At 41.9% G+C, this 71,508-nt stretch overlaps 3 protein-coding genes across 7 annotated transcripts in view; 1 reads left to right on the top strand and 2 right to left on the bottom strand.

The window, feature by feature from the left end:
- Positions 1-8,159: 8,159 nt before the first annotated feature.
- On the top strand, positions 8,160-21,087 carry GCSAM (germinal center-associated, signaling and motility). 4 transcript variants are annotated; one of them, XM_011932775.1, is made up of 7 exons: positions 8,195-8,373; positions 8,556-8,829; positions 11,387-11,455; positions 13,836-13,880; positions 14,885-14,931; positions 16,684-16,712; positions 18,172-19,814. In XM_011932775.1, the coding sequence occupies exons 3-7, from the start codon at positions 11,409-11,411 to the stop codon at positions 18,484-18,486; spliced, it is 483 nt and encodes a 160-aa protein (XP_011788165.1). In that variant the 5' UTR covers positions 8,195-8,373; positions 8,556-8,829; positions 11,387-11,408; the 3' UTR covers positions 18,487-19,814. The 4 variants fall into 4 exon arrangements, with proteins under 4 accessions (XP_011788163.1, XP_011788161.1, XP_011788164.1 ...); XM_011932773.1 differs by lacking the exon at positions 8,556-8,829 and having other exon boundaries at positions 8,160-8,373; positions 18,172-21,087; XM_011932771.1 differs by lacking the exon at positions 8,556-8,829 and having other exon boundaries at positions 8,160-8,373; positions 11,381-11,455; positions 18,172-21,087.
- A 2,611-nt stretch (positions 21,088-23,698) lies between these two features.
- Positions 23,699-56,384, bottom strand: LOC105505082 (chromosome unknown open reading frame, human C3orf52). Its single transcript, XM_011932776.1, has 6 exons — positions 56,160-56,384; positions 49,434-49,563; positions 40,082-40,209; positions 32,329-32,399; positions 28,788-28,969; positions 23,699-25,277 (listed from the first exon to the last, which is right to left on the bottom strand). Exons 1-6 carry the CDS (start codon positions 56,295-56,297, stop codon positions 25,273-25,275), a joined length of 654 nt encoding a protein of 217 aa, XP_011788166.1. The 5' UTR covers positions 56,298-56,384; the 3' UTR covers positions 23,699-25,272.
- A 5,348-nt stretch (positions 56,385-61,732) lies between these two features.
- The window catches only part of TMPRSS7 (transmembrane protease, serine 7), a 41,629-nt gene continuing 31,853 nt past the window's right edge, over positions 61,733-71,508 (bottom strand). For both annotated transcript variants that reach the window (XM_011932769.1, XM_011932770.1), the window contains exons 12-16: positions 68,647-68,763; positions 67,559-67,730; positions 65,833-66,101; positions 64,114-64,250; positions 61,733-62,084 (exon numbers count right to left, since the gene is read on the bottom strand). In XM_011932769.1, coding sequence (XP_011788159.1) covers positions 61,914-62,084; positions 64,114-64,250; positions 65,833-66,101; positions 67,559-67,730; positions 68,647-68,763 — 866 coding nt within the window. In that variant the 3' untranslated portion in view covers positions 61,733-61,913. The remainder of the gene's footprint in view (positions 62,085-64,113; positions 64,251-65,832; positions 66,102-67,558; positions 67,731-68,646; positions 68,764-71,508) is intronic.

The following is a 71,508-nucleotide window of genomic DNA, read 5'->3' as shown; positions in this document are numbered from 1 at the left end:
TCCTTAATTTAAAATATTTCTTATTTTAAATATACAAAACATTTTAGAAAACCTTAGAGTAAATTTTAGTCTTAGAGCCAGAAGATAAGCTTATAGCCATCTAGATATTTTGCATATTGCTCTTACAGCAATAATGGTTTGGTTCACTTTATAAAAAATAAAATGTGTTAAAATGTAGTTTAAATGTTGTTCTTGATCCAAGTATTGATTTGTTTCACTCATTGCACTTCACTCATCTCGGTAGCTCTCAGAGAATTATAATAGTGAGGAATGAAAACTGATTCAGACTAAATCAGGCAACTTAGGCCTAAGTGAAACTTTCAGTAATCATTTTATTCACCATTATACTCACAGCAATGAGCACAATGCCTGGCGTGTAATTTTAGAAAATAGTCTTACCAGTGAAGAGTTAGTCCATGCTTTCTCTATTTTAGGCATCCAACACATGCCATATAGTTATGATGAACTCATTTTGTAACAATCATATGAGGTAAGTACAATTATTCCCAATTTATGAATGAGTAAACTGAAAATCTTACAACTAGGTAGAGGCAGAGCAGAGATTTGAAGACAAGTTATAAAACATATCCCTCTAATATGGTAAGCCCTAAATACATATCTGAAGAATTACTAAACATTTAAAGCTATGTCTTCAGAGTCAGACTTCCACCTGGGGGTTTGGAAATCTGAATGCTATGCCAAATAACCGGTGGTGGGCACAGTTTTAGAAGCCAAGTATGGCGACTCCTGTCACAAAAGTGTCCTTGTAGAAAAGACAGCTTGGTTTGTTTCTGCTGACAAATTCAAATCAAACTGCTGCCACTTCTCTCCAGAGCTAACCATAACCAGTTTTTTTCCCAATGATAATTACCTGACAGCTGTTAAGTGTTTAAGGAATCCCATTAATGAGTACCCCTCCTCTCCTGAGCTCTGAACCAACTGAAAATTGTGATAAAGGGTTAAAGCAGATGGAGATTGAAACATTCACAAGCTCACCATTGTTACTCATGGAGCTGACATTAGATGATGTGATTGCCTTCTTTACCCTAGAATTGGAAAGACTGGCTACTGTAGGCATTTGTCATTAAGCTTAATGCATAGCTGAGAACAGTAGAAAATGCAGGATTTCTAAGACTAAATTTACTCCAAAAAATATCAGGAAGAAGGAGATTAACAAAGAATGTCCAGGTTCTACTTCCAAATTCATCAACCAAATAAACCACCTCTCTTCAGTAGAACAAATGAGAAAATGAAGATGGGCAGCAATATAAAGGCAATGGAGAGTTCAGCCCTTGATCTAGAGCAGGCACCAGGAGAGGGAAGAAGTGTTTTCCACCAACAGTAGCTGTTACTTAAGGAGAGCGTAATGTATCTTCTGATACGCTATTCTGAGTGCTTTTCCCTCATTAGCTTATGCAGTCATCATATGAATTTTGGGAGGTACGTACCATCATTAGTTCCATTTTGCCAAGGAAGTAATGGAGCTTAGAGCATGCAAATGAATTGCTCAAAGTCACATATCTAGGCATGATGACATGGATTTAAATCCTCCAAGCACAATCAGTATAATGCTTTTTAAGTTATTTAAATTTTATTATGGAAATTTAAGCCATTGAAGAAGTATTGCATACACTCCATTACATTAGTCACTGTCAATGTCATGGACTAGGTTTGTGTACTGGATTGTAAACCTTTTCCCTGTGGGAAAAGGCCACTACACAAGACACTGGAATATAAAATCCTTATACCATGCATGATGTATATAACCAGCCTTATCTTCAGGGCATGGTGGGTTATGTGCCTAGGGCTCTGCTTTTACCTGAAAGAATGTAATGTACAGACTTTGGCTGAGGAGGGTGCTTAGACTTTGGCTGAGGAGGGTGCTTCGAGCTCACTTTCATTTGGCTCTTCAGAGGAAACCTGCTTATTTGCTTACAATGCCCAGAACATTGTCTGCTTTTAAAATTTGTATATAAAAGGCTTGCCTTGGTCCATTGACCCTTGAATATTTTTGTAATTTAGCTTTATTCTTTAACTTTTATAATGCTTAAACCTGGTTTGTACTTTTTCTGCAGATACTTAACTTATCTTCCCTATTCTGTATTAGTTTTACTAATGAAAAACAGGAAACTTTGCAAATGAAGAAACATTCTCCCCAAGGGTCATTCATTCTCAGAGAAGTTCTGTGCCACCCTCCTGGTGGTTGCAGCTATGAGAGCACTCCCAGTGAACTGAAAAAGTTCCCATTCTGTTTCTAGATGATCATCTCTGGATTACCATGGCTCCTGCAAAGTCAATAGAGCTATGTGCTGAAATCTCTTCACCAGAAAGCAAAAGTCCAACCCCAACGTCCACCTAGAGAGTTACTGAAACTCTGTCATCTCCTCTTTAAACAAAAGAGGTTTTTGCATGGAATAGCAGCAATGAATAGTTACAGTTTTCAAACACATAACTATCTGACATTAGCTAGGATCACTAATCAGCTCATATTCTGTATCACAAAGTATATAGGTAGAAAGTTCTATTCAGGAAGATTCCTCAGTACGCTGTCACCACGCAGGCTTTATCCTCTTTTAAAGGGAAGAAGAATAGGGAAGTCTTAACTAAACTATTTGACTCCTGGTTCTGTAAGAAGTCTTAAATAAACCACTTATTTTCCCATAATAACATGCCCCAAAAGAATATTCTTTCTGCATAAATAGTTCTCCCAATTCCCTTTCCTCTTTTCACCATTGCCAGAAAGTGACTGGACTAGGGCTAGAATTATCCCATCTAGGCCTTTGAAACTTCAGGAGTGTCTAGAATCACTCTTATCACTCATTCTTATCCTAAAGGTCTCTAACGTGCCTTGTGCTGAGGCCAGCTCAGATTGTGAAAACCGCGTAAGAACTGGGAAGCCTTGACACACTAAACATGCAAATTACTACTCCTTATTGACACATTGGAGCGATGTAGACCAGGTTTCAAAGTCAAGCTTATCTTTCAACAAGTACTTATTAAGTAGGACAACAAATGGATAAATCCATACCCTGTTTGATATATCCTAGCTCTGTCACTTCCTATTGGGATATCCTTGAGCAAGTCCCTTGAGCCTGGTGTTCTCATCTACCACAAAGAGGAAATAGTATTTATTCCACAGAATTCTTTTTTGTTTTTGTTTTTGTTTTTGAGATGGAGTCTCGCTCTGTCACCCAGGCTGGAGTGCAGTGGTCGGATCTCGGCTCACTGCAAGCTCTGCCTTCCGGGTTTACGCCATTCTCCTGCCTCAGCCTCCAGAGTAGCTGGGACTACAGGTGCCCGCCACCTCGCCCGGCTAGTTTTTTTGTATTTTTTTAGTAGAGACAGGGTTTCACTGTGTTAGCCAGGATGGTCTTGATCTCCTGACCTTGTGATCCGCCCGTCTCGGCCTCCCAAAGTGCTGGGATTACAGGCTTGAGCCACCGCGCCCAGCCTATTCCACAGAATTCTTACATGAATAAATTAGATATTGTATCTAAAGCATTTAACAGAGTTCCTGGATTATTAGCAAGCTCTCAACAAATACTTATTGTGATTATATTTTTCTATGATCTTCAAAGGAGAGAGCAAAACAGTCATTGGTCATTAATTCTTTACAGCATTGCCAAAGGATAGGAAAGTAAATTTAAAAATCTCAACCCAAATGTTCTCTGATTTCCCTATCATCTGCTAACAAATATCCAGACTTTTATTTCCAATTCAACACGTACAGTTTCTTACATATGTTAGAAATATAGTTTCTTACATGTGTTAGGCACTGGGGTTAACACTGAGAAGAATAAAGAGTGAATCTGTGATTCAAAGATTTGTTATCTGGGCTTCTTTGTGTGGGGGTGTGTTGCTCTACTCATTTATGGAGAGGAGATGTATTATTTATAGTCCAGTGAGTTTCACAGCAGTAAATCTGTATATTAGAAATATCCTGCTCTTTCATGCTACTTTACACAAGTGATGGATAGCTAACACTTCCACAGCTCAGCTTCTCCATCTAGTGGCCTAAGTAAAACAGACGCTGGAAAGCAATTCCTAACCTTCCCCTAAATTACAATGGGCAGATTGATTTCCAGAACTCACCCTGCCATGGCTCTCTGGACTGAAAGACTCCTTTAGACAATATTGGAACTAAGCCACCCATGGAGCAGCATCCAGGCTGTGTCTGCTCAGGCTGCTCCAACCAGGGTCTGGGATCTGTTCATTCATACTGGTGAGAAGCCAACAATAGCCTTACTCACTGGCTAAGCACCCTGTCCATGTTGTCTCTCTTTCACAATGCTAAGACGTTCTGGTCTCCTCCTGCTAGCCTCTAGGTAGTGCAAAAGGTGCTGAGGCCACTGAGGAGGTGGCACTTTTAAGTTAGATTGATTATTTTTCTTTTTTTCTGAAGGCAATAGGGAAGAGAGAAGTTAGTTATAATGATATATGAAGAATCCTTCAGACTCTCACATATACATACCTCTTTTTTTCACACATAAAATGGCAGACCACTGGTTGTCATCCCAGATTCTCCATACACAAGGAAGAAGCATTTGATAACTTGGAACATATACTCTATTTTTTATCGTAATTATCCAGCCTGGGTAAGGGAATGCTTTTGAAAGAGGAGAGTAGGAGAAACAGACTAGGGTACCCCTAGGTTTCTTAGATCTATATGCAGTAGAAACCTCTAATTTTTAATATAAGCTTTGTTAAGAATATTCTTTTTTACTTCAATGCTTCATTTAATTTACTGATGGGAGGATTTTCCTGACTTTCAAATATTTACAAAATAAGAAAATTCACCACCCTAACATCTTTCCCAGAGTCAATTACCTGAGGGATTCATGAAAAAAAATTAATGGGGCTACTACTGGGGAAACAGAATTAAAAGCAAAATCTCCTGCCATTTCAGAAAACCTGTCCACAAAAATAGAAGAGAAAGAAAACACTTTTATTGCTGAATAAATATTCAACCAGAATGTAATGTGCACCACAGGCAATCCCCTAAACAGATTACAAAAACAGAAAGAAATCTTCCCTTTTATATGCCAAGAAGATATCCTACATTGCACACAGTTTCTCAAGACAATAACTAGTATTCAAATAAGAGGACTTGACAGCACCATTTGTCACATAGAGTTTATCTGAAATTATTTTTGTAATATATTTGCTAATTGCCCTTAAAAATTAATTTTCCCTTTCTTTTTGATTGGAGGGAGATTTGCAATTGGGAGTCAGGGGTCAACTGAAGTTAGGCTCTAGAGAATTGTATTCTGCAATACTTGAGCATGGAGACTGCACATGGATGTTAGGGTATGTGCTGAGATAAACGAAAGCTACAGTGAGAGAACATAACCAATCTCAAAGATAATTTCAAAGAACAATGACAGCAAAGATTAGGTGGGAGTAGTATTTGACAGTGCTTATTTGATATTGTCTCTTAGAGCAGCAAACTAGATTGTACAAGTCATTAGCGTCAGATAGCTTTAAAGTTGTGACCTTCTTGTACATGAATTTTCTAGCCAGTTTCCTTTCCTTTGCAAGAGGTAACAAAATATGAAACCCTAGAACGTGTGAGAAGTTTAGACATTAGGTAGGTATAAGCAGGCTCTCTGGCCAGGGCTGCTTTCTGTCCTGCGGGGGCTAGTGAGTCTTGGGTATTTTTTTTTTTTTTTGTATTCTTTAGTAGAGACGGGGTTTCACCGTATTAGCCAGGATGGTCTCGATCTCCTGACCTTGTGATCCGCCCGTCTCGGCCTCCCAAAGTGCTGGGATTACAGGCTTGAGCCACCGCGCCCGGCCGAGTCTTGGGTATTTTTATTTCATTCTCACATTTGTGTTTTTTTAGAAAAGTGAATGGTCAATAATGGCTTATCTTTTATAATAAAATCTTCTGTTTTTAATAAGCTGCTCCTGGAAATCCCTCACAGAGCCAAAAGGAAGTTTGGAGAGCAGCTATATGGAGAAGAATGATGTGGGGTGAATCTAGGGTTGCACAGCTAGTACCCTAGTTTCTGGGAAATTGTTTCTTCTAAACCCACTCCCCATGCTTCTCTGCCTGTTTTAGATAGGACCTTTACATTACTCAAGGACAAGCAATAAAATATTTTGCACTTTGTTTTATTTCTTTCAAGGAACTTCATAAGAGCAGTCCTGTATCTGCTTTTCTTGCCATTGAACCCACAGTGCCCAGCACATAGTAGGCACTCGACACATACTTCTTAAAGGAATGAACAAACGGATGAGTGACCAAACTAGAAACAACCATCAAATACAAGGATAATACAAAAACCGATGATTCCGGTCCCCAGATTTCTTTCTTTTTTAACCTTTTCTCTATTGAGATTCATTTATATGCAGTAAAATGCACCCTTATTAGTATACAGTTCTATGAATTATGAGAAATGCATACAGTCATGTGGCCACTAACACAATCAAGATAAAGAATAACAACAAAAAATTTCCTCCTGTCCTTTGAAAGTCAACATCTCCCCCATCTTTTGCTCCTGGCAACACTAGTATGTTTTCTGTTCCTATGGTTTCACCTTATCTTGAATGTCGCAGAACGTAGGCTTTAAGTCTGATCTCTTTCACTTAGTATAATGCATTTGAGATTGATCCTAGTTATTGCATGTATTAATAGTCCACTCCTTTTCAATGATGGCCAGGATTCTGTTGTGTGGATGTAATACAACACAGAGATTATTTAGCAATTCACTCATTGGAGATCAGTTGGGCTATTTCCAGGGTTTTTCGGCTATTATGAGTAAAACATATATAAAAATTTATACACACATTCTTAGAGGATGTAAGTTTCACTTGGCTAAATGCCTAGGAGTGAAATTGCTAGGTTGTACAGTAAGTCTATGTTCAATTTTGTAAGAAATTGTCATACTTCTGAGATGGGAGAGTTCCCTTGACCCCTTCTCGGGACTTTCGACAGGGGTGTGGCTTACTTACTTGGCCACCACCATACTCAAACTCTCTGTGGGAGCAGGAGCACACAGGCAAGCGGGTGCCAGGGCTGGGGTGAGCACTTTTGAGCTCCAGCCCAACAGCAGCGTCTAGGGATGTGTTACAATTAATGCTCTTTTAGCAGTTGCCATCCGTGGACAGCTCAGTGTTGACCCACTCAGTGGAGAGTCAGGGTGACGGCCTTTTACACCCTGCCCTCTTGGTACCTGGGTTCTTGTTTGGCATCCAGGAGTAATCAGGTTGCATGAATGGTTTGAAAGGTGTTGAATATGGAGGATTTTATTAAATGGTGGAAGTGGCTTTCGGTGGAAGGGGAGCTGGAAAGGGGATGGTACAGGAAAAAGGTGATCTTTCCCTGAAGCCAGCTGTCTCTGGCCAGGCTGCTCTCTGAAGTCATGCCACCTGAAGTTAAGCTGCATCTCTGACACTCAGTTGCTTCTCCTCTCGATGTTCAGCTGCTTGTCTCTGCCAGCTGAGGTCTGGGGTTTATATGGGTTTATATGGGCACAGAATAGGGGGGCTGGACAGGCCAAACAGTAACATTTGGGCAGGATAACAGGGATAACCGTTCTCATTTAGGGCTGCAGTTTCAAGGCTTGAGGGTGGGACCTTTGCCAGTGAGCCACCCTCTTCTACCCAGTAAAGCCATCTGCCTTCTGTCCTTATCGCTTCTTTACAAAAAGGCTGTCATTTTGCATTCTCATCAGCAAAGAATGAGACTTCCAGTTGCTCTGCATACCTTGTCATGACTTGATATTGTCAGATTTTACAGCCGTTGTAATAAGTGTGTGAAAGTGTTCCATTGTGGATTTGATTTACACTTCCCTAATGACTACAATGTTTATCATCTTTTAATGGTCATCTGTATAGTTCCTTTGGTGAAGTGTCTGTTCAAATATTTTGCCTATCTTGTTATTGGGTGTTTGTTTTCAGATTTGAGAGTTGTTGATACTATATTTTTTACAGGTCTGTGGCTTGACTGTTTTAACCTCCTTCTGACTTTTTTAAGAAGACAACATAATTTATAAATGTAAATACCTGCAGTGGAAAAACTCCCATGACCCATCTGTAATTTCAGACCTGGGATTCCCCAGAGGTTTGAAGCTCTCACTGATGGGTAGTTGCTGGTTATGGCCAACAGCCAAGTTGATTCAGGCACTGACATGTTAGAACATTCTGCACGTGCGCACCTGTAACACTCCTCCCCCAGCCTCTTCCTCCCCTCTGCAGAGACACCCTTCTCCTTTCTGCTGTTTCTGCATGGGTGGCCAGAGCCACACAGCCCTTTCTTTAAGTCAGGAGTTGCCCTGTCAAAGCACAAGTCAAGAAGGAAGTGATAAAGGGACTGAGGGGAAGCCCTGAGAGGACTGAGAGGATGGGAAACTCTCTGCTGAGAGAAAACAGGTAAGTAAGAGGCTCCCTATGGGAGAGCAGAGGAGATGGGACAGGGCAATACAGCAAGGAAGAAAAACAGAAAGCTAGTATACAGTTAGCACACTAAGTTGGGGTAGAAAGTAGTTGGGTAAGGAAACTGCCAAGCCTTCAGTGCCTACTCTGTGCCAGATACCACATTAAATTTCCCATAGGTTTTGCCTTCTCTGAAGAATCATAGTGAGCAGCTGATGGAGAATAGCTGAAAGGTAGAAAGACTTTACCAAGGAAGGTCTATATCATAGGTTACCACCTAAGAAATGAAACAACTTTCTGAAAGCCCAGGAAGGAGATGCTCTCCTGAGCTCCTCATGCTCCACAAGGCGGTCAAAATCACCACCCCCTTTCAGCCAGAATTTTAAGTTTGAAATAAACAGCAAGCTTCCTGCCACCTTGAGGCTTCCTTTGATGTACACTCCCTGCAAGCAGGTAAGCAGAGGTCATCTAAATTAAGTAGGCAGAGAACTCGGATTTACTTTTCTGGACCTCAGTTTCTTTATACAATATCTACCTTAGAGGGTTCTAGTGTGTATTGTGCTAGCATAGTGCCTGACACAAAATAGGGTTCAAAATTAGAAGATATTTTCTGCTTTCTTTTTTTTTGACCATCATCTTCCTTAATATCAAAGCCGTCATTGTAAAAATCTAGTGCCACTAAAGACAAGGTAATCTCTAGGGTATAAAGTGGGGCGATCTAGAGAGAGTAAGCCAGCTGGAGGGGTCTTCACAGGGTTATGTTTGGAATCCCAGGTCTCAGTTCATGCTACTGGAGAGTGGAACACAGGAAAAAATTTTAGCCCACTTTTGACCACTTGCTGAAAAGAAGATTGATGGTCCTGTGGAATATCTCATGTCCCTTCCTAAAAATCATGTTGTCTGAGACTTCTCTACCCTGGGTCCTCGCAGCCCCTTGTCAATCTTCTACTCTAGCATTGTTCTAACAATTATATAAATTACTATTTTTATTACTAGATATGAGCTGCTCAAATGTAGTGATTGTTTCTTATTTATCTTTGAATTCCTGGTTCCTGGCATCATTTCTGGCACATGACAGGCACTTAATAAGTGGTAGATGATTGACTGGAAACATAAAGAAATCACCGTTCTGATAAATCAAATCAAACAAAATACAGAAATGATATGAGTTATTAAGTCCTGACTGAAGTCACATATGGGATTTGTTTCTTAGAACTTTGATGTGGGGGTAAAAAATTATGACCTTACTATATATTTGTAATAACAAAATTGGGAAATACAGAAAGTATAAACAAAAAAAATGGTAATTGCATTTATAACTACTGATGACATTGGATACATTCTGCTTATTTAAATTTCTGTATTCATTAGTCATTTGTGTTTCTTCATCTGTGAAGAGCCAGTAATGTCTTTTGCCCATTATTATTTTGATATATTTTGTTTTATTGATAGTAAAAGCTATTTGTGCTTTGAAGAAATTAGTCCATTGTCATAAACATTGCAAAAAAAAAAACTTAAAAACATTTTTTACTTTAAAATTTTGTTTTATGTAAGAAAAATTACTTTTTCCAAGGTACACACATTGTATGCTGTTTGGACTTCTTATGGTTTTGTGTTTATTGTATTTTAAAGAAAATTCTATTTTAAATCTAGAAAGCTTTTTGGTTTCTGCCTTTGCATTCATGCTTAAAATTCTTTGGTCTTCCCAAGATAAGACAAATCAACCCAAATAAGTTTTGATTTTATTATTTTACATTTGGCAACATATATTCAGTATATGGTGTCAGATATAATTCTTTTTCCAAATAGTTGATCAGTTTGCCCAACATCTTTATTTCTATGATGATTTAAAAGGTCTCCCTCGAGCCAAGTGCAGCGGCATGCACCTGTGGTCCCAGCTACTCAGGAGGATGAGGCAGGAGGGTTGCTTGAGCTACTCAGGAGGATGAGGCAGGAGGGTTGCTTGAGCCCAGGAGTTTGAGGCCAGCCTGAGTAACATAGCAAGACCCAGTTTTAAAAATAAATTCATTAAAATGATTAAATAAAATGTTTCCCTTAATGTATTCAAAAGTCTTGTATATACTGGTATCTAATTTTCATTGTTACCCCAACACCTAGTTATCATCCAATCAGCATACTCCCCAACCATGTCTCTCCAGATCAAATAAGCCAAGAAACTGGGGAAATTTTGCACAGGATAGAATGGCACCCATCCCTTCTTGAGAGGAGCTCAGTCTCAGAGGAAGGGACCTGCCAGCAGCAAACCCAGCTTTTCCTCCTTAGTGGTTGTGGATCCTCAGGCCAATTGCCTGGCATTCTGGGCCTCAGTTTCCTCATTAGTATAAAAAGTATAATGATAATATCTATGTTATGGATTTATTCTGGGATTAAATGAAATATAACACACAAAATGATTGGCATATATTAAGTAGTGTTTAAGTGTTAGTTTCTTTATCCTCATACCCCCAGTTCCCAACAAATGGAAAGATGGGTATACAGAAATCTAACCCAAACAATGAACCAATTTATTTTCTTTATTCAATCCTTTTCTTCTCCTTCTATCCCTTGTTCTGGGCCTCCATGTTTTCTGTGAAAGATGGTGTGATTTACACAAGACAAAGCCAGTACCTTTCCCCATTACTTGTGTATAGCTCCTGGAACTGCACCAAAGAGATGGTAGCTGAGGACCTCAGGCCTCTCTCTGGACACTGATACTCTCAGGGTCATGATGAGGATCCCTGGATATTTGGGAACGGATGATTTACGATCACTCATTCATGGCAGTTGGAGAATATCAGTGGGCTGTTGCTGTGGCAATGGAGAGCATGTCAGATCAAAGGTAGCTTGTGGCATGTGCTTGAGGAAAGAGTATTAACATATGTAAGGGCAACGAGTCAATTTCAGAGTCACACACAAATAGCAGAAATGAGGAAAGTTGGAAAAATTGTGAAAAGAAGTGGTAGGCCTGGTTAGGAAATGCTTAGCTTGTTTCTGATACGTTGAGTTTCAGGTGGCAGCAGAACTCTCAAGAGATGCCTTGGAATCTGAGAATGCAAAGCCCCAAACAGAGAACATCCAGGTGAGAGCAAAATCAACCAAATTCTCCCCAGCCTTTGCCCAAGGAGAATGAAGTGTGGCAAGCCCTGGACTTCACATCCCAGTGAGAGAGGGCCCTGTTTAGACCAGCAGCAGTTGCAATACTAGCAAATGTGAAGACAGGACAAAAGACAAAATGCTTGAAAACTTTGGATAGGAGATGTGCTACTTTGCTAGAAGCCTAATGTAACTCCTAGCAACAGGAACTAAGACCCTGTTAGTCCTTGTCATGCCCCGTTATAAAATAAGGGGTCTTATTTCCTGTTGTCCTTTTGTTTGTCTATCTCAGGTACCTTTGTGCTCAACCTCCATCCTAGACATTTTATTTTAAGCTATAGGTGTCTATTTCTGAGGTGAACACATGCCAGATGTTACGACAATTTTTAGAAAGTTTGTGGAGACACCATTGTGATTGCCCTGATGCTGCTAAACAAAGACCACCTCATTAATTCTTTTTGAACCGACCTTCCAAACATCCAGCCCTAAAGAATTCTCTCTAAGGAAAGGAATAATTAAAATATGGAACTAATGTTCCAGGGTCCAAGAATCCCAAGGGGTGACAAGGTCAGTTTTTCTGTGGCCTGTAAAGTTATCTGTGCTTTTCACATGGTTTCAGGAGGAGATTTTGAAAGAGGAACAATTAAAAAACAAGCACTGTTGTTATTTTTTAACACCAATGCCCACGTTAGGGGCTGGAAACCCAGAGATTTCTTTCAACAGGGTGCATTTTTTCAGTGCAAGGTGAGAATTACGTATTTTCAGGGGTATCACTGGGCACATGCTAAGACATACAGTTCAAAGGATGAAATAAATCAGAAGGGCCATGGCATTATAACAAGGAAGGGATTGGGTAGACGAGAGAGCCAGAGAAGGCTTTGTGAAAAAGACAGACAACTCAAATTGCTGACATGTAACCTGAAGTTAAAGATATTTGTCTGGTTTTCTTCTTGGAGGCTGTCTGAACCTATCCCAAACCAAAACAACCATGTTGAAATGCAAGAATAAATTGCTGAAAAGTTGAGTAGAAGAAACAGCCAGCTTACAAATAGTTTTTGCCCATATTTAACCTCAGCTTATTCTTATAACTCCATGTATAAGCAGTATATACACCCTCTTTTACAGATTTAAAAACTATGGCCTCAGGAGTTCAGAGAATATCTCTCAAAATCATCCCCCTCCTCTTATCTCACTCATTTCTCCTCAGTGAACCTGGTTTGTTAGCTTGGTGTGATTCAGTAGTTTGCTTATGATGTTTCCTTAGCAACAAAGCAGAGATGTAAGCAAACGGCCTGAAGCACATTGAAGGTAACCTAAAGAAGAGGAAGAGTTGCAGCTGTGCCTCTGGGCCCCAGAGGCTTTGATGGTGCATAGATCTTACAGGTTGTCAGAATGCTCAGCCAAGCAGGTGACCACAGCCAAGGTCACGATGCAGTCAGCCTTTCCTCCACTGCTCCTCCTGATGGAACTTCATGGGAAAGCTCACTGGGGAGACATTTTGGGATGGTGTTTTTCAAAGGTTTTTACATACTGTAACTGATACACGTACTACTTCATAAAGGGCTTTCACATTCAACCATGTAGGTAGTTGACTATGCCTCAATTTCAGAAAGATGTACAGAATGATACTTAGACATTAATGTAGATGTGGGACTGCATAGAGATTCTAAGCCTTTGTGCTACGAGAGAGAAGTCCTGTTATTTAACTATATCGTTGGAGTCATGATGGTAGATTTGCTGACCTCCTATAGCAGGGTTGTTCTGTCCTTGGCTATTCATTCTGTATTCATATCTTCATCAAATATTTATTGAAAACCCATTTACTGTGCCAGATGTGTCATACACTGGAAATACACACCACAATGAACAAGATCAATATGGTCCCCAGCTTTGCAAAGCTCACATTCTAGTGTAGAATATAGACAAGTGAGCAAACAATTGCAATATACTGTAAATTGGAGAAATTCAAAGTATAGTAAAATACTGTACAGATATTACCTAACCCATACCTGAAAAAAATGATTTGTAAAAGTTCCACACATCTGTACCTTCATTCCCTGGAGATAACTCTTGTGTGTTCTTCATTACAAGGGAACCAAGGAAATTACCAGAATTGAGAATGAGAAAACTTTTTTTTTTTTTTTGCTGGGAACACAGCAGAAAGCTTTTTCCCTGAATTTGATAGTATCATCTTCATTCTAGGAGGACAAAGGCATTCTACCGTGAGAGATGTGCCCAAGTTATCTAGAATGAAACAAGCTTGCGGGGAGAAAAGGTTTTCCACAGAAATGGCAAAAGGAAGGAGTCACCTTAACAAAGCTGCAGAAATCAGTTTTATGATTTGCCATCTCTCTTAGGTATTTTAGATGCTGGGATCACCATGTCGCTAAAGGGTGTTTCTGCCTTCCCTGGTGAGTGGACAGTTGTTTTTAGGAGTTACTTCCCTAAGTGTGGTTTCAATGTGGTATTTGCTGTAAGTTACCTGTGACTGTCTGTGGCCACAGCGGAAGCCTGTTACTAGCCCAGATACAATCACCTAAGAGTTAATCAGGGAAGCAATCCTTCCAATTTGATGAGAAACAGGAACAACAGTCTCATGGGTGGCGTGCTGTCCTCAAACAGGAAAGCCTCAGAAGCAAAGATGAAACTAGCTACTAACGTAGAAAAAAGACACCTTTTTGTCACACTGCAAATCTGAGTCTGCAACTTCCAAAGCACATGTTTCTATCGCTTGCACGTAGAACTTACAATTGGGGTGATCGTGTAATTTATCATTCAAACTAAGATACCTTTGAGAGTGAAAAGGATGCTAAAAATAATTAAAGCTTGCTAAGTGATTGATAATGACCTTAACCAGACTGAGGCAAACCAGGACATATGGTCACCCTCACAGCAGATGTTCTTGTCTACTGAAACGATGGTGGGCTTCCATTATACTTATATTGCATTTTTTCAGGGGGTCTTTTATACAGTGTTCCCTTATGGGAAGAGTGTGTTTGTTCGTTTGTTTTGGAGATCATAGATTAGAATTGAGATTGAAAATAATCCTGGCTCCTTCACTCACGTAATAGAAAAGAAATTGATACTTTGTCAGAAAAAAAAGTCTCCAAAAAGTAACCTATATCATCATATTTCCCCATCTATAAATCAATTCCCTATCATATTTAGAAAAGAGAGAAAGGAGGAGAGAGAGAGAAAGAGAGAGAGAGAGAGAGAGAGAGGCACAAATGAATATATTTCTACTTGGCCTTATCTTTTACTTTTTTCTTTTTTATTTAACTCATCTATGCTGAAGGAGGTATTATAAAAGGCATGTAACTTTAACAAAGAGTTAAAAGTAAGTTTTGTAGGTTTGTGTCATTTCCTTTGAGAGTTTCTGAATATTAAAACAATTTGCTTTGCTTTGCTTTTACAGGAAAAAAATACTCATTTTTGAAAAGAGGCAAGATTCCCAAAATGAAAGTAAGTCATCGATTTCCTATAATTTTCACTTTTGATAAGACTTACATTTCCAAACTGCTTCTTCTCTATGTTCCCAAAGCAGCTTAGGCTTATTTCAATTACAATATCTACACATTTTGCTGCAATGTATCCAATTGCTTGTCTTTTGTCCTCACTAGATGGTGAGCTCATTGAAGCAGGAAGGAATTGGCTCATTAATCTCCAAATTCCTCAGTTAGTGCCTGAGGCCTGGAGGCTGAAGGCAGTAACTGGAGGCAAGGATACAAAAGGTGGAGGAGAAAGGCGCTTACAAGAAACTGCAAGAAAGCCAGCCTGGGATTGGGGAGCGGTGGGGCCTCCTGGTCAGGTTAAAGATTTTCATCTTTGTCTTGAGAGCTACAGGAGATACTGGCTTTACACAGGGAATGGGGAGTAGGGGGCAAGTATGATTAGATTTGTATTAAAGATATCGCCCAGGTTCCTGTGCAGAAGACAAATTGCAGCAAGGAGTGGGGAGAGCAGATACCAGAAGATCACTTAGGAGGCTGGTGCAATGGTCTCTGGTGATAGAACAGCGTTGAAGTTAAGGAGAAAGAAGAATTCTAGAAGTAGAGTGTGATGAATTGTATCACACCTAAAAATAAAAATAAGAAAGTGTAAGCCTGAGGACAAGCCATTGTGTTTCTGAAGAAGAAAAATGGAAGAGTTTTGACTTTGCCTTCGTTAGTTTAAAGAGGAGAACCTAGTTCATTTATGTAGAATCTTAAAATCTAGCCCTGCAAGATGTGTAAATGAATAATATAGCCTCCCTCCCTAGCCACTTCACTCCAGGAACGGTGGGTCCCAGGGAACCTCAATTTCCATCAGAGCAAAATATAATAGAAATAAGACCGGATGCTAAAACTCTGTGCTGAAGATGTTCTTCTTGTAATGATAATCAGGGGAGTCTTAGATGCCTATAGGAGCTTATGGAGATGTGGAAATCCAGAATGTGAGGACCGAGAGAACGTCAATCCATATACCATACGGTAGCCTTCTCTGTAGACTTTCATGTGAGGGCACATGTTTGTTTACGGAGCTGGTATGTTTGCAAGAGGGCGGCAAGGGTGTCAAAGTGCCTCTTTGCTGAATGACCAGAGCCATTTGGTTTTAATTAGGCTTTGAAAAATTGCCATGCTCGTTTGTTATCTGCCAGCAGGTACAGGAATGAGAATGTTTAGCTTAAGAGTTTCCTGTTCTGCCTAACTCCTTGAACACCAATTATCACACCACCACCATCCTGTCACCTAGAGTAGAAACGACGGCCCTCCACTCCACAGTATGGATCTCTCACAGCCCCTTGTCTGTCTCCTGTGCTAGCTTGTGGGCCTTTTGAGGACAGGGACTGTTTCTGATTCTTCTTTGTCTCCCCAGTGCCGGCTGCAGAGGCACTGAATGTGTGTAAGGAACAAAAATCAATTTTGTGTAAGGAAGGAGAGGGGAGTAGGTAAGGAGGGAAAGAGAGCTGGAGGGAGAAATTGTGATTTCCTATCCAAAGACTAACCAAATGTGTCTTCCTTCTCTCACCTCTCAGACTGAGAACAGCTCCAGCAGCTGTGACTTGTTTAGATGTCCTGTCACTCCCCAGGGATACGCTGTAGCTCAGAACAGCCTGAGAAGAGCTACCCCAGCTGTTTCTTGGCTTTTTAGTTATTTATATTCTAGCCCTCCCCTGCTCCTCCCCTCAAATATCCCTAAAACCTGAAATTCATTGAGTGTATTTTCTTTCTCCAGATGAAGGATTGTCATCTACTCCCATCCAGGTAATACGAACATCTCTAAGTTATTTTTTGAGATGATGATAGAAGTGCCCACACTCTAAATGGCAGGAGAAGTTGGCCTCCGAGATCCCTTCTGACTCTTACATGGAGAAAGACTTTAGATGTCAGTGCTTGTGAACCCGGGAGGCATGTTCAGGGCCTGGTGGCAGAAGCAGCAGCTACTTCTGCTGTATAACTTATGGAAAGGAACTTAAATTTACTGACCACTTCATTTATGACAGACAACATGCTGAGTGCTTTACACACATCAACTCATGTAGCTAAAACAACAACGCTTGAATGTTGCTGCTATAATCCATCCCATCTCCCCATTTTACAGATGAGAAAACTTAGTGATTAAGTGATAATTCCCCCAAACCAGATAGCTAACAAGGGGGTAGAACCAGGATTCAAAACCAGGTTTCATTTCAAAATCCATGCTTTTCCCCCTGTACTTTGCTGCTTTGCTTTTTACCTCCTGATACCCCATCGTAAGTGAAACCTTCCCTTGAGTTGTTTCCCTATTTAATAACATAAATATCTCTAGAGGGTATTTAAATATCATAACAAAAACACATTAAGGTATTATAAGATTATTCTTTTTTAATTTTTTGGTTTTGTTTTGAGACAGAGTTTTGCTCTTGTCACCCAGGCTAGAGTGCAATGGCACAATCTCAGCTCACTGCAACCTCTGCCTCCTGGGTTCAAGCAATTCTCAGCCTCAGCCTCCCTAATAGCTGGGATTACAAGCACCTGCCACCACACCCAGTTAATTTTTGTATTTCCAGTAGAAATGGGGTTTCACCATGTTGGCCAGGCTGGTCTGGAACTCCCAACCTCAGGTGATCCACCCACCTTGGCCTCCCAAAGTGCTGGGATTACAGGCATGAGCCACTGTGCCCAGCCAGATTATTCTTTTTTATTAGAATTGGCTATCCTCAGAGCCCTGAGACTGGAAACTGTATGGGTAGTGTCTTAGTCCACTTGCGTTGCTATAAAGGAATATGCAAAGCTGGGTAATTTATAAAGAAAAGAAGTTTATTTGGCTCATGGTTCTTCAGGCTGTACACTCATAACTGCGACGATGGCACCAGGCCATTCATGAGAAATCTGCTCCCATAATGAAAACACCTCTCACTAGGTACCACCTCCAACAATGGGAACCAAAGTTCAACATTAGATTTGCAGGGGACGAATATCCAAACCATATCAGGTGGTCAGAGGTCACTCTGGAACAAGGGGCAGAGAGGATGCACCTGAGTAAGCTCTAGACCTTAAGCACTCTTGCTGCTGGCCTAGTGGTTGGGGTAGAAGCAGTCATTTAGAAAAAAATGGCCAAGAGATGGGGAGGAGGTGGTCATAGAAGACAGACTTGACCCAGGGTCAAGCCTGTGTTGAGACTGAAGTATAAAGGTCATGGCAAGAGGCCAAATCTTGATGATGGCTCTCCTTTGACAAGCAGGACAATATTGACCAGACCTACTCAGAGGAGCTGTGCTATACCCTCATCAATCATCAGGTTCTCTGTAGAAGGCCATCAGGGAACTCTGCTGAAGAGCACTATGAGAATGTTCGCTGCAAAGCTGAGAGACCCAGAGAGTCCTTGGGAGGAACTGAGACTGAGTATTCACTTCTACACGTGCCTTCTACCCTGAGGCATGCCCGATCCCCAGAAGATGAATATGAGCTTCTCATGCCTCAAAGAATCTCCTCTCACTTCCTGCAACAGCCACATCCACTTACGGCCCCTTCTGAGACCCAGTTTTCCCATTTATAATGAAGTGGTTGGACTAGCATTTGTTTAGCACCAACAAATAAAAGGTGGGATGGGGGATCTGCCTGAAGCAGGGATGGGACACAAAGTCCCTCCAGCTTACCTCCCACAACAACCCTTTCCCTGCAGAGCACGGTTTGTGTACCACAAGTCCTCTTAGCACACAAAAGCCAAAATATAAAGATCAACCATTTATCCTGAACGCCACCATTTGAGAAAGAGGTAACCATCTTTGGTTCTACATGATTTGGAGATTATAGTGGTGGGGGAGCTCCTTGATTCCCCTAAAGCTATGCACACCACAAGGGGCTCTGCTCTCTGTCTGGGATCTTCTTATAAAGCGTTCCTATGATTGTTCTCTGAAGTCACAAAGAAGCTTTACTCATCATACTAAGTGTGCCCAAGGGGGAGTTCACTCATTACAGTGACCTTCCAGCTCAGCCCTCACCCCATGGGAGCCTGTGTTGCTCCTCTCACTCCATGTGTCTAAGCCATGTCTTTTACATAGTGTCCTTTGACCTGTTGGCCCCCAGGGTCTGGCTGGTTATGTGAGTTGAATCAAGAGGCTCGAGGCCAGATGTTTACATAATTTTAACCTATATGATTTTATTTTTAACTTTGTATTTCTCCCTAGAAATCTTAATAAGACAATTGTAGCATCAGACAATGTTAAAAAGAATGATCCTTGGAGATCCCATAATCCCACTACCCTTGTTTGGCTCAGAGAGGATAATTTAGCTAATGTTACATTAAAGTTAGTGGCAAAACTTAATTTGGAGCCTGATTTCCTACTGACTTCCAATTTAGTGCTCCCCCAGTATGCTACATAGAAAGCTCTCTGCAATATACTAAATGTATACTAAATGTATATATTTAATAATGTCATGTATAAAATATGAATAAAATGTCCACATAGGAAATTAACACACATATACCTTCTCTGATAGGCACTCCTCTGTGTGTCCTGATTATTTACTTTCTCTTATCTCTTCCTTAGTGTTCCTCAAATTATATCTATCCTCTAAACCAGGGATCAGCAAACTGTAACCCGCAGGCCAAATCTGGCCCACTCACTGTTTTTATAGATAAAGATTTATTGGAACACAGTCACACTCATTTGTTTGCCTACTATCTATGATTGTTCAACCATGGGAGAGTTGAGTAGTTGTGACATGGACCACAGGCCCTTAGGAGCCAAAATAAATATACTTTGGCACTTTTTGGAAAAAAAGTTTGCAGACACCTGCCCTAAATTATTATAGTTTGAGAGAAACTTAACAGAAATGTGTTTGGTTACTGATGCATAAGAGCAGGCACCAATAAAATGGCATAAAAATATTAAATCACAAATTGGATAAGTGAGACCAAGACAATTTAGCAAATTCTGCTATTTCTGTATTCACACCTGTGTCTTCCACTTGTTTTATTTAACTCATGGCTACTGTCCTAATTTTAGGCATGCTAAAATAGTTCGTTTTAAAAGAAGTTTGTTTAAGAAAGCAGTAGGTACATTATGTTTACTAGACAGGCCCTTTGACCAGCTAAGCGACAGGGACCCTAGTACATTATGTTTAGTTACTGTTTTCTTCTCAAAGTTAACCAAAGCTGAATAACTTTGCTATTTAAAATGTGCTAACTCCCAAATGAGGAGAAATGCAGTGGCCTGAGCTTGGATGTGTCAGGTTTTTGGAGACTTCGGCCAGGTGATGGTCTTCAGCTAAAGAGCCAGCTGCATCTTGGTATCTCCTCCTCTGCTGACTTCCTACTTTTAGCAAGATTCCTTCACGTGGAACTCTAGCTGATCCTTGGCCAGGATCAGATCCTCAAAAGGAGGTATTCATGTTAGCAGTGGATATTGTACAAGATGTAACATGGCTTCGAGGAAAGACTGTAGATCCCAGAGACAGATCATCGGTCATTCAAATCCTGGTTCTCTCTCTTCCTCCATCTGTGACTTTGAACATGCTACTTGGAGGCTCAGCTCCTTCATCATCGACAGAAGGATTACATCCAATGTAGGCAATCATCTATTACAGACGCCAAATAAATGATATCAAAGGGTATAGAGAAACAAAAATCTTTTTTGATGTATGGAAAAAAACTATGCTGATACAGCTGGTTATTCAGGGTCACCCAGCAGTCCTCCAGCAAGGTAGAAACACCAAATCAATGAGTTTATGCTAGAAGTTTTCACATGGCTACTGGGCCATTGTGGAAGTAGACTGGTTGAAATATTCTTAGTATGACATAATATCTCTTTGAACATCCTGTGAAAGCATTATCTGTCCCAAACAGTATATGCCTTTTATCAGGGACACATTAAATATAAATGTTTAACCAAAGAAAGTTGTTTTTATAATGAAATTATAACAGGGATTTACAAGAGGGAATTATAAGAGGGATTATGAAAGGGAATTACTTTTGAGCAGGGGGAGCCATTTGGGAGTGCTTCAAGATACCCAATACGATATATACAATTATGATTTCTAAGTCAAAAGTAATATTAAGAACAAAAAAAGAGTTTAAAAATTCTGATATGAATGTAATATACTTAATGTGTAGGATGTCTCAAATTTCCAGTAAATAAATTTTAATGTCCCAAAATACCCACTACGTCTGTATGTAACACTGATGCTGTTTCCCCTACATTTCAGGATTTCTGATGAAAGCTGTGCACCCCCTTTGCAGAAAACGCACATTCACACACACACACGTTTGTATATGATGTATGTGGGGGTTAGGGATGTAACACCTCAGTGAAAGAATCCCTGTCCCTGATAAAGAACCTGAGCCTGAGCATTTCAATTACTCTCTCAAGCCACAAACATAACCGGGAAACTCTCCCTCCCTCATGCTGGTCTTAAAACTACTTAGCCAACATTCAGAGGCACAATTTATGCCGCAACTGCAGACTTTGTGGTTTCCGTTTCACGTACATACTAGCATCTATAAATAATCCCTTATTCTGTGAATAAATTCTTATTTAAAACAGAAGAGAAAAATAGGAAGAGGGCAAAGACAGGACAGGAAAATCTGTTGACAACAAGTTGAAATGCTAACGTATTTTAGGACAAACTTGAGTGATAAGTGCTTCGGATATTCTCAGGGATTGAAGGGCATGGACAGAACAGGAAATAGAAGTCTCCAGGATTCCACGAGGGCTCCAGGGAGAAGTCGATTCTGTTTCTATTTATCTCTGTTCATTTCCAAGCCTATAGCCTCAAGTTCAGAAAGCCACTTGATCTGAGCGTACCTTGGTTCTGCCAACTGTTAATTGGACCAGTACAAATTCTGTCTACTTTCCTACAGAATTCTCTTTTGCAAGGCACTTGGTGAAGCCTTGAGAGGTCATCATCATCATATAAAGTCTCCTGCAGTCTGAGGGCCCTTCCTCTCCATTCACCCCTGACTCCTGACCACTTGTGCTGCTTAGGAATTCCCAGATGTCAGCCAAGCCTGAACTGAGCATGCCTCTGGGGATCCTACCTGGGCTGGAGGCCATTCATAGTGTGTGGTTGCCCTGTGATCTAGGCTTTGCTCTCAACAAGCGGTGGAACTCTGGGCTGGTCCTCCCAGCTCTCCAGAATTTGATTTCCCAACTGTGAGATGAGGGAGGTGCCTTTTGAAGCTGAGTCTATAATATCTAGTCACAAAGGAAAGATTCAAGGATGTCTGTGGATAAAGCTGCCAACAATGCAGCAATAGTGTGAATTAACTTATTTTAAAGCAATGAAAGAGTGATGGGAGAGGAGAAGAAGGATATTGAGAGATTTCTCCCACTTTTTCTTAGCATTGATCGGACTCTGAATAGGACAGGATTCATGTCCAGAATTCACATGTAAAAGACAAAGTAGAGAATATGTACCTCATCCTAAGAAGACACAAACATGTGTAAAGGAAGGCAAATCTTCTTATTCAAACCCCACCAGTGCTTCAGGATTCGGCTTGAGTCCTACTTTCTACAAAAAACCCTCCTCTAATTAAACTATACTGACCACTCTTTTCTCTAACCACCTGCAACCCTATTGGGGTTTCCGTTTGTTTGTTTGTTTGTGATGGAGTTTCACTCTTGTCACCCAGGCTGGAGTACAATGGCGTGATCTCCGCTCACTGCAACCTCTGCCTCCTGGGTTCAAGCAATTCTCCTGCCTCAGCCTCCCGAGCAGCTGGGATTACAGGTACCTGCCACCATGCCTGGCTAACTTTTAGTAGAGATGAGGTTTCACCATTTTGGTCAGGCTGGTCTCAAGCTCCTAACCTCAGGTGACCCGCCTGCCTTGACCTCCCAAAGTGCTGGGATTACAAGCGTGAGCCACCATGCCCAGACTGCCTTTGTTTTTAACCCCTGGGTATTTTTTTCTGCTGTTTCCTGTTTCATCTGTACTGATCCTAACTCTTTAATAAAACTAACAGCTTCTTTTCTTATTGTCTTCTCCATTAGTATCCTCTATAGCCTTCTATAAAACACATCAGTTTTTCAAATCTATAGAACTAAATTAAATTGAAAGGAAAAAAAAAAGAATTAGACACATGGCTGGAATTTTTGTTGGCGGAGGAATAGGAGCGGGTTCTGCTGATATGGCTGCTATCATTCTATCCATATCTAAGTGACATCCAGAGAAGAGCAGTTTTTCTTCTCAAATCCTTCAATTTTTGAAACCTCACTATGTACCAGGCATTATGCTCATCATGATGTTGTGTGATGAGCAGCAGATTTATCTCCTGTAGCAGAAAGTGCATTTGCAAGTGACTTTTCTTTCAAACACCGCCAAATATGTTAGTCACAAAGGTTAGTTTTTCCATACCATTTGGGCAGAAAAGTCGAACCTATGGAAAGTCCTCTCTATGACTTGCAAGTGGTCAAAACCCAAGACAAGGTACTTGCTTCTTGGTGCTTTCCAAAGAAGGGAAGAACAAAAGCAAATCCTGCCTCCAGACATGAACAGGCCGTTCCTTCAAGTCCAAGCCCTTTCAGATACCAAGTCCTGCCAGAGAGGACCTCAGAGAAAGAGGAGGGGATGGCCTCTGCCTGCTCTTGCTGGAACAGAGAGGAGAACCCAGGTCACCCCCGCGAAACTTGGCTTGATCTTATTCACCCAGAAGAGGAAGCTGCCCTAAGGGAAATGAAAAGATGACATTCAACACCATTGACTGCCAGAAACAAACAAACAAACAAAAACCCAGCCCAAAGCTCGGCCAATCGGAATGCAACAACACAGATGCAAAAATAATTTGTTGTAAATGTTTTTAAATCATTCTCCATTCAAATTTTTCATTATTTTCTACAAAATACAAATACACTAAGGTTCACATTTGACATGTAAAAAACAAAGAGGAAGAAGAGAAATCCACTAGTTTCAATAGTTTAAGGAACGATCACTAAAATGAGACAATGATCTATAGTACATGTATCTTCTAGTTAAATAAGAAAGCAAATTCACATTATCCAGAGTCCTAGGTCATAAAGAACTCAAGTCAAATCTAGTCTGAGGCAGACACTAGCTCATGCCCACACACAGCTGCCTTTCACACTGACTTTAACCCAGGGCTGATTTAACTGACAGACGAAACCTCTCTCGATACAGCACAAAACTCTTTCTCCTGGTAAATTTCTTTTCCCAACAAAACAAGCACTCAGTTCCCTCACAACAGGCAATTCTGTATCTGTAGACAACCAATACAGTCACTAATATTCCTTCTACCCCCCACATAGCTGGCCAAAGCTTCCAACATTTTATTTTCAAAGAAGAGTGGTTCTTCCTGTATCATAACCATCTGTAACAGGATACACAATCATTGCCTGAAGACACTGAGTCCTACAGGAACGTTTGCAGCACTGGGCAACAAAAAGCCAATGCGTAATATCCAGAGCAGATATTAAACAGCCTTAATGATTCTCTAATGGAAGTTTCTAAAAATATAAATGGAGTGACTATCCAAAGTGATAGTAGTATGCTCAAAAGTCACAGGGACCCATATTTCCAAAAAGCATGTTCAGGAATCACAGGAACAACGAGGAGTTGCAAAATAATGAAGAAGCACACAGCTCCCATCTGTAGCTAGCTATATATACAGATCTCAGAGTAACCTTGGTGGTGTGCCTAGGGCTGGTTGGCTGAGATACTCAGGCACAGGTCATGGAAGCAGACACAGAACCACACTGCTGAGGTCTTCTGAAGTGTCTTCCTTTCCTTCACAGCCTGGCTTAGAGGTAGATCAAAACGAATGGTGGGAGGGGAGGAGGGTGATTTCAGTGAATGACTGGCTTAGTCTTCCTAACCTGGCTGCCTGCCTCTCCCTGCTCTACCAGCTCATGCTTATGCGATCCCACCTAAAAGAAGGCAGCGCACCGCTGCACTAAAGAAAAAGTAGCCCAGGTGGGTGGGGTGCTTCAAGGATAGCAGTGAGCCATGGTCGCACCACCGCACTCCAGCCTAAGCGACAGAATGAGACTCTGTCTCAAAAAACAAAACAAAACTAAAACTAAAACAAAAAACAGAATACCAGTGACCTCCCACAGGGGGATGTACCCGCTGACCCTATCGCCCCCACCCTAGCTGGCTTCCTGCCTTTGTTAAGACTGGACCCAGCTGAAGCAGTGCTTGGGAGCTGTTTTACTGGGCTTGGAGCCAGCCTGCAGAATCAGGAGAGAAAGGAGTCTCCATCCCTCTGGTTGTTGCTGGTGCTTCTGTATTAATCCACAGAATCTTTTCTGCAAAACCGAGTGGATTCCCTTCATCTCCAGGACTCGGGCGCGCTGCTTTCAGACACACACCAACCTCCATCACCTCATTCTAAAAAGAAAACACAGATGAACAAAAGCTACCGATTTTTAAAAACATTATTAAATGCTTAGGTTTTTATTTCATTTCATTGAATTTTAATATAAAATCTTAGATAAAATTTCAAGGTTTATAAATTCCTAACAGAGGAAATTTAGTCTTCAGTCCACACACACACACACACACACAAACCACTCTGAATATATGTCAAAAGGCAAATCACATTTATTGCTTGTTGCTTATTTGTTTGGGTAGGATGCATGAGAAATAATTTTGATGATGTGGTTTTTGGGTGCTGAGGACATTTTAACATCCAGTCCCTTTTCATAATCTAACCATAAACTCTAAAATTTCCATTTTTAAAATATGTACAATATACTGTGAGACATTCTGATGAGAGAAATGGTGTGAACCCTAGGGGGCAGGTGCAGGTGCAGATGCAAAGCCCTAAACAGACATGACACAGGGGAAGCCCGCCGGGGTCTACAGGAGTCCAGCCTCACCACCACTGACAGGACTGACAAGATTCACTATTCTCCCTAGCTGGGGCTTTTTCCTCTTCTCTCTCACAAAAATCCTGGTTTTGTCCTTCTTCCCTACTCAGTCTACTAGCTGACTCCTTCCCATGTGAGAACATACTAAGTACCTCCTCTGTGTCCGAAGTAACTCAGGATGCTGACCTTTTCTTTGACCTTTGTAAAATAGACTTTCCCCTCTTAGCCCAGGGCCCCACTCACCTACGAGGTGAAGAAGATCAAAGAAAGGGAAGGGTGAGGGACGATGGACCTAAAAAATTCCTTTATCATGATATTTTAAGGAAAGTTTTTATTTTTATAAGGCATCCAAATACGCATGCAGTCAGGTCAAAATAATCGCCGTATTTCCAAATTAGAGAATAAGAAGCAAACACACAAAAACGCCTCAGGAATCCAAATTACAATCTAATTTCGGATTCTGCTTCTAAAGTGCACATATTCAAACCCCAAATGGACCATAGGCTGGCCTCAGGGAAATACTCGGAATCCCTGAAATTGTCTGTACAATTTTGTGTTGTGGGGAGAGGTGTGTACATTTTTTTTTTCCCCTGGGGAGAAGGTACATGGCTGTCTTCAGATTCTCTAAGGGGCAAACAAACCAAACAATGTTAAGAATCTTTGCTCTTTGAAGACTGAGAACATTACCACTGTGGGAAACTAGTTGCCCAGCTAATCACAGGGCGGGGGTGGCAATCCCCCAAGCCCACAGCTCAGGTGCACAGGGAAACTGGCGTAAGAACTCACTCCATCCTTCTTGGTCCCTCCGAGGGCCCTGGGCCTCTCCCTGACACATCTTCCCTTTCTCTAGAGTTTGCCTCTGCGCTCATCCCCCATCTGCCTGCCTGCCTGCGATGAGTCCCTCTTCTTCTTTCCTTATTTCCCAACTGCTTCTCCGTGCACCCTTCCCTTTGAGAGGGCAGTGACACTTACATTCTGAAAACATAAAATGGCTCAAATACTGCACATTCATGCTCTGGAAAGTGGGACATGGGGCCACAGAAAACCCCACATTTTCTCAGCATGTCCCGTCAGAAGAAACGCATGAGAGAAAGAGTGCAACTTCCAGAAGAGCAGAGACTTTGTTCCACTCATAGCTGCCTCCCCAGCGCCTGCTGGAGCACCGAGCCCTAGGGAAACGGCTGAGTCTCTTTGGCCAAGCTCAGGGTCTTCTGAGAGCCCTCCTCAGGCCTCATAAGCAGCCTGCCCTTTATCCTGTGCTGTATGAACCTCTCAGCCTCGGAAGCCTCTTAAACCTTTCCTCAGACCTCTGCCCACCTCCCTGGCCTCCATTTGGAAGGAGCCAGTAACAATTTTTGCAAGGGGCCTAAGAAAATCAAGACCAACCACACCACAGCAGCAGCCCCCACAGGCATCGCAGGCTTCTTTACACAGGAGGAGGCTGAAGGTTTGTGGTTTTTGGTTTGTTTATTTGTTTGTTTGTTCTTTTGAGACGGAGTTTCACTCTTGTCACCCAGGCTGGAGTGCAATGGCGCAGTCTCGGCTCACTGCAACCTCTGCCTCCCCGGTTCAAGCGATTCTCCTGCCTCAGCCTCCCAAGTAGCTGGGATTACAAGCACTCACCACCATGCCCGGCTAATTTTTGTATTTTTAGTAGAGATGGGGTATCACCATGTTGGCCAGGCTTGTCTCAAACTCCTGACCTCATGTGATCCACCTGCCTCAGCCTCCCAAAGTGCTGGGATTACAGGCGTAAGCCACCACACCTGGCCTTTTTTTTTTCTTTTTAAAATTACTGCAATTGGGGCACAACCTCTTCGCTCCATACACATATTGTCTGCCTGACCCACGGACACACTTTATTCAGGATGCTCTGTGAGGGGAATCTCCCTTTATGAGACATTTCCAGTGAGCTAAAATGTGGCCTTCTGAATGGCATTCTTAAGAACTGTTTTACATAACGTTCCGCCTTCTTAGGCCAACATTACTCTTGCCTCTCATCCTCAAGAAACAGTGTCATCATAATAAACACCTTGTCTTGTACTATGCACTAACACGTGTGCTTTTAACCCCGTTCCATGCTTTTGATTCTAGACCGTTAATGCACCTGCTGCCAACCACAACTACTTCTAATTTGCCTTTCATTCATTCAACTAGTATTTACTGAGAACCTACTAAAGTGGAGAAAGTGATTCTGATGGACTGTGGATGAGAACATAAAATATTCAAGATTGTTGGCATTATGGGCTAAATAAGAGCAAACAAGCCTCCGAGCCAGGTATCAGAAACTGAGATCAGCAGCAAAGGCCAGAGCTTCACTACAAAGCAATGGAAGGACATTTTGAGGGCCTGAAGCCGTTTGGCCTTCTGACCTTCCTTTCTGCCAGGTTTTGTTCCGAGTGTTAAAAGTTCTCATATTCCGATAAATGGGGTGTTTGTTACATTTATTAAACAACATATCTATTTCCTTGTTCTGTTCTTAATTTTAAAAGTTGACGAGTAAATTTGTCATAATCTTCTAAGGAAAGGAATAAATTTCTCTCTATTAATTTCTTAATGGTCTCAGTGGCCTTCAACAGAAAAAGAAATAGGTTCCCCATATGAAGATACTCTGAGCAATTTAGCTGCATCATTTATTTCAAATTCTTCAGTTCTTACTTCTCTTGTGAAACCAGTGTCTCCATAAAGGTTGCTAATCATGTTGTAAAGTAGGATACAGGGCTTAGAATGTGGGTGAACTGCATGAGGAAACATGTAGCAATGTTCATCTTTATGGTTGAATTATCTTTTCCATAACTGTTCCCCAACTACACTGTGTAATTATGGAGGGCACAGCCTGTGTAGCCTCCACAGAGGGGGGAACATCACCTCCCAGCAACACCATGCGCTGAGGGGACGAGTGAAGAAATGAATAGTCTGACACAGTACCAAGGCACCAAAGCTGCCAAATCGAACCAAACCAATCTGACTCCAATCTGATTCACCTGTTTATCATCACAACTCTGACTTCTTTACTTGCTCTACTTACCATAGAGCAAGAGGGATGCTGGATCAAGCCCCAGACTCTCACAACCAGGTATGTTCTCATCATGGAAATCCTGTAGCAAAATGCCCAGCACCAACTCCTCACTCATCATATACTTCATAACATTTTCATCATCTGATGGAACCCCAAATTGCAGGTGGTAGGTTACTGTGGCATTTTCACCACTGAAAGGCAAACCAGAGACATTAAAGCATAGACAGCATCACACTACAACTCAAGAAATGAATTTAAGCAATAACTTTTTTTAAAGTTTTGCATATTCTTCCAGTACAAAATGGCAAAGAATGTTCTGTCCTGGAAGAACATAGTGTCCTGTAAGAATCCTTTTCCATAGATTCATCACAAAAAGTTGAGGTGATCCTAACCTCCGCCTTCCACCTAGTACCCATCCTCTAGGAATCCACTGGGAGAGGCCATCAGAGGGAGAGGTGCAGCCCATCTCCGGTCAAGATGCTGAGAAGATCCCAAGCTTCGCCCATCATCTGTTCCAACCCCAGCCTTCATCCCTCAAGGCAAGCCAGGGAAGCCTCCCCTTTTCTCCACACACATTCCTTCTTCATGTTCTCAGCATTGTCCCCACAAAGGTGTACCAGGGGTCTTTAGTTTAATCAGTTCTCTATTTGACCTATGAAAATGTTTAAGGCACAGCCAAAGCTTCCTACCATTGGCTGGGTCCAGAACTTCTGAATGTTGACAGAGACCACCCTGTGTATCAGCAACAAATCAGGCTTCCCTGGTTTGTCACCAAAGTGAGAAACTTTTCTGTCCCATTTCCAGAGGCCCCTAGGGCAAGATAACCAAGCCCTGTAACTCTCAGTAATGGGACCTAAGGAAAGGGAATTTTCATCTTCCTAGAACATTTTTTCCTATTTCCAAAATAAAAATAATCAAGGGCTACCCTCCATTAAGTAGTGTCTAATGCTACTCTTTAAATGCTACTTCAACATTTAGTTTATTCATAGTTATTCTATTACTTTGGTTCAAGATGGGCCAGATTAACAACCAGCAATAAAATGACGAGCAGGAGGCCACATCGGAGACTATCACCTTGGGGAAGTTTTGCAGATGCACCAGGCCCATGAGTGTGAATCAGGCCCCTGCCCCTGCTAAGGACAGGCAAAGAGCTCCCTCTTCTGGCCACAGGTCACACAGGCCGCTATTCTTGGATCTTATACGGTGGCTAACAATTGAGTTTATAATAAACTCTGCTACGGCTGGGAGATGTGCCAGATCCTTCAGATCAGATGAATAATGGAGAGTCAGGACCCTCAAGAAACTCATAGTTTCAAGGATGCCCTACAGGAAAGCCGAAAAATGCACTTTCAAACTGCAATCCAGCTACCCTAGTTTGCAGGTGTCATAACTTGTTCCCTGAGCTCTGCCCTCTAATTATCGCTAATGATGATCAACACCTACGCAGCCAGCCACCCTGCATTCCCAGGGGCAGGACTTGGGCTGGCTAATGGAGAGGGCCAGAGTCTGACCTTCAGAAGACCACGTCAGAAGCTGAATGGGAAAATCAGGCCACCTAGCCTGGCCTGGCCAGCCCTTCCTAATCCCCCATGGCAGGTCCCAGGGTAAATTTATGTAAGGCTGAATTCTAAGAGAAGAGCAATTTTCAGGGCCTTTCCCCCAGCTGCCCACCACTGGAGTGAGTCTAGCAGCCAATAAACCAAAGGGCATTTTTCTAGGTTCTAGTTGGGCTAGTCCAGGGCTGAGGTCACAATGCCCCTATAAACACAAATGCATGTGCCGAGGATTTAGCCACCTTCCACCCATGTGCAGCAGCACCTTTTGGGAAGCAATGGCTTTTCTTCCTCAATTCAATACTTTAGAACCCCTGCCTGGACTTCTTGAAACAGTGAGGAGATGTCACTATAAGTACCATGTACATTGGGTCTGTTTTGTTTTGTTTGAGTCTCTCTGTGTCACACGCTGGAGTGCAGTGGCGTGATCTCGACTCACTGCAACCTCTGACTCCCTGGTTCAAGCGATTCTCCTGCCTCAGCCTCCTGAGTAGCTGGGGTTACAGGCACGCACCATCATGCCCAGCTAATTTTTGTATTTTTAGTAGAGACGGGGTTTCACCATGTTAGCCAAGATGGTCTCAATCTCCTGACCTTGTGATCTGCCTGCCTCGGCCTCCCAAAGGTCTCGGATTACAGGCCTGAGCCACCATGCCCCGCCCGTTGGGAGTCTTTAAAGGAGATCAAAGGCAGCCTGCACCATATGTATCTGTAGACTTCAGGTCTGTTTGGCCCCACACCATGGTGCTACCTACCACCTGCTTTATGTGCCTCCCCTCCCAGGTCTGCTAATATTAGGGTTTGGAGAACTTATAGTTTGAAAGGGGACTCTTAATATAATACAACTTTTGATGGTCATATTCCAGAGACATCTCAGGCATAATGGATAATGAAGCTTTGATGTAAATTTTAAGTCATCTCTAATCGTCCCAATGATGTAAAAGGATAATAAACTGACTCCACACACATACACCCTGATGCCTACATCTCAAGAACATTAAAGATGAGGAGGAAATTTAAAAAATAAAAAATACATATGGGTGTGTATATCCTATGTGTGTGTGGTATCTGTGGTGCCTATAATAGATACGTGAACAGAAGTAATTACACTCAACTCTTGACAGCTATTAACTCCATGGAAGGGAATGGCATTAGTTATTGGTGGTGGCAGTGGAGAAGAAAGGAGGCAGAAGGTAGGCTTTTCCTGTGCATACCTCTTTATGTCGTCTTCTTCTTCTTCCTTTTTTTTTTTTTTTTTTTTTTTTGACAGAGTCTGGCTCTGTCACTCAGGCTGGAGTGCTGTGGCGCAATCTCAGCTCACTGCAACCTCCCCTCCTAAATTCAAGAGATTCTCCTGCCTCAGCCTCCCAAGTACCTGGGATTACAGGCACCCACCACCACACCTGGCTAATTTTTGTATTTTTAGTAGAAGGGTTTCACCATGTTGGCCAGGCTAGTCTTGAACTCCTGACCTCAAGTGATCCAGCCGCCTTGACCTCCCAAAGTGCTGGGATTACAGGCATAAGCCACAACACCCGGCCCCTCTTTACATCTTTAATACTAAACAAGGAGAATATACTCCTGTATTACCTGTGCTCCTCAGAAGCAAATGCCTATACACCTATACATAGATTATATCACTCATATCACAGCATTACCTGAGATCTATTTCTACTTCTACCCTTAGCTTATTTGAACACTCATTGTTAAACAGGAATCGTTTACCTGGGACTGGCTTTTCCTCTACTCTGTGTGACCCTGGTCGAATCATACCATTAATCTGGTCTTCCTTTTTCTCATTTGTAAAATATGGGAGTCAAGCCTGTTGGTGTAAAAGACCTTCCCAGCACTGCCATTCTGTGATTTCTGTGATTCTATTATGGGTTCCCTTCATGCTCTGAGGCTCTGGGAAGCCCTGCTAGGTAAATGATGAAGGCTGGGGTGGGGGGATCTCTTTCCAGAGAAAGAGAGCAAAATTTAATGTTCCACACTCTTACCTGAAGTCCACTATTTCAACTGAAGTAAAATAACGACTCAGAGAGGGCGATGTACTGTACACATCAGTGAGCTAAAACAAACAGAAGCAAATTAAACCACACACATTACTGACAGATTACATTACACAACACCTGACAAAGCAAAACTACTTCTACAGCAGACGACAGATGACATTCCATTCTAGACTGGAATCAACTTATCTGGAAGCTCTGGATCAAGAAATAGGAAGGTTTGAGCCTACCATAAACCAAAACTCAAGTTAACGCTACTTCAAAAGAACCACATTTATAAGGACCAAATGACTCAGCTTCTCTCAGAAGTTGCACTGGCACCCTGTGGCCTTGGTGGTGAGAATGTCAGCAGCTGGAGCCCACATAGACCTCACAGACCATAGGAAGGAGAGAAGACCCCAAAATGGCTGCTGGATAGCAGCAGCACAGACCACTTAGCACCTGGGACATTGCTTAGCCAGGGCTTCTTTCTCCCTTCTCCAGAGCTTCAGCATAAAGACAAACAGCCATGCTAAGCCACGGATCTAGCACATCCCCTGGACAAAGAGACAAACAGGGGAATTGCAAAAATATGGAGGCTTTATTTTATGCATGAAACATTGCAAGCATCGTAAAAAATAATGACACCTGTGTTTCCACTACCTAGCTTTCATGTCTTCACAGTTTGCTATATCGAGTTCGGCCCTTTAATTTAAGAAACAAAATAAAGCTAAAATGACCCTTACATACCATTCAGCTCCTCCTCTCTCTCTTCCTTAGTACTAACCATCATTCTGAAGCTGGCATGCATCCTTTCCCTGCATATTTTAACAAATTGCTACTTATTTATGTAATCATAACAAAATATAATTTGTGTTTTTATTCAAACAAAAGGCACCATATTTTACAAAATCTTCTAAAACTTGCCTTTTTTCACCAAAATTACATTTAAGATTTATTCATAAAATAAATCTCAATAAAAGGCATTTACCTAACTCCTGCATAGATTCATTTAAATGAGTATACCAGCTTATCCTTTCCCTTACTGATGATCACACGCACTATTACCAATTTCCCCCATTACAACCTATGCTGAAGCAATCATCCTTAATTTCTCTGTGCATCTCTTCTTGGACACGCAGGAGTTTCCAATGGGCATATGCCAAGAAAAGGAATTGTTGGGTTCAAGGGTAGGTTCATCTCCAACTTCACAAAATTGCTCTCCCTTTCCCATCCCTCCCAGCAATGTATACATATCCACTTGCCACATCCTTACCAGCACTTAGTGTTACCAAACTTAAATTTTTTCCACTCTGAGGAGTATAAAATAGTGCTTCACGTTATTTTAATCTGTACCGCCTTGCTTACTAGTGAGGTTGAACATCTTTTCATATGTTTATTAACTCTGGGACTTCTCATCTCTGAATTTCTCACTCATTTCCTTTCTTTCCCTTGGCTTATCTATCTTTTTCTCATCTAGCTGAAGTGGTTAGTTTTCTATTCTGGATACTAGTTGGTGATATTATGTTACACACATCTTTTCCCAGGCATTAAGTAGTTGTGTTTCAGAGGTCTGAATCCTAAACTAGTAGTACTCAGGAACATGTGCCATCCCCAGCTACAGCCATTATGGCTTAATGACCTATTACTTTATTCAATAATAAGCAGTCAAACATACAAAAACAGCAGTGCCCTAGGGAGAGCTCACCTTGCTTCCCCGCAACTCTGAATGGAATGTCAAGGACGCTGCACTTCCACAATACACTCCCATTTAATTCAACATATACAACCCATCTCTCAAAGAGAGAACAAAAGATGAGAGTGCCTGCTATTTCTGCTCTTCTAATCTTGTCATTGTTGTCATGATCTTTATAAAAACCTGGCATAACAGGCATTAACATGTCTCCCCTTTTTACCGGAAAATAAAACAGCACTCCATTCCATGAGATGAAGAAAACCTGTCCCAAGTCACTCTGCTAGTAAATGGAGAAGCCAACATTCAATCCTACGTGTTACGAACACTAAAAACCAGCTTCTTCCCATCTTACCACACTACCCAGTGAAGATGAAATGGATATATATACAATGAAGGAAACTGTCTCCTGAAGAAGAAAATGACTGGGTCGTCGTACAGCTCTTAAGTCCCAAAGCACAGGATGTTGCCGATAGGCTGACAGCTATTTAAAAAACTCAGGAAGTAGGCAAGCAGCTTTCACGGGGATGCTGTGATGGGGAGGAGAATGAGGATGCCGTAGAGTAGGATCTTTTCAAGCACCAATGTCAAGCACTCAAGTCTCTCTCTTCCTTTTGGACTGAGCTTCCTATGGCAGGGGTGATATCTATCCTTCCTTCCAGTCTTCTCTGCTTCCTCCTTCCCTTCCTTCCTTTATTAATCTCTAGGGCCCAGCACAGTGTTTTGCACATAAGGGCTTTCAGCAAAATTTTTAAGTTAAAATTTTAAGGTAACATATGGAGTGGTAGACTAGATCACTTTTTGTGTTCACTTAAAGATTCTTTTTGATCATGCTCCTCTGCTGTACTTAGGACATATTTCTATTTGGGGAACTGTTAGTCACACTGTCCACTTTGGGCCCAAAGAAGTGAAATAGGGAGGTTCCTCAACCCTTAGTCTGGTGTCTCCCACACAATGTCTATGGGGCTTGGTGCAAACTGAGCAAGGAGCTCAGCGAGTTGATTAGCTGAGTCTGATGCAGTGGCTAATTAGAGACCAGCTTCCAGAATAAGAGAGGTGCCATCATTAACTCCTAACCCATGCACAGGGTGTGCTGGTTCGCATGTAACTAACACGCTGGCTTAAGCAGAATAACAGCCCCAACCCTGAGAGGAAAAAACTGTGTCAATGACACATGGCAGGGCCTGTGTTTAGAAAAGCCAAGGGAAAGGGCATAAAGTTCCAATATTGTGATATAATAGAAATACATATATGTTTAGTCTCTGTCCCAGTTCCTGGCATAGAATTCCTAAAACCCTTGTTACTTCCTGAGTGACAGGGGTGCCGGGTACATCTTTTACTCTAACATTTGATCTTTACCCCAGCTCCTGACACAGACCTGCTCCTAAATCTCTTGCAGTTTCCTGGGTTATAGGAGTGTCTTTATTTCTGATGAGGCAACTCTTGGTGGGCTGCTGGATGGGAGCTGATCATCAGAAAGACCAAGCCACAGCTAGAAGCTTGGAACTTCCAGCCAGTGTGGTGGAGTGGGATGGTGCACGCCTGTAATCCCAGCTACTGGAGAGACTAGCAGGGAGAATCACTTGAAGCCAGGAGCTTGATATCAGCCCAGGCAATATAGTGAAAACTGTCTCGAGAAAAAAAAAAAAAAAGAAGAGGAAGAAATCTGAAGCTTTTGGCCCCACCTCCACCCCCATCCTCCAGAGGGGAGAGAGGCTGGAGAGCAAGTTCTCTCCAGCATAATAATGCATAATAATCCATCATGCCTATGTGATGAAATCTCCATAAAAAATCCCTAAAAGACAGAGTTCGGAGAGCTCCCAGGTGGCTGACCACATTTACAAGGAGGGTGGCACACCTGAAAGGACATGGACACCCACGTTCCGTCCCACATGTCCATCCTATGTACCTTTTCATCTAGCTTTTGATATGCTCTATTCTCTACAGTGTACCCATAAATGTAATGCTTCCCTGAGCTCTGTGAGCCATTCTAGCAAATGATCAAACCCAAGGTGGGGGTTTTGGAAACCTCGGATTTGCAGCTGGTTGGTCAGAAGTACAAGTGACAACCTAGACTTGTAACTGGCGTGTTAAGTGAGGAAAGTTTTGTGGGGCTGAACCGTTAAACTGTGGGGTCTGCCCTAACTCCAGGCAGATCATGTCAGAATTGAACTGGATTGTAGGATACACAGCTGGTGGCATATAATTGGTTGGTGTAGGAAAAAAAAACACACATGTGGCCACAGAAGTGTTCTGCATTGAATGTGGGTATAGAGAAAGAAAAAGTTTTTCCTCCACAAATACTCACTTCCATTTATCTTTTATATCCATAAACTTCTGGAAGTTGACCTAATGGAAGAAAGGAGTTATTGACCTGACAATAAGACAGGAATACCTTTAGGTGCTAATTTTTGTTCCTGAGCATATTTGGTTGGGGAATGAAAGGCAGGAATCTGTCAGTTCACTATGCCTTACTTTGATCATGTGTAAATAACATAATTCTTTTTTTTTTTTTTTTTGAGACCGAGTCTCTGTTGCCCAGGCTGGAGTGCAATGGCGCAATCTCGGCTCACTGCAAGCTCCGCCTCCCGGGTTCATGTCATTCTCCTGCCTCAGCCTCCCAAGTAGCTGGGACTACAGGCGCCCGCCACCATGCCTGGCTAATTTTTTGTAGTTTTAGTAGAACCGGGGTTTCACTGTGTTGGCCAGGATGGTCTCAATCTCCTGACCTTGTAATCTACCTGCCTTAGCCTCCCAAAGTGCTGGGATTACAGGCATGAGCCACCGTGCCCGGCCCAATATAATTCTTTTAAAATGTTTCTCAAGTTATTTTTATGTAATCTCATTTGCACCTGAGTTATCCAGAGAAAGTGCACCGATTTCTACTTATCAGAGAAGAAACTGGCTCAAAGACATCTGTGGACTCACCGCAGGCATCAATGCCAGTCCCTGTTCCTTTGCCACTACCTACTGATGAGCCCAAAATACCCAGAGAATTTCCTTGTGTGACTCCGTGCAAGAGATATGGTTCTAAGATGAAAAATGGACATTCATTTATGTGGGGAAAAGATAGAGAAATCAGACTATTACTGTGTCTGTATAGAAAGAAGTAGACATAAGAGACTCCATTTTGTTCTGTATTTGAGATGCTGTTAATCTGTGACCCTACCCCCAACCTTGTCCTTGTAAGAGACATGTGCTGTGGTGACTCAAGGTTTAATGGATTTAGGGCTGTGCAGGGTGTGCTTTGTTAAACAAGTGCCTGAAGGCAGTATGCTTGTGAAAAGTCATCACCATTCTCTTAATCTCAATTACCCAGGGACACATAGACTGCCAAAGGTCGCAGGGACCTCTGCCTAGGAAAGCAAGGTGTTGTCCAAGGTTTCTCCCTATGTGATAGTCTGAAATATGGTCTCGTGGGAAGGGAAAGACTTGATCGTCCCCCAGCCCGACACCCGTGAAGGGTCTGTGCTGAGGAGAATTAGTAAAAGAGGAAACAAGGCCTCTGGGCAGTTGAGATAGAGAAAGGCATCTGTCTCCTGCCTGTCCCTGGGCAATGGAACATCTCGGGGTTTAAACCCGACTGTATGTTCTATTTACTGAGATAGGAGAAAATCGCCTTAGGGCTGAAGGTGGGACTTGCTAGCGGCAATGCTGCTCTTTGTGCACTAAAAAGGTTTATGGAGATGTTTACATATGCATATCAAGGCACAGCATTTTTCCTTAAACTTATTCATGTCACAGAGATCTTTATTCACATGTCTTTCTGCTGACCTTCTCCCTACTATGATCCTATTGTCCTGCCTCTTCCCCTTTTCTAAGATGGTAGATAATGATCAATAAATACTGAGGGAACTCAGAGACCGGTGGCGCCGCGGGTCTTCTGTATGCTGAGCGCTGGTCCCCTGGGCTCACCTTTTCTTTCTCTATACTTTGTTTCTGTGTCTCATTTCTTTTCTCAAGTCTCTCGTCCCACCTAATGAGAAACGCCCACAGGTGTGGAGGGGCAGACCACCCCTTCAATTTACCTTTGAAATAGACAGTCTACTCTGCAACAGGTGACACATGTGGATGCTGACTCGTCTTATTTCTGCTCAGTAAATGCAAAACCTCTCCATTAAAAAAGCAGCCAAGAGGAAAGTAGCAAGAAGCTTCTCACTCAACAACTTGCCCCAGGAAGCAGGTGGAAGGAAAGGAGAAAAGGGAGCTGAAGATAAGGCATAAATGAAGAGACTTCCGGGACTCGAAGGAAAGGGTGAGGGATAAAAGACTACAAATTGGGTACAGTGTACACTGCTCAGGTAATAGGTGCACCAAAATCTCAGAAATCACCACTAAAGAACTTATTCATGTAACCAAATACCACCTGGTCCCCCAAAACCTATGGAAATAAAAAATAAAAATAAAATGAATAAATTTAAACAATCTAAAAAAATTTAAAGACATAAATGAAGAGAAGGAGGAAGAGAAACCTGGAGTAATCATCACAGGATACAAACTCCTGTGATAAAAGAAGCAATTAAATCTCATGCATGGGTACCCAGAAACTGACTCTGATGTGACCTAGATGGAATTGCCTCTTCAGGCGCTTTTGTAGGAATCAAATCGAATGGAAGTTAAATAGCACTCACTCCATTCAACCTAGCAATGGCAGAGAAGAATCTAATGGAGGCCAGGCTGTTCTTGCCCAGATTTTCTTATCAAAATTTCTGGGTCTGGCTGTGAACCACCCTGTCTTTGACAGGATGATCAGGATGCCCCACCCAACCCTCCTAGTCTGGCTGCAGAGCTTCCGTCTTCCACAGAGCGTTCATTCTCCTGGGTTTCTCATGCCATGACTGACACCGCCATCCATCTGCCCAACCACTCAACCAGAGTCTGGAGTCACGCTCTCCTCACCACCACCCAATCAGTCACGGACTCTTGTTGAGTGAGAATACCTCTTACATCTCACACAAATCTTCCTTGTTTTCCTGACACTGCCCTAGTTCGAGCCTCCCTCGTTTCTCACCTGGACTGCTGTAACACCTGCTAACTGATCTCTTTCTCCTGGCGTTCTCCACCAAAACACAGAAAGGCTAAAAGGAAAAATCTAACTGTGTCAATCTGCTGATTAAAATATTTTGGTGCCTTACCGAAGAGTGGGAAAGCCTTCATGACCTGACCCCTGCCTTCCTTTTTAGCCTCATCTCTGCAAGCCGTCACCACAACGCATGGGAAGGCCATAGTACATACTATGCAGATCCTTTAATGTCTCATGCTTTTTTATTTAGAACATTCCTATCTCATTTCAGAACTAATCCTGAGCATCACTTCACTTAAGAGGCCTTGCATGCCTTCATCTTCACCTCAGGTAGCTCAGATGCCCCTCCTTTGCCATTGTAAAACACACTAGAACATATCACACTGTTATGAAACTATCTTTTTAGTTACTTCCTGTACTTGGACTGTGAGACCACTGAAGGCACAGACAATGTGGCCCTGGCACTTGGCATGCTGTCTAGCACATCACAGACCCTCAGTGAATACTACAGGTTGAATTCAATATAGAACCTGAGGGAGTAAAAAGAACAGTGTCCTCCAGCATTTATGTAGCTGGAGGCCAGGACTCTTCCCTCTGGCTTTGCACTACAGTAAAGACATTTACTTATATTTTAACAAAGTTTTATTCTAGGCTCAGGAGAATACACGTGCAGGTTTGCTATATAGGTAAACGTGTGTCACGGTGGTTTGTTGTACAGTTTATTTTGTCACCCAGGTACTAAACCTAGTACCCAATAGTTATTTTTTTTCTGTTCTTCTACCTCTTTCCACCCTCCACCCTTAAGTAGGCCCCAATGTCTGTTCCTCTCTTCGTGCCCACGTGTTCTCATCATTTAGCTCCCACCTGTAAGTAAGAACATGTGGTATTTGATCATAAAATATATTTATAAGCATCATTTTCTGCTAAAATCCAGACAAAGAATCCAAAATTGAAGCTACTTCCTCTACAGCTCTATGGCAATTATTCTAGCAGAACTCATATTCTAATGTCAAGAACCCCTCAGCAAGTACATAAGATGGAATTACCTTTCCGGTGAGCAGGTGGGGCAATTCCTCTTCAGCAACACACTCCTCTGGAATCTTTAGCATGACCAAGAATGTTTTATTTGATGATAACTCAAGTATTTCATTTTCATCTTCATCAACATAAGTTACTAAAGAGAGTAGGGGAGGTGGAAATGAAAAACGAAAGTAAACACCTGCATATAATAATAAACTTATTTATTCCATTGACTGCCATACTTGAACATAACTATGAGCATCAAGGGTAAAGGCTGAACACAGCAAGCAAGTATAAGCAGAAAGGCTTTCTCCACTCAGTAAAATTGAGTAAAATACAGGGATTTGCCTCCATCAAAATAAAAAGTTTGTTTGTTTTATGACAAAGGGGTCTCAGATTCCAATGAATACAGACTGGGGAAAGGGCCAGAGGGAGTAGGAAGAATATGAACTTCCTTATTAGACTGAACTTGCAGCTTAGCTAGGTACACAGGTGTCAAGGCAGGTACTGGGAGACGGTAGTGGGTGGGGATGAACAATGAGTGATGGAGGACAGGAAGTGGGAACAAGCAACTGCATTGACTCACCTCCCAGTTCTGTGCTGGCAAAGACCACCATGAAGAAGTGACATCATCGACCCAAACAACAGAGGTGGGACTAGAAAATGAGCATGCGAGTCCATGTCTTGAAGTCTCCCCAGGAAGACAGAGGATGAGCATGAAGTCATTGCTCTAGACTATGTCTCACAGGACAGGTATGCTGACATGCTCTGCTTGCAGAAGGGAAGCTAAACTATACTCAGAGCCCCAGGGTGTGCAGGAATTACGTTCCTGGGACAATTAGTTATGTGTTGCTGCTTGTATTTAATGACTGCTATCTAATTGATTTTTAAGTAGTTGGAACTAAAGGAAAATCACAAAGTGAGGATCCAGGCACCAGAAGCTGGCACTAGTGTGCTAATTATGCTCCCCTGGCTCCATGCCAGCCTCACCAGCTGGCCCCATGCAGGAGACCACCTCTCTGGCCCTGAGAAAGGCATAGGTGGGAGGAAGCAGGTGCTTATATTGCCATAGACTTTAAGACCATAGTGGAATAAATTCAGTGTTTGTGATGGAAGGACAGGCAAAAAGGAGGAAGATTCCTGGTATTCCTGTTACTTATTCTGTGAGGACATCTGGAAATGTGAAGCATTTGGAGCAAGGAATGTGCAGAAAAGAGCTAATATAGCAGGCCTGGGATTGCTAGCATAAGAAAGGCCTCCTCGAAATTGGTGCTGGCTGGCGTCAGAGAACCTGGATTTTCCCCTGATGAGAGGGGCTCACTGTGCCTCAACTGTTTGTACAATGTGGCTAACATCTCCTTTCCTTCTGGGGGTCTGGATTTTTCGTGCATGGTAAGCAAAGGCTACGTATATGACCAACCCCCAGTGAAAACCCCAGGCACTGAATCTCTAATAAGCTTCCCTAGTAGATGAGATCTCACATGTGTTGTCACAGTCTATTGCTGGAGGAATTAAACAAGTCTGGTGCAACTCCACTGAGAGAGGACACCTGAAAGCTTGCTCCTGGTTTTCTCTGGATTTTGCTGTAATTAATCATTTGATGTAATGTATCCTTTTGCTGTAATACATCAGTTATCAGTAGGACTGCATGCTGAGTCCTGTGTATCCTCCTAGCAAATTGTTGAATCTAGGAATGATCTTGGGACCCCCGAACATAGGGAATTATCCCTGCGTCCTTACTTGCTGTAAGTCATGACATTATGTTGTATGATTTTTTTTAAAAAAGTTATGCCTTCATAGCAAAAACTTGCAAAGTACAGGAAATTGTAACAAAGCAAAGAAAAAAATACTAATAATCTTGCAATCGAGAGGGATTTTTCCTCCTATACTTGATACTATATATTTGAAGTCTTAACAAATAGGTAATTTATATCCTGATTTTTGTTGTTTGCTGCTATTATTGCTTACTTATCCTGATTGTTTTGTTGTAAACATATCAAAAGCCATTTCCCATGTGCTTAAAATTCCTTGCAAAGATTATTTTAACGGCTTCATAATAGGCTCACCTATTTTCTTAAATATGACTTTTATTATTTTCAGCTTTCTACTTCTATAAATAATATTTCAATGGGTATCTTTGAGTTCTATACCCACCATGTAGATTTCCTTAACAGATGTCAATGCCTTTGAAAACAGCAGGGGATGACAAGAGGACAGATACAAGATTCAAATAACTGCTAAACTCAAGGACACTGAGAAGCGATGCCAAGTGTGAAAACAGGCCTCCCATAATAGCTCTAATGACACATATTTAACGTGTATCATCCAAATTATGAATCTGTACCAAGACCTATCTAAATAGTTGTGTGTGTCAAAATAATAACAATAGTAACAACGACAGGCTTACCCAGTCAGGAGAGTTTTTATGTCACTAATGAGATAATCTGGGCTGTACTTATTCATGTAGAAAAAACACATTTTTAAAAAATCACAAAAACGTGTGTTGTATGTTGAAGGAACATGAAAACAGTTCTTTGGCTAGAATATAAGAAATTAAGCTTGAGAGAGAGCCCTTAAATGCCAGATGCCTTCAAGGGGTAATGGAGTGTTGTTAAACATCTCCCATGAAGAAAGTAGAGGCCGGTGTTCAATGGAGGTTAATCGGGTGGTCATGGAAGGGATCAAATGAAACCAGGAGAAATGAGGCAGAGAGGCCAACAGGCACAAGTTTGGAAAAGACTGATTTGATTGACAGCAGTGGGAACAAAAAGAAAAAATTAATGAGAAAGCCCAGGATAGTGGAAACAGAGCTGACTTTAAAGGTAGCCAGACTTCTTCTGAACTCCTGCTGGCTATTTGTTAGCCAGGTGACCTTGAGCAAGTCATTTAAATCTCTGAAGCTGCTTCCCCAACAGAAATATCAACACTTACAATGTAGGTGATAGTAAAGATGAAAACCAACATGCATAAAGTATCCTGCATGGTGCCCTGTAGTAAGTGAGAAAATTACCATCAAGACACTACCAAGGAATAACTAGTAAGATTTGGCCATTATCTAGACATGAGAAAGAAGAAATCAAAAAGGTTTCCAAGATATCAAGCCCAGGAACAAGAAGAATAATAGCTACTGTATTAAGTATAATGTGCAAACACTCTGCTATGCACTTTATGAATATATTTTCCTCACATAATCCTCACATCAACCCAATGAGTTAAATATTGTTGTTTTCATTTTTAAATGAAGACACTGAGTCTTAGAGAAAATGCATAATTTGTTCAGGTCAATGAATTAGCATGTATTAGGGTCAAGGTATATTTATAGCCTCAGATTCCGAAATCTTTACATTTACAAATGGGAAAACAGGCCCAGAGGGTTGACAAGTTTGCCTAAAGTTACAGAACTGGATAGTAGCAGAACTAAAATAAACTTGGTCTTATATAAAGGGTGAGTGAACGGGGAAAAGATGAGCAAATTGTGATAAAGGATATGCTATGGTCTGAATGTTTGTGTCTCCCTGAAAAATGCATATGTTGAAATCTAATCACCAACGTGATCGTGTATTAGTCCATTCTCACACTGCTATAAAGAACTACCTGAGACTGCGTAATTTACGAAGCAAAGAGGTTTAATTGTCTTACAGTTCTTCAGGCTTAACAGGAAGCAAGGATGGGAGCCATCAGGAAACTCAAAATTATAGCAGAAGGCTCAGGGGAAACAAGCATGTCTTATCATGGAGGAGCAGGAGAGACAGAGAAAGAGCAAAGAAGGAAGAGCCACACACTTTTAAACCATCAGATCTCATGAGAATTCACACACTATCATGAGACTAGCAAAGGGGAAATCCACCCCATGATCCAATCACCTTCCACCAGGCCCCTCTTCCCATTCAACATGAGATTTGGGCAGGGACACAAATCCAAACAATATCAGATAGTCTTAGACAGTGGGGTCTTTGGGAGGTGATTAGATCATGAGGGGAGAGCACTTATGAATGGTATTACTGCCCTTATAAAAGAGGCCCCAGAAAGCTGCCTTTTCCCTTATACCATAGAATATATAGCTAGAAGGCACAATCTACAAAATAAAAAGTGTGCCCTCACCAGACAGCAAATGTGCTGACACTTTGATCTTGGAGTTCCAGCCTCCAGAACTGTGAGCAATAAATTTCTGTTATGTATAAGCTACCTAGTTTATGATATTCTGTTATAGCAGCCCAGGCAGACTAAAATAGCATACAAACAAATGGTAGTTTCACATGTATAATAATTGAGATGATGACAGTTATTTTTAGATAAAGATCTCTAGCCAAGAGTACCTCTAAAACTCAGGAAAATTGTACAGACGTAGATCTAGGCGTCACCTTCTTGGAGGCATGGCTGCTGTCCTGGGAGTGAACGAGCTCGCCAAGGAAAAGAATGAAGAATATGAAAAGTCAGAAAGCTGAAGGGAAGCCTCATGAACCCACAATGCAGAGGCCAAGAGTAAAAATAGCAAAATCAACCTAAAGTCCAGGAGTTCTATACACTCAGAAGAGTATAATGAAGTTGACAGAGCTAAAAGCTGACAGTGAGGCAGGAGACAGAGAAATGTTGGCTTCCACGATCAGACAATTGCCAGTAATCTTGGGAAGAAAAATTGGGAACCAATAGACACAAGAGGTTTGGAAGTCTGCAAGATTCAAACGCAGACCTTTGTTTCTGGAAGTGAAAAAAGAGAGAGAAAAAGAACACATATCTAAATGAAGTAGCAAGAATCCTGATGGAAGACTGCTTTGAAGGCGAGAGGATGCTTGTGCATTTGAAGAGTTAACCCATTTATACCTGAGGTTGCAACTTTTTGAATTTTTGCAATCGGACTTTGGTGATGATCTTGAGCAGTGGGATATAAATAACTTCCACATGATTAGCATTCCAATAAAGGAACACAAGGCATAAATTAAGAAGAACTTGAGGATGCTTAGAGAAAGGAGGAGATATCTGAAGATCTCTGGGTTACAGGAAGCTGAAAGATATTACATGGAGACCACAGGTAAGGGTGTCCATCTTGGTAAAGTAGAGAAACATCAGCAATTTGAAGAAAAGATAAACAGCTGAAAATGGAAAGAAAGTTCAAGGTACTAGGTCTAGCGCTGCTCTCACGTTCCTGCCCCAAAGGACCCTGGCAGCTAATAGCTTGTTAATGCCGTCTGCCTAGGATCTTCCAATGAGTCACCCTGCACCAGGGAGCATTACCATGTGAAAATTGTCAGTCTGCCAGAACCATGTGACATCATAAAATGTAGCTCTTATTCACAACTGAAAGGCAAACAAATCCACTCAACACAATGTCACTTAGGAAGTCGTTGCTTATATCTCAGTACCACAGCATTCCTACTCATAAAAGATGTGTAAATTAAGAGACTAGGGTCAGGCAAGAATCTGGGGTATAATGTTGGGGGATATCACATAAGGGTCTCCAGGATGTTATCAATTTAAATCATGTTTCTAAGCGTCCACCTACTTGTCACAGTTTTGTTTTTGGAATATTTAAAATATTTTGCCCCAACCAAAACGTCATTAGTAAAGTGTTATCCAGGGTCTCACCTCTCCATGACTAGTGTGAATTAGTGAAGAAAGGAGAACCCTTGAGAACACTCAACTGGTTCTCCAAATTATCCAGAAAGAAAATGACTTTGAGAAAAAGATGAAGGCTTTTGTTTCTGTACTTTTCAAATCAGGAAATTTATAATTCCTTATGGAGAAGGAAAGAATCTGTTAATACCTTTTCCCTAAAGAGTCTCAAATAACAGAATTCCCTGGGTTCCACCCACAAAAATGGACATTAAAAAAATTTCCATGTTGATCGTGAGTCTGGAGGAAGGGTAGCCTCTTTTCCCTAGTGCATACAAAGCCCCTACTCAGTACCTTAAGCTAAGCCGTGATCCTGAATTTGTCATTCTTCAATGGCATACAAGGGCAGGGTAGTGGACAAGCCCATCCCATGTACAGGCAATAAAGGCTACACAGTCTGTAGAGAATGAGCAGCAATAGTAAAACCTACTACAAGTTGGTCTGCTTTTATTATCACCACATGCTGACAATTCTTAATTTGAGTGACAAAATACAACTCCCCACTGGATACCCTGCCCTAGGTAGCCCCCACTGGATACCCTGCCCTAGGTAGCCTATTGTCCCCTCCCCAACTTTCTGTTCTGAGATGCTTTCACTGTCCCATTTTATGTCCACCCCAGCTGCACAGTTTTGAAGGCTAAAGAAATTCCATCTTAGTTATTATTTCACTGTGTTAATTTCTGATTTCACTGTGTTAACTTCTAGCTCTGGAAATGCCTCTAAGATTTCTATTTCATCGACTCTTCCATGTATAAGAGCACATACTTACCATAAATCTCACCCTCAGGTCAAAACAACCTTGACATTATCTACATGCCATAAATCCTGCCCTTATGCAATTGTAAAACACATCCCTTCTGAAGCACGCATACCTTTTTTCTATGGTATTTAAGCCCTGGGCCTTTGGGGTAATGGTGCAGGAATGCACCATCTCCTCTCGCACCATCTCCTCTCGCTGCTGCCCAAGGCATGGCTTCTGTTCCTAAAACCCTGTTAAATGTTTCTGTCTGAGTAATTGGATTTGTCAGTTTTTCTTTAGCTTCTCAGCTTTCCCAGCCTTTCTGGGTAGTTTTGCAAAGTCCTGCCTACTGAAGAACAACAGTTAACCCTTCTGCCTCCAAGCTTCAGTCTGAAGACTATAGAGCCCTGAGGCAGGAGATTAAGGGGTCTAGAGAAGGGTAAGCAGGCAACGAATGGCAAATGTAGTTCCTGAGGAACCTTAGTCACCCAGTAAATCCATACAGCCACAGGCACAGCCCTTGAGTCTCCCAACAGTGTTTTTGTCCCCAGACAACGTTTCCCACTCAGTACTTGAAAGTTCCACAAATATCTGATTCATATTAACAGGCTTGGCAATTAGGAAGTGGCCAATTATTGCAGATCAACCCCAAAAAATGCCTACAGAGCTGCTCTAGGTGAGGCTAGGACTGTCACAGAAGGGAGTCCCTGCCCCACCCATTTTTACCTACTGCATCTCCCCCACCCCCATGTCTAACATGACTCTCCCCACAGGCTCAAATAGCTAAGAGCTGAGATGCCAAGTAAAATAAAAATATTTCCTTGATTTAAAAAGTAGTTTGAACAACTCTCTCTTACAGCATTGACATGTTAGAACACAAATTTACAATTAAATTAAAAATAAAGTTTACACTACAAGTGTTAAAAAAATTCTTCCCTGAATATTATCCCATAACCTTTTACATCTCCAGAAAAACTGTGGAAGGCAGTGAAATACCTTCCTCTTGCAGACTGCTCTTTGTGAGGTGAAGAGGTTAGATGACTTTTTGAGAATGGAAGACAGATCCTGGGTCTTGTGCTTTAGATTCCTGACTATCAAACCATCTAGATCTCTTGAATCATCCTTTATGATAGGCCCCAGATGTCAACAGGAACCAAATATCAACTCCCAGGATAGCACCAACTAGTTATGTCAGGACAAGATCGTGCTACTAAACCTCATTTTCAACACCCATATGTTGGAATTGATATGAATAGCAAGTATGGCAATGCTCACATCAAAACTATTGTCCTCAGCATGACGGAGGAGGTACAGCACACTTTATTAGCTTTTTCCTACCTTAACACCAGCTTATAGCCTCAAAGAGTCATCTACCACACCTGAACAATGCCCTAAGTAAAGAAGTAGACATGGTGTCTGGCCAGGAAACTCATGTGCTGGAGGTTGACTGATGTCATCAAAGTTTTCCTATTCCTTCAGGAACTACAAAACTCTAAGACAGGAAATAAAGGGGTTGGGAGAAGGGGAAACAAGAGGTAAATGGAAAATGTAGTTTCTGAAGAAAATTCCTGAGAACTCCCTCTCAAGAGACTGGGGAGTTACCCCTTCTTGCTCTCATTCTATGACTGGGTTTGCAACAGGGAGCTGGACTCAACCCATGCGCATGTGAAGGCTGGATTATGCTTGGGAGTATCCCAGCCTCAGACGCGCCCCTCTCTACCATCACCTCCACATATAAATAAAAACAATTTTCTTCTTTCCCATTTTGAAACTGAAATTATTGTCCACCGGAGGATGCTATATTTATGTACTGTAAAAACTTTAACAAATACAATAATCATTAAAAAATTGGTAACTACCTAAAGGGCTTTAAATGATGTGGAAGACTATATCATGCAAATCATAAAAATAATAATGTTCACAAAGAATTTTTAATGACTTGGCAAAATGATCTAAACATAATATCAAAATCCTAAAGGTAGTCCACAAGACTATAAAGAAATCTAATCTCAAATTATTTTAGAAATGCAAGTAAACAAAAGACTAGAAGAAAATATTACCAAATATTAATATTATGAATGGGTTTTATAGGTAACTGAACATGTATCATTTTTCAATCAAAATAAGCAACAAAATGAAATAATATATGGAACAGATGTAGTCATATATAGTTAGCGTTCTATAAGTTTTTTGTTTTATACACACATACGACACTAATAAAATAAACAATCATTTCTAAAATAAGTTAAAATTGGGCCAGGCATGGTAGCTCATGCTTCTAATCCCAGCAATTTGGGAGGCCAAGGCGGGCAGATCACTTGAGGTCAGGAGTTCAAGACCAACTTGGACAACATGGCGAAAGCCCGTATTTACTAAAAATACAAAAATTGGTTGGGTGTGGTGGCGCATGCCTGTAATTCCAGCTATTTCAGAGACTGAGGCATGAGAATTCCTTGAACTTGGGAGGCAGAGGTTGCAGCAAACCAAGGTCGTGTCACTGCACTCTAGCCTGGGTGAGACTGAGACTTTCTCTCAAAAAATAAATAAATAAATACAGTAAGACAAGAAGAGTTTTAGAAAACTCTTTCAAATGCATTATTTATTATTTTATCATCATAGTAATATATCAGACACACCAGATGAAGTATAATTATTTTTAGCAAACAAATGAAAATAAAAAGAATTCACATTAACAGATATCAGGATATAATAAAATATAAATCAGTGATTAGTAAGTTAAAATATTAAGAAACCTCTTCAAGATCCAATGAGCAGAGTTTAAAGTAAAACACTGGTTTCTCTACTTCTTCTGGAGCTTATAAAACAACAAAATACAGCAACAACAGAGAAAAAAAAACCCCACAAGAATCAGGGATATCTCCCACCCATACAATATATTCCAAGCCAGTCTTAAATTCACATTATAAATAATGAAGTGGCTATGAGTACATCTTCCATTTCAGTGTAAGTCACAGGCCTTAAGTAAGTTCTTAAAATGTGTCAACTTATTCACATCCAAATCCTCTTACCTCCAGAAAGACACAGGCCTGTGACGATCACTACAATAAGACCTAGGAAAACGGAGGTGATGACCATCCACAGTTTGCACCTTCCAACCACATTCTTATTACAGGAGCTCCAGGGGCTTTCCTTGTTAGCCTAGAAAGGCAGAGGGAGATTGCGAGGCAGTCATTTTGTTGCAACAGACATTTCCGAATACCTAGGACGAGCCAGTGACACAGAAATGAAGGCAGGAAGACCCTGACCTCAGGGCACCACTCTACTGAATCAAGTTTACAAAAAGATAGATCAGAGGCAGAACAGAACCTCGCCAAGAAGTTAGCAGGAAAATCCTCTGGGGGCTCTGAGGTGGGGAGGATAGGCGGGATTTTGAAAGAGCATCCACAGTGTGGATTCGTAATGCAACCGGCCAGCAGACTAGTCTGCCGATTGGAATGTGGGTTTCAGAGGCAAATAATGAAAGTTAAGATGAGAGAGAGTGAAAGGCTGGGAGCACATTCAGAGGGTGTTGATGGCTGTCCCAGAATAGATTGGACTTAATTGGGTGTGCACTGGCAACTTGAAGGTTTTGAAACACCAGAGCCGAGTTGAAAATCAAGGGAAAATGATGTGTAGTTTAGAGTGGAAACACCAAGAAAAAGCCGTGGCCTAGGTTCTATGTAAAAAAGGGTTGGGAAGGGCAATGAAAGGACAGATGGAAGAGACAACAGGAAACAAGCTGCAAAGCTGGAGTAAGAAGGCTGGAGTGGGGCAGAGGAGGGGCCAGTGAAAACAAGTACAACTGCTATGGTTTATTGAGCACCAGAGTCATTTCACTTAACCCTAACAGCCCTTCAGGGTGTGCACTAGCCCATTTCAAAGAGTGTGCACTTTCCCATTTCAAAGACGCAATTCAGAGAGATGAGCCAGAACCAATCCCTGCCGTGTGTCTGCACAAAGCTCTCCAACTTTCCCTTTTGTCCACATCACTGTGCAGAGGTCTGATTTACGAGGGTGTCAAGGAGGGGCCCCCACCTTACCCTATGTGGTTCCATGACTCTTTTCCTACTTCCCACTCCACCATTAGGTAATTCTTACACGGAGACCATGGGAAACAACAGAATACAATGGGAAAAAAATGTTTCTGTATCTAACACACTTGGATTCCAAACCAAGGTATACCACTTAAAGGCAAGCTGGTTTTAAGCAAGCTACTGAAACTCATAGGCCCCAAAGTCCTCAATTTTAAAATATATAAATACTAAATGTAGCTCAGAGGACTGCTGCAAAAACTAGAGTTAATGGACACAAAGCATCCACTAAACAATTATTGGGAGCTCAGCTGAAGCGTGCAACCGTGCCTCCGTCGTTCCTCAGCGTTGGCCATCCCACAAAGCAGCAGCCGGCACTCAAGGAGACTCGCTCCTGACTGACACCTGGCCACCTGGCCTGCTTTCTCTCCCATTCTTTTTTTTTTTTTTGGGGGGGGGGGACAAGGTCTCACTCTGTCGCCCAGGCTGGAGTGGTGCAGTGGCGTGATCTTGGCTCACTGAAAGCTCCATCTCCCGGGTTCACGCCGTTCTCCTGTCTCAGCTTCCCGAGTAGCTGGGACGACAGGCGCCCACCACCACGCCCAGCTAATTTTTTGTATATTTAGTAGAGACAGGGCTTCATCGTGTTCGCCAGGATGGTCTCGATCTCCTGACCTCGTGATCCGCCTGCCTCGGCCTCCCAAAGTGCTGACACATACCTAGGCCCCACCTGCGCCTAGTGGACCAGATTGTGAGGGAGGTGGGAGCAGGCCATGGCAGGCCTCTGGTCTGAGCCCTCCCACCCTTAGGGAGCTCGGTCAAATCTCCCCTTTAGTGGAAGCCTCCCTCCCCACCTGCCCTCAGTGACAGCTTCCAATGCCTGAGCTGTCCACATAGCCCATCTGCTGCTGCCACTGACTGCCCTGTCTGGTTTCAGGTTCAAAAACAAACAGAGACTGGTCTTATCTTGCTAGGTAAACTGAAACCACACAGAGGAGGGGTGCTCTTACACTCCCCTGTTCTTATATTCCATACCTGTGCCTTCTACAAGTAATATACATTTAACAACTGTGTGCTGTTTAGTTGTAGGGGCCTCCAGAAATTTAAAGAACAGACCCTGAGAAACTCTAAATGAGGGGACAAATGTTGGATTTCCCAAGTGCACTTTACACTGACTCCCTGTGGGTGCGAGGGGAGCAATTAAAGGCCCTGGGGATATCGTGCCAGAGGAAATCCCTCTTGAGTTAAGTGCATTTCTGGAATCCCAGGGATAGGGTCACCTCTCATCCCCACTCAAAACCTGCATAACTGCTTCAAAGCCAGGGAAAGCCACATGGGAAAAAGACATCCCAGTACAAGGAATCTTTAATTTCTCAGGGGACAGAAACATCTCCCCATTTACAGAGCTCCTGAGGCCGAAGGCCTGGTGCTATTTTCAGCCCTCACACAAAAGGCAGGTGGAACCCATAAAGATTAGCACAAAATGAAATACCTAGTTTCAAAGAGATGTCAATGCATCTCCTTGGCCTCTCATGCCTTTACTTATGCTGTCCTTTAGAGATCATAAATTAGGACTCTGGTGGGTTGAAAAAAACCACTAATTACTCTATGACTTCCTAGAGGAAATCAGCTCAAAATTATACAGCCGTCATCTGTAGGAAATGCCTCTTCCTGCAGCCCAGTGCCCTCACTGACCTGTCCTCAGTTCTAAGAGCAAGACCGCTGAATGCTATCCCTTACATGATTAATATTCACAGACTTTATGTCATTATGAAATGGTCTGTCATGACAAAAAATAAAAATAAAAAAATAGGCATGATGGTTTACACTTGTGGTCCCAGATACTGAGGAGTCTGAGGGGTGGGAGGATCACTTGAGCCCAAGAGGTCAAGGCTGCAGTGAGCTATGAGCGTGCCACTGCACTCTAGCCTGGGCGGCAGGAGTGAGACTCTGACTCAAATGAAAAAAAAAAAAAAAAACAGCACACGGAACTATCAGACACTCCCAGCCAAACAATAGCTTGTACAGTGCTTCTCAGCAGTCTGTACATTAGAATCAGCTGAGGAATTAGTATCTTTTAGAGGTACCCCCAGGAGATTCCAATGTGCCCTGAGGGTGAACAGCCTCTGATGCAATAGGTTTGTGCTATTTGTGCCATCTGAGTCTTGCCTCTAAACTGGATCATGAAGACACACTGCCTTCTTCACTGGCTTCATCTCTCTTGCCCAAATTCTAGGTCATGAGGAGAGGCCACAGGTAGATTCTTCTCTAAGGTGCCTTCCGGAGATATTGGCAGCTGCATCTTACATTCTATTATTGTTTTACATGGCTTAATAATTTACATTTGCAAACTGCATCTTATATTCTGTGATCGTATTCTATGGCTCAAGAATTTTCGGGGCTTTCAGATATATTCACATCCGTCTTTAGATAAAGGTCTAAATACATGACACAGGATCCTGCAACAGTGGCAGGATACCTATCTCTTAGATCCAAAAAGCTTTTCTTCTTTTTGACTCAATCAGAAGCAGATATTATATAGATCAGGGAAAATTTTCTTACAGGTAAGAAACTCTTTATAATATTCATTGTGGGATTTCATCCACTTGTTTGATCCAAGCACAAAAGAGCCAGTTGATTCTTGTCCTAAACTGAACAACACATGGCAATGGAGCTAATTTTTAGCTAGCCCATTGAAATAAATCGTTTTTTTTGTTTTGTTTTGTTTTGTTTGAGACGGTGTTTCGCTCTTGTTGCCCAGGCTGGAGTGCAGTGGCGTGATCTCGGCTCACCGCAACCTCCGCCTCCTAGGTTCAAGCGAGTCTCCTGCCTCAGCCTTCCTGAGTAGCTAGGATTACAGGCATGCGCCACCACGCCTGGCTAGTTTTGTATATTTTTTAGCAGAGACAGAGTTTCTCCATATTGGTCAGGCTGGTCTCGAACTCCCAACTTCAGATGATCCGCCCGCCTTGGCCTCCCAAAGTGCTGGGATTACAGGCATGAGCCAATGCATCCAGCCTGAAATAAATCTTACCTGCTTCAAAACTATCAATTTACTGGTTTGTTCTTCTTCAAATGATGTTGCCGTCTCTTAAAATGCCTCTGAGATTTCTATTCGAAAACTGAGCCAGAGCCCCTGTAATGAGCCATGAAAGAAAACCAGCCTCACTCTATTACCCATAATTTCTTTTTCACTTTTGACCCAATCATACTGCCATGTTTACAGTGACAGCAGGCAACGTAGAGTTCAGTGGCTTCTATTCCTTTGTCTCAAGTGCCAAGCACACATCAAGAAAGGGAAAGAAGTTCTTTCTACTGCTTTTGTTCACTCTCCCATCACAGCTGTTCCAAGGAAGGAGAGAGATGTCTTCTTCCCAATCATTCCAGAACTGTTCCCGATTCCTCACCCACCCACCTGCCACTCCATCATTCCAGCTGTGACACTCAACTCCCAGCTCACTTAAATTACCTAATTATAAACTACCTAACTTATAGAAATTAGTAATAATTAATAATGTAGGCAACTATAAATAAATGAGTATAAATTATATATGACATATATTTAAATTAAATGCTGATAGATAGATAGAATAAATCAACAGAAACAGCATAGTTTTGAGATCTAAAAAACATACATTCAAGCTTCAGAGGCACCACTGAGGGAACCTGAGCATTTTGGTAACTCCTCTGAGCCTCCCTCAATTTCTTCACTCAGCATCTTTAATCTGACAAACCAGAATACTGACGCCTTCCTCTTAAGTTAGTTGTGATAATTAAATGCATTTATGCATCAAAAGTATTTGTCACAAGAGAGTTACTAAATAGGGTTAATGAAAATACATGAACTTCAGCTACCTTTCAAAATTAGAAATCTTAATATACAGTTCAAAGAGACCAACACACAAAATTCTTAAGTGTCTGAATCTTGTCTGAATCTTTTTAATGAGCCTATATTTATTGACTTTTCTAACTGAAATACACTTCACCTTATTTTATAGAAAAAAACAGAATGATTATCACATTAGATGATGCTTTTTTTTCTTTGTTAAAGATTTCCCTTTAACAAAGTCCAAGCATTCCTTGAACACGCTCCAAGTGCTCCTATAGCCCTTCACTTTTACTCCATCCTGTTACTGAGGACAGCTCTCCTATTGGGTGACCTACAAAGTTAACTTACAAAGAAGTCTAGGGTATCTGTATATACCTTACTAACAAGGACATCATGAGAACATGAAACAACCTTGCTACAGGGTAGGTGCTAAACAATTACAGAATACTGATAACCCTGCATGGATTTGGCATGTTCTACCCATCACCTGTTTTCAACAAGGCATTACCAGGCCTCACAGAAGCCTGAGTAGGCACACATTACCACTGCGGGACAGCCTTGCCCCGGGACACATTGTTTAGTGGTGAAACTGTCACCAGATCTCTGGATTCAGTCCCAAGCTACAGAGTCTTTAAGGTATCCGGGTCTGTCTAATCTGAGGCAAGTATTTCCAACTCCCATTCCTAGACACCGTCCGGGAGGACCCATACAGCAAGTTCACAGTTGTGGCCACTTGCACTGGTGACCAGACTATCTTTGTTCAACCTTCATTCTTCTGTAGCATTCACATTTTATCCAGAAATAAGTTTCCAAATTACTCTCCAGAGCACCTATAAAAGCAGACTTTGCAATAGTTCCAGGAATCAATGTAGAACAAAAGCAGTGCTTTCAACTTTTGAATTTCCTGCTTATCCCTAAAATCAACAGCTGGACAGCCAAAAAGTTGGGGGTGGAGGAGTGGGGCCTAGACAGATGAGGTCGGGGCTCAATATGGGGAGTTCTGTGTACCCAGAAAACCTCAAGCCAATCTTAAGAGTTAATCAGAAGGTGGATGGCTGGGAAGTCAAAGCTCTGATGTTTTACAAGTCTTTGATGAGAGTGAATAATGTTTCCATCATTGCTAGGGTTGAAGCAGAAAAGAGCTTGGCCTAAAAATCGCCAGGGATTGAGAGGAGGTACAAGCAAGGTGGGCGAAGTCTCATCCTTCGAGACAAGAACTCGGAACTTATTTTCTTTCAACTGAGCAGGGCAAGTTCACCTCCACCTGCCCCCCGACCCGCCCGCACCATCCCCACGCCAGCCCTACCCCTTCTCCTTCTGACCGCTTTCTCTCCTCTGTGCTCTCCCTTATCTCTCTTCCTGCAGAATCGAATGGCCAGGCTGGGAGAAGGCAGAAAGTGCTTGGCGGATAGTAGGCATGGAAGAGGGCTGGGAGCTGCGGCGAGGTGGGTGGAGGCGAGGGAGAGACGTGGCAAGGCAGTGAAGGTAAGGGGAAGGCGTAAGAGATTCTGAGAGAAGGAGGATACTCCATCTGTCATTCTCATTCTCCCTACTGGAAAAAAGAAAAACTGAATTAAAAGTTACATAACTTGAAAAAACTACCTCTATCTCCGGAGTATCTGAAGACAGGAGCGGCCACACCTCACCACTAGGATTCCTAAAGCGCTTCGGGGGTCGGAGGGGTTGGAGGATCCCAGGGGCTGGGGAGGGGACTGCTCCGGCCGAAGGGTGTCGCGGTTACTCGGCTCCATTCAGAGCACTCGAGCGCGCCCCACCCTCGCTCGGCGCCGGCGACGCCCCGCCTGGCTGGAAACCCGAAACTCGCGGGTGCCAGGCCGGGGTCCTACTACTGTCCCGTCGCTGGCAAGTTAGGGCCAGCGCCAAGGGGACCTTACCTCGGCCGGGCGGGCCTCCTCGTCCAAAGAAGGGAAGACCTTGACGGTACCATTGAGAGGCGTGTGCTCGTTTGGCTGCCGCACGAGCACCGAGAGCTCCAGCTCGTCTACGGGTGGTGAGGGTTGGGCCAGGTCCATGGGCGGGCGGAGAAGGTCTGAGTCGCTCCGCTGGAGGCCACAGCGCAAGCAGGGTCTAGCGACCTCGCCGCCTCACACTCCACCCACTGGGCGGGGCGCCGCGGACTTCGGGCGGCTGGAGCAGACCGGAGCCAACCGGAGGGGCGAGCGGTGAGTGGCGGCCACTCCCCGGAGCGGGGTAGAGCACCCAAGGCCGTGCCCGCAGTGGCCTCCAGAGCCGAGGGCTGTTTTTCTGGTTTGTTCAGGGCGCTGCCTGCTATGCCTTTCCCCGCGCCTGCAGATGCAGACCATCTGCGTTTAGGGGCTGCCTGGGTGTCGGGCTGTGGTAAGGAAAGGATGGGCCCGGCAGCACCGTCCAACGGAGGAAAGTTCGCGATCTAAGCCCACAAACTGTTGGTTGTTGGGGTTTGCCACAGTCCTCGCGGTCTAGCAAAAGTGCATTCATTCAATCAAGAAATAACCATGCCTCGTGCCAGCATGGTGCTAGGTTCTGGGTATATGAAGGTGAATAATATACACCAACACACTTCCTCGTCAAGTCCAGAGTCAGGCACAGAGACAGTATTGTGTGGTGCTGGGGACGGTGGACTCTAAAACCAGTGTACCTGGGTTATTCTCCACCCAGAGGGTTCCTCACTGTGAGACCTCGGGCTTCATCTCTCTGTGCCAACGTCCTTGCCTGGAAAGGTGGTGTAATATTTGTACCCTCCTAATATAGTTTTTACCAGGATTACAAGGGTTGCTGTAAGCAAGGCACTCAGAACAGTGATTGACACAGCAAGCACTCATAAATGTTGACCATTATTATTTATCTTTGAGGGGAGGGGCCTTACACACACACACACACAAAATGCCTGCGCACAGGCAATCTCCTTGACACCCTATCTATAGTTAAGAACTTCCGGTTTAGTTAGCATGGAATTATGTTTGTTAAGCACAGCGTGGATTGGGCCAAGGGCCTCACCTCTCAAGCTTCTGTTCCGAATAGTCTTGCCCCTTATTCTCACCCTCCACGCAACACACACACACACACACATTTAGACCAGGTCATTAACAAGAAGCATATAAATCAGCTCCACTCCAAATATGTTGACTTGAGTCCAAAAGTCTGGCATATTCAGTGCCTGATGTTGAGACACAGCCTAGATATCCTGTCTCCAGTTGTCTGGTGCGTGCTACCAGATCCCCTGAACTTTGGATCCATCCGCCTGCTAAGGGGAGTCTGCAGTGACTCATCTGCTGACCTGCGCTGACTTCTGCTCCAATAGGCAGATCGTGCAAGAATCAGGCTGCATTCTCAGCTGGGATTTTTGAACAGGCTTTTTAACTAAGGAGCAAGGGTTAAGGGAATCAACAAGGAATGGTGAGGTACCCAGGGACTAGCAATAGCGCGAAGCTGTTAACACTGTTAACACCCCTATGCCTAAAAGGGACTGGAGACTGATTAAGAACTAGAGCCATTGAAGGGTGTGGGAATTTGCAGGGAGGTCTTGATAGGATCTGTAGTCACAAAAACATGCAGACCTGACTGGAAGCACTGAGACCTCTTAAACTTCTATTTCTCCCCACCCCCATCCTTATCCGGGGTCCAAAAATCTTTTCTCATAGTTCCCTCATTTGATTGCAGGAGTTCAGCCTAAATATGAGATTTTTTTCTCACATCAGATGGATAGTAGATATCTCCAAGCCTGGTTTCTCCAGGCACAGATACCTAAAGCCTCCTTCACTCCCCCAGAGAATCAAAAAGCAGCTGTTCCTGTCTCATGCACACCCTAAACCACATCTTCTAATGCATTTTGAGTACTGTTAAGCAAGGTTTATGTATTCTGTAGTTAAATTTGAATGCATTTCTGTAATTCCATATGCCTAACCCTTGTCCTTATGTTACAGTGGAAGGAATATAAGTTCTGAAGGCAGACAGAAGTAGGATCAAATTTAGACTCTCACTATCTGTGTGTTCTTGGGCAAGTTGTTTAATGTCTGTTTGTTTTCTTATAAAATAATTCCGCCGGGCGCGGTGGCTCAAGCCTGTAATCCCAGCACTTTGGAAGGCCGAGACGGGCGGATCACGAGGTCAGGAAATCGAGACCAGCCTGGCTAACACGGTGAAACCCCGTCTCTACTAAAAAAATACAAAAAAAACTAGCCGGGCGAGGTGGCGGGTGCCTGTAGTCCCAGCTACTCGGGAGGCTGAGGCAGGAGAATGGCGTAAACCCGGGAGGCGGAGCTTGCTGTGAGCTGAGATCCGGCCACTGCACTCCAGTCCAGGCGACAGAGCGAGACTCCGCCTCAAAAAAAATAAATAAATAAAAATAAAATAAAATAAAATAATTCCTACCTAGCAGAGGCAGGAAGATTGAGGTAAAGCATTTATTCCTGTGCCTGAAAAATGAAAGGATCTCAGTAAATGCTCCATTACATTACCTGACTGTGTCTTTGTAGCTAATACCCACCCTCCCCTGACCCTTAGCACCTAGCACTAACCCTTGATTCAAAGTTTTCTTTTGATATTGATTTTTCTTCCTGTCCTGTCCTATATTCCTGATCACTCACACTTGCTGACACCTCCTATATTACCTGAACTACTTAAATTCTTATTTGCAACCTGTTCCTGTTCTGGTTAACTGCAAATTTCTTAAATCTCCAGACAGCTGACCTAGAATGCAGATGAGAGTCCCAACCCTACCTGAAGACTTTCTTCATCCTGCCAGTTTCACTCCACACTAAGGATTCAGAATAAGTTAGGAAGAGGTGTTTCTCCCTAGAGGTACAACCAAGTTTAGATTAAATGATTCTGATGAAAGTCAAGCATTTGTGAATGAGGAACCAAACTCTACCTAGATTTGTTTTTGTAATTCCTTCAGAATTTATTTACATAAGGGTAGCTTTTTAAATGCACTATTATTTCAAAAATAGATTTCTTCAATATAATTTAAAATTATTATTGACTCAATTGCTTTAGGTTGTTTGAAGAGTCCAATTTAAATAACATTAAAAAATTAAAACATATTTGCTGACCAATATAAGATTTTTGATGTTGCTTTTTTGTAATAGTACTTGCTCTTCTTTTTAAATCCTTTTTAGAAGCAAATAATTTCCTAAATAGTTATCATATAAACCAAAAAAACAAAGTGACATCATCAGAGTGATATCACCAACACACCAAAGCATCTCATTCCCTTCAAATAGGTCAGTGACTCTGGAATACGCAACAGTTTGTTCCTGTGTGTTGTCAGATGGCAAGTAGTACTACTCCAAACATCAGCAACTGGGTCAGTCACTCAAGCTAATCAAGTAGAAAACAACTGAGAAATAGTTGCTAGTGGTGCTTCACTGTGCTATTTTCAAGGCACTGTGAAAAAGGGCATGAGTCCCTACAAATTCTCCCTAATAACATGGCACGTGAAATGCTGCTGTCTTGGTTTATGAAGGCCATTTTGCTCTGCTAACAAAACCATTCTTGGGGCTTGCCTTACTTCACACCTTTGCAAGACTGAAGTAGATATTCACACTTCATTCAGGTTCTAAATGCATCTTAACATGCAATATTCAAGTAAGTTAGGTTTGATTTTCAACCTTTTCCCTGCCCCAGCACTGCTAAGGAACATAGTGTACTCACTTTCATACCAGTGAGGGCCTATAGTGGTTGGCATATACTATATACTATATACAAGCATACATGTGCTTTCAAAAACTCCCTCTGATGGATTTCATAGATCATGCCAGCCCTCCTCCATCCCATAACTGAGATCACAGACTTAGGCAAAGGTTTTCATGTATTTTGTGAAGAACAATTCTATGCCCTAGAAATGACCATAAAGTAAAAAGTACAACTCACCTTGTATATAGGTCACAGCCATCCAGACAAAATAAATGTAGGTTATAAGAACTATCAGCTTAATTCGCTCTTCTGTCCAGTAGATTCAGTAGCCAAGTCCTCCCTTTTGAATTAGTGGTAGACTTGGCCCTCTGAATTGCACTATCGTATAACCAGTTTACTGAAACCTTTGAGGCCCATTCATAGAGGTATTATTAAGATGCTTTATCCTTAATCTGAGGGAACAGTCTTTTAATAAATTGAAGTATGTTCTATGAACTGAAAAAGTTATCTGGCCTGGGGGATGACAACTTTTGCTCTCTCTCCTTTTGCTGTTACATTAAGATTTCCTAAGGTTCTGTGCATTATTCTATTAATAGACCCTACCTGATAATAGTATTGTTATTACTGCTTTGACTTTATAACAGGAAAACAAATAATATCACTCTTTTTTTCTGTTGTTTTCACTCATTTGGTGGTACTATCAATTCTGGCTTCTGTTGATGAAAAGAATATTTGGAGATCAAGTATGAAACCCTCTAAATCAAGATAAAATAAATCAAGAACTAAGATACATTGAGAGTGTGCTATAGATTTACAGCTATGTAAGGTGTTATAAGAGTCTGAAAGCAAAAGAAAGTCTCATCCACTGGGGTTTTAGGAAATAACCAAAAGTCAGATGATAATTTTTCTGAAAAATTCCACTTCACAACAATCATTCAAAAATTTCTTTGCCTTTTTTTTGCTGACCAGCATTACAACAATTTCTTTGAATCTCATATACATGCTTTCAATTCAATTACCATGATGCTTTATTCTGCCATTTAGTAATGGTTGCTGTCAGTTTTGTTGGTTGGTTGATTGATTTCTCTGTACACAACATTACCATGTGCCATGGCGAAGATGGTCCACTATGATATGGTTAGATAAAATTGGTTTATAAAGCAACAATATTGGTACTTATTCTGTCAACAACCGAGTTTTGCTTTATTTGCATTTGCAAAGAAGATATTTTGTGCATTTAGTTTCTTGAAAATGCTGATGGTCAGGTATGGTTTTTACTGGAATTTCTTATTGTAATAAGTCAAATTTGCTCTAATTTTTATAAATATCTGAACATGAATAGGGACATAAAATAAGGATCCCTGAACATCTCCCTTATTTTTTTATTTTATTTTAGAGGCTTGATTCATAACATTACTTTAGGTTTCTTCCATCTCTGAATCAATAACCTTTTGTACTTAAGAATGAATTTAGTTATTCCCTTCGGAAAACTTTTTATGGAACACATATTAATCTGTCTTTCAATCAGTATTAAATGTATGCAATTTGACATTTTCAGTTGAAAAAAGTAAGGGACTAATTTTATTATTAAATGTATGCAATCTGACATTTCCAGTTGAAAAAAAATGTAAGGGACTGATTTTATTAATAATTATTGCATCATTTTATTTATTTATGTATTTATTTATTGAGATGGAGTCTTACTCTGTCAACCAGGCTGGAGTGCAATGGCCAATCTCGGCTCACTGCAAGCTCCACCTCCTGGGCTCATGCCATTCTCCTGCCTCAGCCTCCTGAGTAGCTGGGACTCACCCGGCTAACTTTTTGCATTTTTAGTAGTGACAGGGTTTCACCATGTTAGCCAGGATGGTCTCAATCTCCTGATGTCGTGATCTGCCCGCCTTGGTCTCCCAAAGTGCTGGGATTACAGGCGTGAGCCACCACACCCAGCCAATTATTGCATCATTTTAAACTATTTTTTAACATAAATCACAGTAAAAATACAACTGGTACAATTACAAAAGGGAAGGGACATATTTATGAATCCAGGGAACAAAGTTTGACACTCTTGTGTAAACACCAGGAAAGTTTGGTCGTCCACATCCATGTCCCCAGCTAACAATGCCAGTCAAAATCCATTTTCCATCACTTTTTCTTCGACAAGATAAAGGTCCACCTGAATCTCCCTACACAAAAAAAAATAAGTATAAAGTAAATTGGTCCCCTGATCATCAGTTTCATCTTTATTGTATCTAATGAACTGTGTTCAAGAGTCCTCTTATGACATGTTTTTGCTTGGCTAATCAGTGTGTAATTTGGGAAGTGTCAAAAAGTAATGTGAAACTTCTATCATTTTATAATTGTTCTTCCTATAATCAAACAGCTGCATTCATTAGACAAAACATGATCCTGTAGGCTAAGAATAACATTAGAAGATTCTTACTGGAGAAAACAACTCTCACATAGCCCTAAACAAATAATGAACCTCAATACTACTAGTGGTGATCGTGGTGGTGGTGGTGTTGGTAATAGTAGTAGTAGTAGTTGTAGTAGTAGTAGTAGTAGTAAGGGCTAACATTTATTTAGTGCTAGCCATGTGATAAGAATTGTTTAAAGACATTTAATCCTCACAACAACCTTATGAGGCATGGTTATCTTGGAAGGTTGACTTCTACCTCTGGGCTATGCAACTTCAGTGATTAGCTCATAGCCCCATGGAGAAGAAGAGACCCTGTTTAGTTAGCCAGGTCCAGTGAGAAAACCCTAACAACTACTGGTCCACAATTATCAAAAACAAATCATTCTCACTTGAGAGTCCTTTCTGATATCTCAATTCCTCTAAGCAAAGGCTGAAACGATTCAAAGTATAAACATCATTTCCACAGTATTAATCCTTTAAATTATAATATCTAGGTTTTCTTTTCCTATTTTAGAGGGTAGATGATCTTGCAACTTACTCAGAGGCAACAAATTTGCCCATGTATCCAAATCATGATCTTATACCTGATTAGCAAAATTCCAACTAGTAGGGAAACTGGGGTCTTTATTTTAATTGTCACCACATCAACTCTACTAAGTTTAAGTAAACACCCGTGGCTATGTGGAACAGGGCTGTGTAACTGACTAGCTATGGGAAGCACCCAAAATAGAGTACCCTTAGCATTAGAGAGGCAAGGGTTTAAATCCCAGCTCAGACATTTACACTTACTAACTGTGTGACCTTGGGCAATTTACTTACCCTCTCTGTGCCCAGTTTCCTCTTCTATAAAATGAGGAAAAAGAATGATTAGAATAAATTTATGTAAAGAACCTAGCATGGTGCTTGCCACAAAATAGGAGCTCAGAAGACAGAAGTCATTATTATAGGATGAGTTTTTGTGGCATCATCGCTAAGATTGTGGAAAGATGAAAGAACAGCTCCCACTGTCCTACTCACCCTCTGAATCAGGAGTGTCCAGTCTTTTGGTTTCCCTGAGCCACATTGGAAGAAGAAGAATTGCCTTGGGCCACACATAAAATATACGAGCACTAATGATAACTAATGAGCTAAAAAAAATTGCAAAAAAAAATCTTATAATGTTTTCAGAAAGTTTATGAATTTGTGTTGAGCTGCATTCAAAGCTGTCCTGGGCTGCATATGGCCTGTGGGCCATAGGTTGGACAAGCTTGCTCTAAATCATCTGTTTACTCTTTAGCGATCATGTAGGTAACTGCATAGATTGGAATCTCAGGCTCCGAGAAATGTCACCCCAAAGGTGACCTCCAACTTTACCACTGCCAGGGGCCTACCCAGCGAACTACAAATGAGTACTCTTTGTCACCTCTCCATTCCTCTCCTTTTTCCCCCAGCATATGCTTCAAAGGAATGAGTACATAAAATCCTGCAAATTTTAGAAATTAAATGACAGCTGCTAAGGAAATAGGAAATAAATTGGTTGTAAGAAAATTATGGCAGAATGATGAATGCTGACCTCATCCTCTAAATATTGAAGGAAAATACATGGAGCACATTATAGAAAACTGAGTTCTGTAGAATCAATTATTTCAATATATCTCCATGATCTTAGGCAATTGGATGATAAATAATATCTGGGCAGCTCAGGTGAATTAAGGGAAATACCTGCCCTGGTTATTTCCCAGTGTTATGTAGATTAAGTGAGAAAGCATTTATGGAAAGCACAACATGTTAGGCAAGGGAAAGGGTCAGTGACTTACTTTGCAGGCATCTCTCTTGCCTGACATTACGCCTGCACAGAGCATCCGAGAAGTGATGATCCCATAGGTGGAAACACAGAGGGTTTGATCAATGAGCTCTACCTCTGCTTGCTGCAGAACAAGGGAGCCTTTATTATCTGCAAAACACATTGGAAGTAGAAATGGTGTTAGTGGTAATGACTACATGTATTCAGGGCTTCATTTGAAAAGTTAACACACATTATCTCCTTTTACCCTCATAGCAGCAATTCTTTAAGGTAGATTCTACTATTATCCTCATTTTGCTGATGAAGAAATGGAGGGTTAGGAGATTAAAGGGCTTGCCCAGCGACACACAGCTAGCAAGTAACACAAGATTCAGACCCAAGGTCTGACTCAATTACTTGAACAACTGTGCCATATTCCTCACCATTTCCCTCCTGTTTTCAGTAGAATGATGAGTCAGCAACAGTTGTTACTAATATCTACTATTCAAGAGAGCTCTTTAAATGGAGCAGCATAACTGATATATGGGAGTCTCTGACAAACCATAAAAACCTAATAGTTTGCATATAGCCCTTTCACTTTCTTTTGAACCTACCTGGCTAAGATGATTCAGAAAAATAAGCACACACACACATACTCAGGCTTATAAAGAAAACATCTCATGATAAGTTGGTTGGGCAGATGCTTTCCTCCTTTGATATATGATAATGTAATCAAAGCACTGAACGCAGTAACCTATCAAAGTTACAAGTGTTCACACCGTCAGCTGCCTTCCCTCCTGGGACCCTGAGACTTGGTGGGCCCAAGCTGGTGGCATTACTACTTCAATAACTAAATGAAAGCAGTGAGAAGCTGCCTTTGAGAAACAGCCCACACTTTAGAGTGTCAGAATGAAGCTGCAGGGTAAGGTTCAGGAATTACAGATGCTGTATGTGTCCTAAACCCTTGAAAAGGACAACAGAAGAATGTGAGGTGATTGAAAGACCAAGGGAAAATATTAGCACTAGGGTTTGGGGATACATTCACAAAGCATTGGATTCTTCCCCTCACTACATCTTCGGAGTCCCATCTTGAATCCTGGACCATGAAAAACCTTGGCAGGGTAGACGTAGGGATTTCCCTACTATACAGCCTGATCTTTATGCATATTGAAAAGATGTCCTCTCCTGTCAGAGGAATTGCAAAAAGTTATCTCCTCTGGGTGGTATAACCTCTAGGCCTGAATTTTTGGTCTGGAAACTAAGGACAGTCTGAAGTTCAGCCCTCACTCTCATCCCTTAGCCAATTACACAGGCACAGGACATACCACATAGTCTTCCAGACTGTTGCCTGTGAGTTGACATAGTGGGATGTGCATGTGTGTCCTTCTCTCCTTTATAAATGAATCGTTTCTTTGCATGAAAAGGGAGGAATTGCTCCTTCTCTAGTGAATAACATAGCATACCCTTCAAAGTTTGAAAAGGGCCCATGACTATCTAGTTAAAAAATCCTGCCTTGCTCATACACAGTCCTCTCCCTCTTTATGAGGTGAGCCCTGCTTCTTTTAAAGCAGGTGGATAGCATCATTAAAAAGGAATACCAATACCCTTCTCCAATCCAACCTTCCAAAGTTGTCAGGAGGTTCAAAGGAGATGATATACACGAACCCTCTCTATGAACCCTAAAGCACTACATAGACACCTTATCATCCTTTGCAGTGGAAGGGCATGACCATTCATTCATACACATTCATACCTGCTTCGTGTCTTCGCCCCCAGCCAGTTACCCAGCACTTCTCTCCACTGCGAACTCTCTGGCCAGCGGGAGGAATGCATATTGGCTGAATGAGCTGTTTCAGGGTCTCAGGCCAAGCAATACTGAGCTGTAGCAAAGCAATATCATAATCGAAAGTCTGACTGTTATAGTACTCGTGGACCACAATTCTTCTCACCGGGGAGACAAACTTGGCATTCCCCTGAACATACATCCCAAGGTGTGCGGTCCATGGTGTGGGATCTGACAGCCTGATAGAACAGCAATGAAACATAAAGTTAGCAGCTTAAAGAACCACATATAGTTTGCAAACAAGCACTCTAAAGGGTTGAGGGCTGAAAAAGAAGGGCCTGACTTCCAGGGCCTTATTATAGCCACTGGCTCTGTCCAGGGACTATGGCAGAAAGCATAACTGTGAGCCTCCTTTGTCTCCCTCATAAAGTCAGAAATGAAGTAAGCTGTATTCGGAGTGGTGAGTTACAGAAAATTCACTCAACAATATCCTAAGAAAATGCCTGGACATTTTCTTGCCACTGGTATTTCATGAACCACACACAGGTCAAGAATGTTGGTAACTAGAATTAATTTGTCACATTCTTCCTATTCATGCTGACAATGGCATTTGATGGAGAACCCTACTACCAAATTCAAATGATGTGAATACCAAGATAGATTAGAAATCAAAGTGTTATAAGCAGGAATTTAGTGAAATTCCTTCTGGCAAACTACCAGAAGTCTTAATGATCACCACTGTTACTGCTCAACAATGCCCATTCATAGGGTCACCAACTGCCATTCCTATCAGTCCTTCAAGAATCCCAATCTTGACCTCCGTGACCTTGCACGAGTCACAGAAGGACTTGTAATCTCCATGTGAAGCTTCCATCTCCATCAGCATAACAGTGGGGTAAAAGGTGGGAGTGAAAAAAGTAAGGAAGCCCCAAAATTTTGGTCACAATCTGCTTAGCTGATGTCTCATGAGTGGCAATGGACACCTAAAGAAATATTAGGGTTAGCACGTTATTTGGAGCAGTTGCACAGCATTGAGACTAATAATCAAACAGTTGTGAAGCTATCTTAATAATTAATACAATATTATAATTTCCAGGAGAAACAAATATCCAAACTGTATAATTTCATTGAAATACTAAAAAAAAAGAAAAAAAATACAGAATGAGAAGTGAATGATTTTTTTAACCTAAGATTTAGTAGATTCTAATAGTAAGTTTAAATTTTAAGTGAGGTTATTTTCTAAGATGTCCTCTTACCCTTAGCTGGAAGAGCATCTATCCCATAATAATCCCATTGGTAAAGACAGAGCCCTTCCAAAGCCAATCCTAATGGGCCTCTCCAGGATCCCCCTCCTATATTAAATGGGGATCTCCATTCTCCAGTCACTCTCCAGTGCCCATTTTTCTCCACATTCTCCACACATTCTCTTAAGTTTGCTCCCTCTGAGTTAAAAGCCCTATCTTATTTTCTCAGCCTTAGTAAAAGCCTATACGTTCTTGATGTTTTCTTTGTGTTCTTTTTTTATACCAATAATACCTTAAAAAAATGTTTGTCACACAAGTGGGATCCAAAAAACGAAAGCTCAGTTGAATTGATTGAATGTCCCCAACGGGAATCTGCTTCCCACAATTTGAGGGCAGATATGTTGTCTGTGGACACAGAGTGCTACTTGAGAGCAACGACTGTGATATCCTACCTGTTTCCATGAAAACAATGGGCTGCAGAAAGAAGCCACTCCCTGGAAATGACCGAGGCACCACAGTAGGCAGATCCAACAAAGTGAAGGCTGACCTGCCACGGCCAACCTCCCTCTAGGGTGTCTGTGCCTCCAATGATGCGGTGAAGGGTGGAGGAACTCCCGCTGCAGGCTTTAGTAGAGAAAGGGCATGTGATTTAAAGGTAGACTTGGAAGAAAAACTAGAAATTAAGCCAGTTTTAGTGCTGTCTGGGAACTGACTCACTAGGTAGCAATTTGAAATCTCCTTATCTAGAGGACAGAGAACATGTGAGTCTGTCCAAAACCAATACGAACAAACCACCCCCTCCTTCCTGAAGCATGCCCTGACACAGTCTCTACACCACAACGCAGATGAGGGGAGGAGGGGGATCTGTTGTAACAGCTGAACTGACATAAACAGCTGCCTATGGACTTAGATTGTCAGGTAAAGAGGAATGTAAATGAATTGAGAATTTCCTTGAAGTTGTGCTGATGTGACAGAAAGTATTTGGGAAAAGATTTATAAGACCTGAACAAATGGAAACCTACTGGGAAAACTAGTTATCAGAGCAATTGTTTGCCAGTGTAACTAGTATTGGTAAAGATGTATAATTTACATGTTGCCACATGGCCAATTAGTGGCCACATGACTAATAGGAGCATGTGGGAGATTAGTTATTGGGTCAAACCTAAAGAAATAAACAGCACTTGATATTGTTCATAACATAAGGCATTATTAACAAGTCATCCACTGCGTTCCAGTTTCTATTTATTTTCTCACAGGGTTTTTTATTTAAGATCTTCCCCTTTGATTAAAGTTATTAGAAAGTGAAAGTTCTCATTATAAAAATTTAATTCATTAATGCTGTTATCAAGACGACAGAATCCATTCCAGAGTTTTTATTTCTGAGAAACAATTTCAGACTCAGTTTGCCAATAGTTACTATTCTTATTTTGGCTATGGCAACCTCGATCAAGTGAAATACACCAAGAAGGGAATGAAAAGATAAAAAACAGGTAAACTGAAGATGGAATACAGGAATCCAAAGGAATGAATTTCTACTCACTGCAGCCTTCTTCGTCACTTCCATCTGGACAATCCACTGTCCCATCACATTTTGCATTTTGTTTCCTAAAGCAAGTATCATTGCCACACTTAAAAGTTCTGTTGTTGCATGGAATACCTAAAAATGGACAAAAGAAGAAACAGCTTTCCTTAGCCAGAAACAAATTTGAGTGAATGAGATTTGAATGAATAACTCCAAACCCCATAAACAATGATTTTAATCACAGGATTGGTGTTTACTGCTCTGGGATAAATGGCATAAAGAAGTGAAGCAACGTCAGAGTGATCTGTGTCTTCACTTAAGAAAAGCCATTTGAAGGCTGGCAGGCTTTGTTGAGAATCAATCAAACCACCTCTTCTTTCTCCCACAGCAGGTGAGATGTGAAGAAGTGTGACATATCAGTGGCTTCAGGCTGTAGCCTCTTTGCTATTACCTTCTCTTATTCTCCAAGAAAACTTTTGAGCAAAAATCACAGCCATGCTCAGTTATTTTATATCAGTAGGAGGCAAAACAGACAGACTTGTGAATTACAACACATTTGTTCACAACCCTGGAGGTTTGTTTCTGCAAGGGTGAGAGTGGAAAGTGTTCCATTCCAGTATTTGGCAAGTTCCTCTACATCAGGTCCTCTGTATCCTACAATCCTGAGTATCATTAAAAGCAAGTAAGCAATAAGAATCTGCCAGTATTACAAAAGAAACTGTCATCAGAGTGAACAGGTAACCTATGGAATGGGAGAAAATGTTTGAAATCTACCCATCTGACAAAGGGCTAATCTCCAGAATCTACAAAGAACTCAAACAAATTTACAAGAAAAAAACTACTCCATCAAAAAGTGGGCAAAAGATATGAACAGACACTTCTCAAAAGAAGACATTTATGCAGCCAACAGACACATGAAAAAATGCTCATCGTCACTGGTCATCAGAAAAATGCAAATCAAAACCACAATGAGATATCATCTCACGTCAGTTAGAATGGCGATCATTAAAATGTCAGGAAAAGGCGGAGGGCGGTGGCTTACGCCTGTAATCCCAGCACTTTGGGAGGCCGAGGGGGTGGATTGTCTGAGGTCAGGAATTCGAGACCAATGTGGTCAACATGGTGAAACCCCATCTCTACTAAAAATATAAAAAAATTAGCTGGGCGTGGTGGTGTGCACTTGTAATCCCAGCTACTCAGGAGGCTGAGGCAGGGGAATTGCTTGAACCCAGAGGGGGAGGTTGCAGTGAGCCGAGACCGCACCACTGCACTCCAGCCTGGGCAACAGAGCAAGACTCTGTCTCAAAAAAAGAGAAAAAGTCAGGAAACAACAGATGTTGGAGAGGATGTGGAGAAATAGGAATGCTTTTACACTGTTGGTAGGAGTGTAAATCAGTTCATTCATTGCGGAAGATGGTATGGCTATTCCTCAGGGATCTAGAACTAGAAATACCATTTGACCCAGCAATCCCATTACTGGATATATACCCAAAGGATTATAAATCATGCTACTATAAAGACACATGCACATGTATGTTTATTGCGGCACTATTCACAATAGCAAAGACTTGGAACCAACTCCAATGTCCATGAATGATAGATGGGATTAAGAAAATGTGGCACATATGCCTGGCTTGGTGGGTACCACGCCCATGGAGCCTTGTTCACTGCTAGCACAGCAGCCTGAGATCCAACTGAGAGGCAGCAGCCTGGATGGGGGCGGGGCATTCACCATTGCTGAGGCTTGAGTAGGTAAACAAAGCAGCCTGGGAAGCTCGAATTGGGCGGAGCCCACCACAGCTCAGCAAGGCCTACTGCCCCTATAGACTCCACCTCTGTGGGCAGGGTATAGCTGAACAAAAGGCAGCAGACGCCTTCTGAAGACTTAAACGTTCGAGTCTGATAGCTCTAAAGAGAGCAGTGGTGTTCCCAGCATGGCATTTGAGCTCTAAGAACAGACAGACTGCCTCCTCAAGTGGGTCCCTGACCCCTGTGTAGCCTAACTGGGAGACACCTCCCAGTAGGGGCTGACAGACACCTCACATAGGTGGGTGCCCCTCTGGGACAAAGCTTCCAGAGGAAGGATCAGGCAGCACTATTTGCTGCTCTGTAATATTTGCTGTTCTGCAGCCTCTGCTGGTGATACCCAGGCAAACAGGGTCTGGAGAGGACCTCCAGCAAACTCCAACAGACCTGCAGCTGAGGAACTTGACTATTAGAAGGAAAACTAACAAACAGAAAGGAACAGCATCAACATCAACAAAAGGGACATCTACACCCAAACCCCATCTGTAAGTCACCAACATCAAAGACACAAAGTAGATAAAACCACAAAGATGGGGAGAAACCAGAGCCGAAAAGCTGAAAATTCTAAAAACCAGAGTGCCCCTTCTCCTCCAAAGGATCACAGCTCCTCAACAGCAATGGAACAAAGCTGGACAGAGAATTACTTTGACAAGTTGACAAAAGTAGGCTTCAGCAGGTCACTAATAACAAACTTCACTGAGCTAAAGAAGCATGTTCAAACCCATTGGAAGGAAGCTAAAAACTTTGAAAAAAGATTAGACGAATGACTAATTAGAATAAACAGTGTAGAGAAGACCTTAAATGACCTGATGGAGCTGAAAACCATGGCACGAGAACTACGCAACACATGCACAAGCTTCAGTAGCTGATTCAATCAAGTGGAAGAAAGGGTATTGGTGATTGAAGATCGAATGAATGAAATAAAGTGAGAAAAAAAGTTTAGAGAAAAAAGACACGAACAAAGCCTCCAAGAAATTTGGGACTATGTGAAAAGACCAAATCTACATTTGATTGGTGTACCTGAAAGTGATGGGGAGAATGGAACCAAGTTGGAGAACACTTTTCAGGATATTA

This window comes from Colobus angolensis, unplaced genomic scaffold (genome assembly GCF_000951035.1).
Source record: "Colobus angolensis palliatus isolate OR3802 unplaced genomic scaffold, Cang.pa_1.0 Scaffold98, whole genome shotgun sequence".
NCBI lineage: Eukaryota > Metazoa > Chordata > Mammalia > Primates > Cercopithecidae > Colobus > Colobus angolensis.
Note: the sequence above shows the minus strand (reverse complement) of the source record. Positions and strands in the feature narration are given on the sequence as shown.

Coding starts and splice junctions, on each gene's coding strand:
- LOC105505082 (XM_011932776.1), bottom strand. CDS start 56,297: ATGGACCTGGCCCAACCCTCACCACCCGTAGACGAGCTGGAGCTCTCG. Junction 40,210..49,433: donor AGGCCTGTGTCTTTCTGGAG/GTAAGAGGATTT, acceptor TACTCTCTTTAG/TAACTTATGTTGATGAAGAT. Junction 32,400..40,081: donor CCCACCTGCTCACCGGAAAG/GTAATTCCATCT, acceptor TGTTTGTTTTAG/CTCACTGATGTGTACAGTAC.
- GCSAM (XM_011932771.1), top strand. CDS start 8,345: ATGGGAAACTCTCTGCTGAGAGAAAACAG. Junction 8,374..11,380: donor TCTCTGCTGAGAGAAAACAG/GTAAGTAAGAGG, acceptor TGATACGTTGAG/TTTCAGGTGGCAGCAGAACT. Junction 14,932..16,683: donor GCAAGATTCCCAAAATGAAA/GTAAGTCATCGA, acceptor TTCTTTCTCCAG/ATGAAGGATTGTCATCTACT.